Genomic DNA, 72,089 nt, shown 5'->3' on the forward strand with positions numbered 1-72,089 from the left:
GCTGTGCTGAACATGTACTTACTTTGGAAATTACTGAGGGCTACCCATAGCCCTCTATTTTTTTTCTCCATATACCTATCCAAGAGTCTATTGTATCCGCCTCCACCTCTGTTGCCGGCAGCAGATTTAATACACTCACCACTCTCTGCGTAAAAAAAAAACTTACTCCTGACATCTCCTCTGTACCTGTTTCAAACACATTAAAACTGTGCCCTATCATGCTAGCCATCTCAGCCCTCGGGAAAAAAGCCTCTGACTATCCTCACGATCAATGCCTCTCATCGTCCTATATACCTATATCAGGTCACTTCTCTTCCTTCATCGCCCTAAGGAGAAAAGGCTGATCTCCCTCAACCTATTCTCATAAAGCATGCTTTCCAATCCAGGCAACGTCCTTGGAAATCTCCTCTGCTCTCTCTCTATAGTTTCCATATCCTTCCTGTTGAGAGGTGACCAGAACTCAGCACAGTACTCCAAGTGTGGTCCGACCAGGGTCCTATATAGCCATAACATTACCTCTCAACTCTTAAACTCAATCCCACGGTTGATGAAGGCCAATGCACCAGAGGCCTCAAACTCCACCCCTAAAAGAACATCCCTCAATCTCCACCCTAAAACTCCACCTCTCAAACTCCATGTCCCAATACCCACGCCTCAGGAGACATGTTGGGTGAGGATGCTCTTGGGTGGTAGCTGAGAATCCTGATCCTGTTGTGTTGGGTGTCTGAGAGTGAGGGCTGATGTGTGAGAAACGGAGGAGATGTGGGTGAGGCAGCTTTGATAATAATAGAAGGGAAACCCGCATGTTCAGGTAGAAAAACATTGTTTAATTCTTAGATTAGACCTGGATAATAGTTTTTTTCTCTTTGCAGTTTAACCATTAATTATCTGTTTGTATTTTAAATAGTTCTATATGCACATAACCGTTTAATATGCTATACGTATAACCACTATATGCTAGTGGCTATACGAGATATAATTCTGGAAAGCTCAAGAATTATCTTTGTTCTGCATTACTTGAATAAGTGTTTCCTGATTGGTTATCTTGGTGGTGGAGTACTGAACAATAACTTTTTATTTGATGAACTCTTATCTACAGATGTCATGGAATTTTCCTCTAAAATAAGGCCCATTGTTGGTTGGGGTCAACCATGGATGAAGTATCCTGACTGTCTATGTCAACAGTAACTTCCTATCTGATGAACTCTTATCTATAAATTTGAATGGAATTTTCATTGTCAGTGAGGCCTGGCCCCCTGTTGGTTGGGGTTGACCATGGACGCTGCATCCTAGCTGTCTATGTGATACACAAGCTCGGGAAGTATGACCTGGAGAGCAGGTTGTTTCCCACGCAGCAGCTCCCCGTCTCCACACAGCAAACTAATCCAAAGGAGCCGCAGAAACTGATACCTTAATCCTGGGACATCACTACCTATCTACCAGTTATCTAGTACCTCACTTGTCACTAAGGATGATTTCAATATCTCTGTTAGGGCCCCTGCAATTTCTGCACTTCCTCCCAGAGAGTCTGAGCGAACATCTTGTCAGGCTTTGGGGATTTGTCCACTGTAATTTGCCTCAAGATGGCAACCACCTCCTCCTCTGTTATCTGTATATGGTCTATGCCCTCACTGTTGTTTTGCCTCACCTCTATAGACTCCATGTCCATCTCCTGATTAAATACAAATGCAAAAAAAAATCCATTTAAAATTTCTCCCATCTTTTTCAGCTCCACACATAGAGTACAATTCTGATCTTTCAGACGACCAGTTTTTCCCCCTTGCAATCCTTTTGTTCTTCACATATCTGTAGAAGCCCTTAGAACTCTCCTTCATCTAGCCCGCTTGAGCAATATCAGGCATCCATCTGAATTTTTCTCTTTAGTGTTCTCATGCATTTCTTCTACTCGATACCTCAATTGTTGCTACCTGCTTGTACCTGCTATGAACCTCCTGTTATTTCCCAACCATGGCCTCAATATTTGCCAAAAAACAATGTTCCCTAAACCTGTTATCCTTGCTTTTTATTCTGACAGGCAGATACAAGATGTGTGCTCTCAAAATTTCACTTTTGAAGGCCTCCAATTTACCACCTTTGCCAGAAACGAGCCTGTCCCAATCCACACTTGCCATATCCGTTCGGCACAGCCAAGAAGGGCCAAAAGGCCTGTTTCTGTACTGCAGTTTCTATGGTTTCTATAGTTTTTTCTGTTTTTCCTGTTACAAGGGGGGCTTTGGGAGTGGACCCAAATGCAAGATACAGACATTGAAGTACTGGGAGCTGGACAAAGTTTATCAAGACTGCAAGGGAAGTCGGGTAGAAATGAAGCTGGACACGGACACAGGCCATATACTAGACAGGGACACAGGGCCTGGGCTTGGTCTTGGACTAGGAACGAGGGATCTGGATGAGGAACTTGGAAGTAGAAGCCTGGTTTAGGACTCCGGACAATAGACTGGATAGGAACCCGGAACCTGGGTCTTGACTGGGACTCGGAACCTGGCTGTAGGCTAGGGTTCGGGACAAGGCCCTTGGACAGGCTTGGGCTGGATGAGGCCCATGGACTTGGCTTGGGCTGGACGAGGCCCTTGGACTTGGCTTGGTCTGGACGAGGCGCTTGGACTTGACTTGTTCTGGACGAAGCCTTTGGACTTGGCTTGGGCTGGACGGGGCCTTGGACTTGGCTTGGACTGGACGAGGACTTGAACCTGGCTTGGACTGGACAAGGCTCTTGGAATTGATGTGGAACTCCAGCAGAGGACGAGGTAACCGCTGGACTGGACGAGGAAACTCCTGGACTGGACTGGAACACGAAGCCTGGAACTTGGACTTGGTACACGGAACACAAAGTCGGGACCCCTGTTGGGTACTGGACATAGGGCCCGGGCTCTACACAGAGTCAGGACCCCTCCTTGGGTATAGGACATAAGGCCGGGACTATTCTTAGACATGGAGCACTGAACACGAGTACACAAATAGACAGTTTCAAACTCAACGATAGAAAGTTACTTATCTTGGCGCAACAAGGCTCCAGTCTAATGCTGAACTTCCTGGAAAGAGTTCTGTAGCTGAGCCTTTGGGTGTGGGTTATGATGGGGACGGAGACAAGGAATGATGAGGTTTCTGACGGGAAATCGGATGGGGATGGTCCAGCCAAAAGAAGCTGAGTCCTGAAGCTATATAAATAGCCAGCTCGAAACGAGAATCAGGCGCCTCAATCAAGGAGCCCAATGGAACTGGGGAAAACAGGAAAGCCCAGAATAAGGATCGACAGACCGGACCGTGAACCAGAATGCAGACTTCACAGACCGGGCCATGACATTTCTCCACTTTAGAATCTCAGGCTGATGACCAGAGCATCCTTTTCAATAATTGAAACTAATGGCATTATGATCACTGGATGAAAGTCTTCCCCTAAACAAACATCTGTCACCTGTCCTGCCTCATTTCCTAACAGAAGATCAAGTATTGTGTACACTCTTGTTGGGATTTCTATGTACTGATTAAGGAAGCATGCCTGAATACATTTGACAAACTCTATCCCATCCATCCTTTTGCAATACGGGAGTCCCAGTCATCATGTGGAAAGTTAAAATGATCCCCAACACAACCTTATTTGTTATAATAGATTTAGGTTCCTTTCATATCACAGAATATATACAGTATATAATCTGAAATATGAACTTTTCATAGACATCCACAAAAGAACCCATATAATGAGCGACAGCACAATGAAGCTCCACCCCTTCACCATTTGCAGAAGAAGCAGTGAAAGCAACAGAACCCCACCGTGCAGACAACAGCAAAAAACAATCTGTGATCCCTCTACAAATTTGTTCCTCTAAATCCTGTGAACTGGATTAGCAGTAATATGGTCATACCTTTCCTAATTCTCAATTCCCCCCATCCCATAAAGCCTCACTAGGTGAGTTGTCCAGTCTGTCTGTGCACTGCCGTGACATCTCCCCTGACTGGTACCACGACTCCGCACCATTTAATCCCTCCTACTCTATCATGTTTAAAGTAATGGAACCCCGGAATATTGAGCTGCCAGTCTTGGCGCTCCTGCAAGCCAGTCTCACCAATGACAATATCTTAATGCCATGTGTTGACCTATGCTTGACTTGGTTGTCAGAGGTATTTGAGACATACACCATTGGGACCATTTAACAGGTAATGGGAGCTTATCCCCACTTCTTCCTCCGCCTATGACAGCCGTAAGAAACCATTTTCTAATCTCTATGGGTATAAAATAGCTAAACAGTGCCATCTTAATTTTACTTAACCTCAGCTTTTCTTGTCATTGTGTTCAGTTTTCTTCTGTTCTATCAATTCTTAATAAAACATTCGTAAAACAATAAATTATGTGCCTCTTTCCTGACTTCTGAAAGAACCTTGGATTAGAACATCAGAGTCCAACAGTATCTTGAATATCCTTGAATGGGAAAACTCAACATGAGGACAGATGAGGTGGAAGCAAAGGAACTGATGTGAGAAGGATAGTCAAGATGAAGTTCAAATTTCAGAATACATTTATTATCAAACTATGTGGATGCAACCCCCTCATCGGACCTTGTATAACAACATGGCTCGTTAGCTAACTTTGTTAACAGCCACGTGACTCAGTGGTGAGAAGGGCATCTACCATAAGCAAAATACGTCTAGAGTCAGAATGATTCGGGATTCAACCAAATTGTAACATTGGGATGTTCCAATTAAGTGTATGGGGTCTTTTTTTGTATGTTAAAGTTAAAATGTCTTCTTTGTTATGTTATGCTTGGGAATGCTTCTTTGTAATGTTAAATGCTGAGAAAGTCTCTAGATAGATATTTGCTTGGGTTAATACAGATAGCAGGGTGCTGTTAGACAATGGGTATTCATATTATCGTTTTTCTCGGGTGATAATGCTGTCTCATATGACTGGGAATGGGGGTTTTTGGCGGGGAGTCAGAGGAGAGACGGGGAGGACAGAGGACATGCGAAAGGCTCTGGTCGATCACTCCGGGTGGTCCCAAGCTGTGAGTCGACAAGATCCAGGTGGTCGTCAGGAATTTGTTGAGCTCCAACGGTTGTGCATGAAGAACTTGGACTTTGATAAGTCTGGCGCTTTTTTCCCCCCATTACTTCCTTTTCTGTATTTCTCCTAGACATATACGAGCCAATATAACTGAGCGTTACAAGTGGGGGCTCGCCCGGGATTTGGTTTTTCGGTAAAGCTGTAATAGTCGTCGCGTTAAGTAGTGCAAAGATGGATCGAGATAAGATTGTAAGTTAGTGTGAATTAGAGGATGTACCGGTGAATCATGCGTGCGTGCTAAGTGGGGTGGATTTCCGCATTTCGGCAGATGTACTAGCGCGAGGGTTGAGTTTGATGAAAGGTATCGGGCAGGTAGAACTTATAGCTAGAAGGCATGGGAAAGAACTGGAGTCCAGCTGGATGTTGGTTCGGACGAGTGCCGACATCATGAACTACCAGCGACAGTCCACGTGCAGGGGGAGGCGGGGCCGTGGGGTCTCCATACCCTCCCGGAGGACGAAAGTGAGGAGGTGCCGGAGGAGGAGCTAGATGAGGTCCTAGGGGAGGTGCCAGTCGCCAGGGGTGGAGGCGTGGAGTGGGAAGGTTTTGCCAGGCCTTGTCCCCCAGTTAGGGGTGAGGCCTCTGAGTTACCTCCCTGGTGAGAAGGGTTGAGGGGCCCCGTCCGAAGCTGAGAATTTTCTCAGGAGCCATGCCCACCCCGGAAGGGGAGGATGACAATGAGGCATGGATTGAGAATACATCTCAGTTGTTAGAAGCGTGGTCAGTTTCGGATGAGGAAGTTACAGAGATTGGTGAAAAGTTTGATGGGCGGGGCGGCCAGTGTAGTCCGCGAGTTGAGAGCGGAACGTCTTTCGGCTTCCTTGTCGAAGTGTTTGGATGCTTTGGAGGAAGTGTTTGGACTGTCAATAGATCCCTGGCGACTTTTAGCGGAGTTTCAAAAAATGGGGCATGGAAGAGGGGAAAAGCTCTCAGAATACATTTTCCGGCTGGAAGGAAAGCTTACAGGGCTGCGGCGCCGAGGGGTAGTGAAGGCAGACGAAGTGGCGAAGTTAAGGATGAGCCAGATATGTAGTGGTTCCCGGGAGGATGACAGGGTGGCTTGGAATATCCAGCAGTCATATAAGAGGAGCCCCCCTCCATCATTTGGGCAGCTGATTAGAGAGGTGCGGGAGGAGGAGAGTGCTTCGGGCCGAACAGGGGGCTCGGACCCCTGGGTACGGTCTTCAGCGGTTCAGGAGGTGGTAGCTGGGGAGAGAACAGAGAAATCCAAGGGGTCCCGGGGTGGGGCGAGGGTCTCCCTGCTTGAGGGGATGGACGGGGGGGGGGTACCCCCTTCGGGGGACGTCACCGGAGGAGAGAGGCGGCAAGTTGCGGGTGCTGTAACTGTGGGAGGGAGGGGCATTTCTGGCGGGAATGTAAGTGGTTGGGGGTGTGCTACAGCTGAGTGGAAGCAGGTCACTTGCGGAGGGATTGTGAGAGACTAGATGCTCCGAGGAGGGAGGGCCCTCGGGCCACTAAGAAGGGAGAGGTGTCGGGAAATTTAGGAGAAGCTCAGTGAGGGAACGGACTGGAGTCTCAGGAGGAACACGTTCCCAGAAAGCAGCCATAGAACCCCCGAAAATACAAGCTCTTACTCCGGATGGACTGGTGGGACCCCGTTCCAGCGTATCCCTACGGATAGAGTAATCTTTGCAAAAGCCATCCTTGACACAGGATGGCAGGTTACCTTACTGTACCAGTCGTTCTACAACAAATATCTGTAGCATTTGCCAGTAACCCCTTTCAGTGCACTGGAGATTTGGGGCATAAGTGACGGTGATTACCCGTACGATGGGTACCTGTCAGTGAGACTGGAATTCTCGGAGGGCGATGTGGGAGTTTCAGAAGCCCTTGAGACGCTGGTTTTGGTCTGTCCAGACCCAGTAGAAACTGGTGGCGCTGCCCTGCTAGTGGGGACTAACTCCCCTCTGGTGCGACGGCTCTTGGGAGCCTGTAAGAAGAAGGCGGGGGAGAACTTTCTGGAGACCCTCTCGGTACACCCAGTGTTTCGAGCGGTGTTCGAAGGAGTGGGTGACCCCCAGGGGCTGGATCCTGAGTGCAAACGAGGGACGGTGTGGTGTACTCAGGCGCTAAGATGATACGGCCAGGGGAGGTGGCATTAGTGATGGGGACCCCCAGATTCCCCAGAGTACCGGCGGGCGAGGCCCTGCTAGAAGACGCCCCCAACGACCTGGAAGGGGAGTCCCGGTTCCCGGCTGGGGCGCTGGTGAGACCTGAATTGCAGAGGCCCTCAGCTGTACAGGCACGGTGGATGGGGGTGATGGTAAGGAACATAACGGAGAGGGATTTCACCTTTAAGTGCAGGATGCCCCTTGCGCACTTGTTCCTGGTTCCCGTGAGACCCAATGGAGAAAAACTATTGGAGAACAGGGGGGCTGACGAAGGAGGCCTTTAATTTTGAAGACCCCCCTGTACCGCCGGCGTATAAGAGCGGGCTGGTGGAGAAGATGCTGAGGTTAGGGGATGTCTTTTCTCAGGGCGAGTTTGATGTGGGATGTTCCAAGAACACTCGGCACGCTATCCGGGTGACAAATGACACCCCGTTTAGAGAGAGGTCGCGGCGGTTGGCCCCAGCAGAGGTGGAAGATGTGTGGCAGTTGAAGGATGCAGGGATTATTGCGGAGTCCCAAAGCCCCTTTGCGTCCCCCATATTGGTGGCAAGGAAGAAAAATGGGAAGATACACATGTGTGTGAACTATAAGACCCTGAACCGACGCACTGTTCCCGACCTATATACGGTCCCAAGGATGGAAGACGCATTGGCCTGTCTGCGTTGTGCACAGTGGTTCAGTGTATTGGATTTGTGGAGTGGGTATTACCAGATTCCGATGAGCGAGACCGATAAAGAGAAGACGGCCTTTATCTGCCCCTTGGGATTTTTCCAGTTCGAACGAATGCCCCAAGGCATATCGGGGGCCCCAGCCACCTTCCAGTGGCTCATGGAGCGGACAGTGGGGGATATAAACCTGCTGGAGGTACTGGTGTACCTGGACGACCTGATAGTGTTTGGATCTCCGTTGGAGGAACATGAGGAGCGGCTGCTGAAGGTGCTGAGTCGGCTGAAGGAGGGAGGGTTAAAACTTTCCCTGGATAAATGTCAGTTCTGTAAGACGTCGGTCAGCTATGTCGGGCACATAATCTCGCGAAATGGAGTGGCCACTGATCCGGGTAAGATAGCCGCTGTAACCAACCTGGCCGAGACCCCAGAAGGTGAGCGCCTTACGCTCGTTTTGAGGGGTTTTCTAGGTATTACCGGCGATTCGTGAAAGGATATGCGGAAATGAGTCACCCATTAAGCCAGCTGTTGTGTGGTTATCCACCTGTGAGGAAGAGAGACCGAGGGCCGGAGGTAGGAGGATAATTGAACCCGGGGGAGCCTTTTGGATCGAGCTGGGATGCTCAATGTGAACAGGCGTTCCAATCTCTAAAAAGAGCGCAGACACAGGCACCGGTGGTTAGCGGCCTTGTCTGCGTATGAGTTCAGCCTGAAGTACCGCCCGGGGAGTCGGAACATCGATGCAGATGCTCTATCCCTTCGGGCGCATGACGTGTCGGGCACGGCTGAGGAGTGGAAGAGTGTCCCTGCTCCGGGAGTGAAGGCCATGTGTCAAGTTGGGAGCGAGGGGGAAGCAGGAGCCCCGATGGAGACGCATCGGGCAGTGGATGAATTGGGGTTTGACGATGACGCGCTACCCACTGTTTACTGTAATGTGACTGCTCTGAGGAACAGGCAGCTGCCGGAGTTGAGCCCCCAGGAAGTGGGGCAGCTCAGCGTGATGACCCGAGCATTGGCACTATCTGGTACGTGGTTAGACAGGGTGATATGGCCCAGGTGGAGAAGGCGAAGCATGCCTCCGTTCCCCTACTACTGAAAGAGTGGCCTCGGTTGAAGCTGAAGAACCACGTCTTGTACCCGGTCACGTCGTCCCCGGACTACCCCAGGCGCTGGCAGCTGGTCATGCCTCAGAAGTATCGGAAGACTGTGCTCCAGGCACTACATGATGATTTAGGGCACTTAGGGGTAGAGAAGACCTATGAATTACGCAAGGACTGGTTTTACTGGCCCCGGATGAGGGGGTAGGTGGAAGAATACTGTAAGACCTGTAGCCGTTGCGACAGGAGGAAGACCTTGCCTGCGCAGGCGGCGCCGTTGTCCCATTTGCAGAGTGCGGGACCCATGGACCTGGTGTGTATGGATTTCCTGTCTATTGAGCCAGACACCAGCAACACCGCCAATGTCCTGGTCCTCACGGATTACTACACTAGATATGCGCAGGCTTTTCCTACTAAGGACCAGAAAGCGACTACAGTGGCGAAGGTGTTATGGGAGAAGTACTTTGTCCATTATGGCCTTCCCCGGCGGATCCATAGTGATCAGGGACGGGACTTCGAGAGCAGGTTTATCCATGAATTACTGGCTATGCTTGGGGTTGAGAAATCCAGAACCACCCCCGATCACCCGCAGGGTGATCCTCAGCCCGAGAGGTTTAACCGGACCCTGCTGGACATGCTCGGCACTTTGGAGATCAGACAGAAAAATAAGTGGAATCAGCACATCGGTCATTTTGTTCACTGTTACAATTGTACTCGCAATGACGCTACTGGCTACTCGCCCTATTATCTGATGTTCGGACGGGAAGCGACGTTGCCCATTGATCTGTGTTTTGGGACTGAAGCGGGTGAAATACCTTCGAAGCCATATCTGAAGTACGTGTCCGATATGAGGAGAGAGTTGAGAAGGGCGTACAAGTTGGCTGAGGCAGCGGCCACCAAGCAGATTCAGCGGAATAAGAAGAGGTATGATCAGAAAATAAAGTTCGTCCAGCTATTGCCGGGAGACCGAGTCCTTATCCGGAATGTAGGACTACCTGGTAAACACAAGTTGGCGGATTGTTGGGCAGCAACCCCTTATGTGGTGGAGAGTCAGATGCCGAATCTCCCGATTTACCGGGTGAGACCCGAGAATGGGAAGGGGCCCGTCAAGGTATTCCATCGGAACCACCTGTTGCCTTTGGGTCGCGAGGTGAAGGTAGACCCAGAGCCCGAATGGGAGTTTACGGCTAGTACGAGGACTCTGCGAGGGAAGAGCCCGCTGCGAAAGAGACGGGGCCGGTCCCCACCTCGAAAAGGGATACGTCATCGGAAGACGATGATTCGGACATGTGGTACCTATTTCCATTCGCTGATTCCCCGGTGCCGGGAGAAAAGGCTCCTGGCCCTTCCCTCACTGAGTTAGGGGAGAGGAGGGAGGGTGTTGCAGAGCCTCCTGTAATACAGCCGGGATTGGGGGAGGAGAGGGTGGAGCCAGAACCTGAGGCAGAGGGCTCGCAGGTGCCGAGGGGTCCCCGTGAGGGTGAGGGTCCGACAGGTAGGCCCGGGGTGTCACCTGGGGTGTCCGAACCGGAAGAGTCAGCAGAGGAAGTACAGAGATCTCAGAGGAGTAGGCACCCCGCGGAGAGGTTGACTTATACAACGCCGGGAGAGCAGGGTGTGATCTCTACAGCCCTGGGAAGTTATGGCACTGCTTTATGCACCTGGGTTGGGTTTTGTGTTTTACAAGGAGCACTGGTGAACCCTGTTAACGTCATGAGGGCATGACTTTTATTTGGTGGTGGGTGGGGGAGAGTGTACGGGGTCTTTTTTTTGTATGTTAAAGTTAAAATGGCTTTTTTGTTATGTTATACTCGGGAATGTTTCTTTGTTATGTTAAATGCTGAGGAAGTCTCTAGCTAGACATTTGCTTGGGTTAATACAGATAGCAGGGTGCTATTAGCCAATGGGTATTCATGTTATCTTTTTTTCGGGTGATAATGCTGTCTCATATGACTGTGGACGGGGTTTTTGGCGGAGAGTCGGAGGAGAGACGGAGAGGACGGCGGATGTGCGAAAGGCTCCGGTCGATCACTCCGGGTGGTCCCGAGCCGTGAGTCGACATGATCCGGGTGGTCGCCAGGAATTTATTGAGCTCCAACGGTTGTGCACGAAGAACTTGGACATTAATAAGTCTGGCGCTTTTTCCCCCATTATTTCCTTTTCTGTATCGAATCTATATTAATTTCATAGACTTAGTAATATCTATAAAGTGTGCTTGGTAAAACGTACTGTGTGTGCTGGCTGATGATGTTTGGGATTGATTCGGGCTGCAGGGGTGCAGCAACCGACCCAGCGGGAAGCGTTGAGGCAGGTGCTGGGTGGGATTTCCCCTAGACATATATGAGCCAATATAACTGAGCGTTACATAAGGATGTTGTTTGCTGTAGAAAAACTACCCATACACAATTATCGGTCGCCAATGAATGACAGATCGTACACTAGTATAAAATTACAAAGAAAGTAAATTTACCAGTTTCCAACTATATCGAACAGTTAACACAAAAAGGGGGAAAAAGGGCCTATTACAGTTAAACCAGACAAAATGTGCACATCAGCATTGGAGCTGGTTTCTGTAGTAACTGTGTGTATCACTTTACTTATGGCGCTGAGTTCCCATCGCCCACCACAGGTGGAACTTCCCTTCTTGGAATCCTTTGACCCATAAAACAGCCCTTGCATTAGGTGGAATCCTCCAGGTGTCTTCCCTGATGCTCTTCTCTGCACACCTCCTACCAAAGGACTCCAAACTAGACTAACTGTCCTTCAGAAATCTCATCCCACCCAGCTGTCTTGCCTCCCATGGGCAGAAAGTTACCACATATACCAAGACAATCCTGATGGTCTGACATAAGATTCGTTAGTTGGACAACATAGCTCCTTATCTTTAGCCAAAGCCAGAATACTCTTACTAGCAGCACACATTGCTTTTGTAGAAAACTAATGAAATAAAATACCTCACAGCATAGCAGTGAAACCCTAACCAGGGCCTTACGTATATTATTTACAACTTTGAGATTTATCAGCCTGCAGGCAGCCACAAAACAAAGAAACACCCTGGGATTCATTTGAAGAGAAACCTCACAGAACAGGACCATCAAACACGGTGTCTGAAAAAAAGGGAAGGGAGGTGTTGCAGATGGGCCAAGTTATTTTCAGGACAGGGTGGAAGCTGGAGGCAAGGTTTCTGAAATTGATGAGATCAGAATGGGTGAAGGAAGCTGCATCAATGCAGTCAGCAATGTCGTGGAGAAAAAGTCTGGGTGTGTTACTGGCGTGAACTTGGACTGTGGAATCTTCCATGCCATCAATGAAGTTAAAGTCGTGCCCTGAAAACACATTTGGTTTACTCCTCCCCCTGTCCACCTCCTTATTCTGGATCTGCCCTCTTCCTTCCCATTCCTGATGATGGGTCTTTCCCAGAACCCGACTGATTACATCCATTGATGATGCTGTCTCATCTGATGAGTTTGGCCAGCATTTTGTCTATGTTCCCCTCTCCCCACTCCCCCACTCACCATGTTGACTGATCATCAGCAGATGGGCTGTTCAGGGTAATTTTCATCACTGACAGAGGGTAGTACACATCACAGGAGTCACATCACTATCACTCTTTTATTGACCATCAGTGGGGCAGACAGAGGGTCTGAGCAGGCAACACAAGACATTTTCAGTGCAATAACTGTGATTAAACACCATTGGTTCAGGATGAGGGTCTCCAGTTTGTTTCTGGAGTCAGAGCTTCTCAGAACCGGATGAGTTGTATTCAGTGATGTGTTCAGAGCAGGTCAGGGCAGACGAGGGGAGCAGCAGGTTTTCAGGCTGGGTCTGGGCAGCAGATTCCCCAGACGGTGGGTGTGTCAGGTGATCACTGGCCTCCTCCTGCAGGACTTCCTGCAACAGGAAATACAGACGATCTCTATCAGTTGTACACTAACTGACATTCCTCCCTGCAGGAGTGGGAGCACAGTGCAGGAACACTGCACTGTGTGAGAAGACAGAGATGATACACACTTCCCCACTCCAAGCCTGCCCACTGGACCCGCTGTGCTCAGTGACACCGACACCGACGGAGATTAATAACATCACACAGAAGTCAGCAGAACCCTCGGATCCTGACCAGTGGAACAGAATGGAAAGTGGAGGGATATGTCGACTTTGTAAAGAGCTTTGTTCAGGCAATCCTTGACAGACTACACATAGCTCTGGTCACCGTGGTGAATTAAAGGTTCACACTAAATAGTCACAGATCAGAATCACAGCACTGGCTGGGAAAGGGAAGTCTCAGGGTTGTCTTGTGGGACAGAAGGTTACAGACATGTTTGATGGGGAGAAGATACCTCCACTTGTGTCTGGAACTGGACACAGGGTCATTAATACAGGGTATTCACTGAGAGATCAGATAGAACTCAGGGGAAACTTCTCCCACAGAGAGAGAGAGAGAGAAGGTGGAACTAACCCCAACCCCACTGGGAACGGCTCGATAATCAGATTATGGAGGAATTAGAAGCATAGTGAGGGGTGTGATGGACAGGGGCGGGAGAAAGCTAGTGTTGCACAGAAACACCACCATTAACCAGTGAGGATAATTGTTCCGATTCCCTGCTCTAAACACCATTGAACCCTGCCCAGTGCAGAATGTGGGACTGAGTCACTGAAGATACAGGTAGATGAGCAGCAGTGGCCAACAACTGGAGAACAACTGGACTCTCCCGCCCTGGCAAAAGGCTGTGGCCACCTTTACCCTCTTGTGATTTTATATACGACTGTATATATCTTCCATTATATACCATTAAGTTCCAAGGAATCTTTGCCTGTTCAACCTCTTGCTATTAACTTTCAGGCTTGGCAATATTCTTGTAAAGCTTCACTGCACTCTTTCCAGTCTGAGCAAACCTTTTCTATAATAAAGTGACCTAAGCTCCACACAGTACTTCTAATGCAGCCTTACCATTGACAGAGAGAAATTCAGCATAACGTGCCCAATCCCCATACTCAGCGCACTGACTGATGCAGGCCAGCATGCTAAAAGCCCCTTTCAACACCATCTCTATCTGTGATGCTCCTTTCAATGAACTGTGTACTCATACTCTGTCCAATTACACTCCCTGTGTGCTAAGTGTTATTTCTCCCAACATGTTCCTGCAGCTCAGGGCATAAACAGACTTTCTTAGCTTCTGAAGTGAGCTATTTCTCCTTAGTTATTATTTTAATCTTAAAATAGTGACAGATCAGATTAAAGATCTGTTTTTGTGTTACATCTACGTTGAATCACTGAAACATTCAGTGAAATGCTCGTGTGTCTTGATGAACAACACAGTACAAGGATGAGCTGGAGGCAGCCGTAAGTGTCACCCTGCTTTCAGTGCCAACGTAGCAAGCTCACAAGTTACTAACACTAAGCTTTAGCACTGTGGCAGGAATCTAGAATGCCCAATGGAAACCCACTGCAGTCGCAGGGAGAGAGTACAGACTTCTTAAAGACAACAGAAGGCATTAAACACACATGGCTGCCCCTGTAAAGTTTATGCTAAACACTATAGAACTTCTTGGGTTTTATCTTAATCTTATCGGCCAAATCCATCTCACACTCTCACTCTTTGCCTCCTGATTTTACCTTGTCCTTCCATATTTTCCTTGACCAAACTTGAATATCTCTCATCTTGTCAGGTTTACCCTCCTCTTCATAGAGCACAGAATATTACAGTGCAGCACAGTACAGGCCCTTTGGCCCACAATGTTGTGCCGACCATCAAACACTGCCTCCCATATAACCCCCCACATTAAATTCCTCCATATACCTGTCTAGAAGTCTCCTAAATTTCACTAGTGTATCTGCCTCCACCACCTACTCAGGCAGTGCATTCTACGCACCAACCACTCTCTGAGTAAAAAACTTTCCTCTAATATCCCCCTAGAACTTTACCTTAAAGCCATGTCCTCTTGTATTGAGCAGTGGCGCCCTGGGGAAGAGGCGCTGGCTATCCACTCTATCTATTCCTCTTAATATCTTGTATACCCCTATCATGCCTCCTCTCATCCTTCTTCTCTCCAGAGAGTAAAGCCCTAGCTCCCTTAATCTCTGATCACAACCCATACTCTCTAAACCAGGCAGCATCCTGGTAATTCTACTCTGTACCCTTTCCAATGCTTCCACATCCTTCCAAGAGTGAGGCGACCAGAACTGGACACAGTACTCTAAATGTGGCCTAATCAGAGTTTTATAGAGCTGCATCGTTACGGTGCGACTCTTAAACTCTATCCCTCGAATCATGAAAGCTAACACCCCATAAGCTTTCTTAACTACCCTATCTACCTGTGAGACAACTTTCAGGGATCTGTAGGCATGTACGCCCAGATCCGTCTGCTCATCCACACTACCAAGTATCCTGCCATTTACTTTGTACTTTGCCTTGGAGTTTGTCTGTCCAAAGAGTACCACCTCACACTTCTCCAGGTTGAACTCCATCTGCTACTTCTCAGCCCACTTCTGCATCCTATCAACGTCTCTCTGCAATCTTTGAAAATCCCCTACACTATCCACAACACCACCAAACTTTGCGTTGTCTGCAAACTTGCCAACCCACCCTTCCACCCCCACATCCAGGTTGTTAATAAAAATCACGAAAAGTAGAGTCCCAGAACTGGTCCTTGTGGGACACCACTAGTCATAACCCTCCAATCCGAATGTACTCCCTCCACCACGACCCTTTGTTTTCTGCAGGCAAGCCAATTCTGAATCCACCTGGCCAAACTTCCCTGGATCCCATTCCTTCTGACTTTATGAATAAGCCTACCATGTGGATGCTTGTCAAATGCCTTACTAAAATCCATGTAGGTCACATCTACTGCACTACCCTCATCTATACGTCTGGTCACCTCCTCAAATAATTCTATCAGGCTTTTTAGAGACGATCTGCCCTTCACAAAGACATGCTGACTGTCCCTGATCAGACCATGATTCTCTAAATGCCTATAGATCCTATCTCTAAGAATCTTTTCCAACAGCTTTCCCACCACAGACGTAAGGCTCAGTGGTTGATAATTACCTGGACTATCCCTACTATCTTTTTTGAACAAGAGGACAACATTTGCCTCCCTCCAATCCTCCGGTACCATTCCCGTGGACAACGAGGACATAAAGATCCTAGCCAGAGGCTCAGCTATCTCTTCCTTCGACTCTTGGAGCAGCCTGGGGAATATTCTGTCAGGCCCCGGGGACTTATCCATCCTAATGTATTTTGCACCTCCTCTCCCTTAATATCAACATGCTCCAGAGCATCAACCTCACTCATATTGTCCTCACCATCATCAAGTTCCCTCTCATTGGTGAATACTGAAGTGAAGTGTTCATTGAGGACCTCGCTCACTTCCACAGCCTCCAGGCACATCTTCCCACCTTTATCTCTAATCGGTCCTACCTTCACTCCTGTCATCCTTTTGTTCTTCACATAATTGAAGAATACCTCGGGGTTTTCCTTTACCCTACTCACCAAAGCCTTCTCATTCCCCCTTCTTTCTCTCCTCAGCCCCTTCTTCAGCTCCTTTCTTGCTACCCTATATTCCTCAATAGACCCATCTGATCCTTGATTCCTAAACCTCATGTATGCTGCCTTCTTCCACCTGACTAGATTTTCCACCTCACTTGTCACCCATGGTTCCTTCACCCTTCCATTCTTTATCTTCCTCACCGGGACAAGTTTATCCCTAATATCCTGCAAGAGATCTCTAAACATCGACCACATGTCCATAGTACATTTCCCTGCAAAAACATCATCCCAATTTACACCCGCAAGTTCTAGCCTTATAGCCTCATAATTTGTCCTTCCCCAATTAAAAATTTTCCTGTCCTCTCTGATTCTATCCTTTTCCATGATAATGCTAAAGGCCAGGGAGCAGTGGTCACTGTCCCCCAGATACTCACCCACTGAGAGGTCTGTGACCTGACCTGTTTCATTACCTAATGCTAGATCTAGTATGTCATTCCCCCTAGTTGGCCTGTCAACATACTGTGACAGGAATCCGTCCTGGACACACTTAACAAACTCTGCTCCATCTAAAGCCTTGGAAATAATCAGGAGCCAATCAATATTAGGGTATTTAAAGTCACCCATGATAACAACCCTGTTATTTTTGCAACTTTCTAAAATCTGCCTCCCAATCTGCTCCTTGGTATAACTGCTGCTACCAGGGGGCCTATAGATTGCCCCCAACAGAGTAACTGCTCCCTTCCTGTTCCTGACTTCCATACCGACGCAAAAAAGGATCCTGCTACGTTACCCACCATTTCTGTAGCTGTAATACTATCCCTGATCAGTAATGCCACCCCACCTCCCCCTTTCTCTCCTCTCTATCCCTTTTAGAACACTGAAATCCAGGAACATTGAGAATCCATTCCTGCCCTGGTGCCAGCCAAGCTTCTGTAATGGTCACTACATCATAACTCCATGTACATATGCAAGCTCTCAGTTCATCACCTTTGTTCCTGATTCTTCTTGCACTGAAGTATACGCGCTTTAGCCCTTCGACCTTACTACCTTTACACCCTTTATTCTGCTTCTCTTTCCTCAAAGCCTCTCTATATGTTAGATCTGGCTTTACTCCATGCACTTCTTTCATTGCTCTATCACTTTGGGTCCCATCCCCCTTGCAAATTAGTATAAACCCTCCCGAACCATGCTAGCAAACCTACCTGCAAGGATATTGCTCACCCTCAAGTTCAGGTGCAACCCATCCATTCTGTACAGGTCCCACATTCCGCAGAAGAGATCCCCATGATCCAAAAATCTCAAACACTGCCCCCTGCACCAACTCCTTAGCCATGCATTCAACTGCCATCTCCTCCAGTTCTTATCATCAGTATCATTTAGCACTGGCAGCAGACCTGAGAACGCCACCCTTGAGGTCCTGTTCTTCAGCCTTCTGCCTAGTTCCCGAAACTCACACTTCAGGACCTTATCCCTCTTCCTGCCTACGTCGTTGGTACCAACATGTATCACGACTTCTGCTTGCTTTCCTTCTCGTACCAGGATGTTGTGCAACCAGTCAGATACCCCCGACGCTGGCACCCGGGAGGCAACACACCATGTGGGTGTCCGTCTCACGTCCACAAAATCTCCTGTCTGCTCCCCTGACTATAGAGTCTCCAATGATGGCAGCTCTCCTCTTCTCCGTCCCACCCTTCTGCACCACAGGGTCAGACTTAGTGCCGGAGGCCCTGCCACCGTGGCTAACCCCTGGTCGGTCCTCCCCGCCAACAGTATCCAGGACGGTAAACTTCTTATTCAGGGGAATGGCTACAGGGGTGCTCTGCACTTACTGTCTATTCACCTTCGTCTTCCCCCTCTGACTGTCACCCAGTGACCTGCTTCCTGCAGCCTAGGTGTGACTACCTCCCTGTAGCTCTCATCTATGACTGCCTCATTCTCCCTTATGAGTGGAAGGTCATCCAGCTGCTGCTCCAGATTCCTCACACGGTCTTCCAGATCACCCAGCCGCATGCACTTCCAAGAATCCAATTGTTCACTCACCACCAAAGTCTCGCTCTGCCCTCCTGAAAAGCACACACATCATTCCGAAGCACGTAAACTGGGAATTGTTGCTAAATTGACTTCAGCACCCAAGGAAGTTTTGTACTGTGAAACTCCATCCCTCACTCTCCCCTGCAACAGCCACTGACTGACCAGCTACAGTTCCATCATTTTCCCAGCCAAGACACACATTGGACATGACCCTCACATTCCAGGTGGGAAGGTTACATTGAAATATGAGGCGTGACAAGGAGAGGCAGGTTTTCCCTTCGGGAAACAAACATCTTCTGGATCTGGTTCTATCACTGAGGTTGTCTGATGGCCAACATTTCATTTGGGCACCGATAGTCAGCTGAGTTCATTTGAGAATATCACTGATTCCTTCAGAACCTTCTCATGGACGTCTCCTCGATTGTAACATTGCATTGTAAAATATAGAACCTGTGTTCGCTCAGTCTGTCCCACACCAGGCACAATTCACTAAGGGTGATTCTCCATAACGGAAAGGAAGGGAGGTGATTTAATGTTCCTCTGAGCTCAGAGATGGACACCCTACCAAAGAGAAGGCTATGAAAGCAAAAAGTTAGCTGTGGTTCGCAGTGGCAGGGAGCGGTTAGGAGTCAAAGAGATGGGCAGGAGCGTAGGGGTTGCGGGGGTGGGGGTGGGGCGGTTTCCTAAGGGTTTAAAGGCTGTAGGGGTCAGAGGTGAAACTGACAAAGCTACAGATGAGGCATGGACCTCGCAGAAGAGGGTTAGAACTTCAGTTCAACTCACATTCCACAGAATCCCCTCCCTGGAAGCAATTGGGATTCTAATTATGAGGCCACACCCAAGGACATAGGTTAAGTCATTCAGAGACAGAGGAATGTACGTAATGCAGGCCATTCAGCCGAGCACTTGATACAGCAGGATTTAGGACATTCATTCCAATGTGTCTGTAATGATCTCTCTGCCCAGCTGGATAATCCCAATTTCTGTGGTCAACTTTATCCATTCTAACCCTGCCTTTCCATACAGTGTCCCTTCAATGATACCATTATACTTGCTGCTCCCACTTTCTCTGGGAGCTCGGTCTAGAAACTCACCACCCCACGGGTGAAAGAATTGCCCCTCATGTCCTATTTAGATCCTTCCTCTTCACCCTAAACATATGCCCCAAGCTTTGGGCTCTCCTGAACTGTGGAAAGACATCCACCTCATCCTTGCCACACCATGATTTTATATATTTCTACATTATCATCACTTCCTACATTACAAGAAATAATCACCTGGAGTGGAAAACTCAGCAGTGGTAACAGCCTTGCAATTCTCTGCCCAATTTGCGGTTTCACTACATCTTTCATATCAAAGGGTGACCAAAACTCTACACCATGTTCCAATTGCAGCCTCGCCAATAACTTATTCAAGGGCAACCCAATGCTCTAGTTCTGTATTTAATGCCCAACTGATGAATGTCAATGTGCTAAAGCTTCTTTTCTCTCAACATGTTTCTGCGGCTCAAGACATAAGCAGACCTTCTAGCTTCGAAAGTGAGCTAATTCTCCTTGGGATCCATTTTAATCTTAAAATAATGAAAGATCAGATTAAAGATCTGTTTTATGTGTTACATCTGCATTGAATCATTGAAACATTCAGTGAAATACTCGTTTACCTCAATGAACAATACAGTACCAGTATGAGCTGGGGGTAGCCCTGCCTCCAGTGCCAAATTAGCATGCTCACTAACTACTAACACTATGTCATGTCCGGATCAGGGTCTCTTTAAATTTACTTTGTTTATGTTACGATCCGGACCGTTTACTCCCTGTTCCCCTTTGGTTCCCTGTTTTCCCGTGTCCCTCGGCCTTGGTGATTGGAGGCAATTTACTCTTGGCTGAACCGGTAGTTTATAGTCTCCGGCTTTTAGCTGTTTGGCGCGGGAGCGTCAGCAAAGTCACCAAAGGTACGGCGTGCCAATGTCATCTGGCCGGAGCAAGCGTTGTCTCCGCCCGAAGTGAGTGCCGGTAATTCGCCTTTCCTCACCGGAGCTACCCTGTCAAGTTACCTCGTCAAAGCGAGGCTGCAAAGTTTCCACCGAGGTGGGTCCGTCAGTTAACCCGCCGGAGGGAATCAAGAACCGCTATCTACTGTTCCCGGGCCGAGTCGAGAGCTCGCCACTACCCGGAGGCTCCAAGTCAAATCCCGGCCCTGGCGGCATCTAAGTTCCGAGTCGAGTCCCGGCCCTGGCGGTCTGTGATTCCTGTCCTACCCTGCTGTCTCAATCCCTTCTCTGCCCCTCTTGCCTCTAGTCCTCGTCTGCAGCCCTCGACTGCACCTCGGTCTAGTTCTATCGCCGGAGCTAGACAGGTACTGTCTGGTGTTCTTTCGTGTTGGTCTTGTCTTGTCTTCGCCTCCGTGGGGTAAATCAGGCTGTCTTACCGTGGCCCTGCGGGGGGTCATGTCTTGTCATGTCTTGTCCTCGCCTCCATGGGGTAAGTCAGGCCGTCTTGCCGTTGCCCCGTGAGGGGTCATGAGTCATGAGTCCCGGCCCTATGTCCTGTACCCAAGGAGGAGTCCTGGCTATCTGTTCTGTGTGCGAGTCCCGGCCCTATGTCCTGTACCCAAGGAGGGGTCCCGACTCTGTGTTCTGTGTATGTGTCCATGGTTCCCTGCTCTCCGGAGACAGAGGCTTTGTTTTTTCCATGTTCCTCCTCTCCCTAGCACATGTCATGTGCATGCCTGGTTCTGGAGTCCGAGCCCGGGGCACGACCCAGGTACTGGGTCCTTGCCCTGTCTCTGGCTCAGACTCCATACCGTAGCCTCTTCATGTCGCCGCTAGTTCTGGGGTCCAAGTCCGAGTCCTAGCCCAGACCCCTAGTCCCAGCCTAGTTGTAGTCCTGAGTCCTTGTCCAGTGCGCTATTCCTGCTTCTGCTTTGCTCTCCTGGTATCAAACAATAAACTCAATTTAATTACCTTCACAAGATGTGTCTTTCATTTGGGTCCACCCTAGCTCCCAATGCCCCACCATTGTGACACACTAAGGTTTTTGCACTGTGGTGGGAAACAGGAATACCCAGTGGAAACCTACTGTAGTCACGGGGAGATAGTACAAACTCTTTAATGACAGTAGAGGGAATTGAACACACATGACTGCAGCTGTAAAGTTCAGCTAACCACGACAGAACTTCTTGGGTTTTACCTTAACTTTATCTGCCAAATACATCTCACACTCTCTCTCTTTGCCCTCCTGATAGTATTCCTAGTCAGGTCCAAAATAGGGATTTATCCACCAATACACTGGAAGGTTGCAAATATCACCCTTTCTGGATGAGCAGTCTCCAAAACAACTGTACTTAATTCCCTTGAGTAATCATTATTATCTCCTCAGTGAAAAAAGGGAAATATTCATTAAGGATCTCACCCATGTCCTGCAGGTCAAGATATAGGTAGCCCTACCAATGTTTAAAGGGATCTACTCACTTAGTAACCACATTTTACTCATGATATGCTGCAAAATCTCTTGGGATATTCCTTTACCTTTTCTGCCTGATCCATCTCACACCCTCTCTTTGCCCTCATGATTTTGCTCTTGATTGTTTTCTTAGTCATTTGGCATTAAAGGATTCTCTGACACATGACCTAATTGAACTATGTCCTTCCATATATTTCTTGACAACGCTTGTATATCTCTCATATTTTTGTATCCACAGAACTGTCTCTCCAGGATTTCATGCAATGTTTCCTACTAGACCAACCTACCATTGTAGGTTCTGCTAAATGGATGACATTCTAAGGCCAAACCTCATCTATAATTTTGGTCAGTCTGCAAACAGCTCTGAGAGGTTCAACTGCACAACTTTCCACTCACAACACCATGCAAACTCCTCCTAATCAGTCTCTGTATACCCAAATACTGGGACATCCTTTCCCTCCGATTGCCCACCACTAACTTCCACACAATTGTCGTCAGATTCACTACTCTGTCATTCCTTGGCTTATCCCTTCTATCATTCTCAAACAACGGAACAACATCCCCCTTATTCCATCCTTCAGTGGCATCGTTTCCCAGTGACAAACGATGAAGCAAATATCTCCATAAGGGCCTCCGCTGTTTCCTCTCTAGCTTCCCACGAGTCCCAGGAAGCACTTAGTAAGCCCCAGGGGATTTATCCACTAGAAATCACGGTAAGACTACAAATACTTTCGCCCTGGGAATATGTATGTTCCCCAATCTGTCTTCACCTTTTTCTGTCATCTCTTGAGCAATTGTGATTTTCAGTAAATCAGTTCAGCAATCATTGAGGAGAAATATTTCTTATAATTTCAACCTATCTGCCTCCTCAAGTTACAGACAGCCTGCTGATCCCCAACAGGAACTCCTCTCTGACTAACCATCCTTTTAATTGTTACTGAGCTAAAGGACCTCCTAGAATTTTTCTTAATCTTAGCTGTCAGATCCATCTCATACCCTCACTTTGCCCTCCAGATTTACCTCAAGTGCATTCTTCATATTTTCATAGTCATCATGAGGTTAAATTGTTCCCAAATTAAAAACAATGTACAATGTACCAAATGATGGAGGAACTCAGCTGGCCGGGCAGCATCAATGGAAAAGAGTAAAGCCAATGCTTCGGACTGAGACCCTTCTTCGGGACTCCTGTTTGTGAACACAATGTATACTTGCCTCTCCTCTTGACTGGAACTTCAATCTCTGTCGTCAGCCAGGGCTCCTAGACCATCCCGGCTGTGTACACAAGAGGAACTTAATACATCTACACCCTTGATATGTCATGAGTCGTGCCCCAATCCTTGCTTCTCACCGTTACACTGAAGCTTCTCTGAGCTCTTTTTGTCCTTCTCTTGTGTGCCAGTTGAAGATGTCAAATGATCTGGTTGCTCAGTGCACAATGAGGGAGTCTCACTGCCCTCCGGATCCTCGCTCGACCCTAGGGCACAATACACACATCAATCAGTAACCTGTAACCTGGGAGTTGGTGTTGGGGTTACCTTAGAACCAATGGGGATTTACAGCTGACCCTTCCACCCTCCCACGCCCCCATCCTGGTGTGTCACCGACTGACTGGGATACAGTTCTGACAGTTTCCCATCATGCCCACCCTAGACACATCTGCCATAGGGCATGTAATTGGAGACCGATGGAGGTGTAGAATGAGGATATTCAGCTAATCGTTTAGTACACCAATAAAGAGGTTATTTGCCCAATGAGTCTGCGGTGACTAATATGCCCAGCTAGGTAAACCCAATTTCTTGCAGTCAACCTTTTCCGTTCTAACCATACCTTTCCATGCATCTATCCCTCAATACCAATGTACCTGCTGCACCCACTTTCTCTGGCAGCTCGGTCTATATACTCACCACCGTATGGGTGAAATAATTGCCCCTCAGGTCCTATTTAGACCTTTCCACTTCACCCTAAGCAAATGCCCCAAGTTTTGGACTCTCCTGATGTGTGGGAAAGACAGTTAGCATCCAACTTGTCCTTGCCACGCCATGATTTTATATGTTTCTATATCATCACCACCTCCTGCATTACAAGGAATAATGACCGAGACTGGAAAAACCCTCCCTATTACTCAGCACTGGTAACAGTCTTGCAATTCTCTGACCAATTTCCAATTTAACCACACCTTTCCTATAAAAGTTTGTCCAAAACTCTACACTATGTTCGAATTGCAGCCTCACCAATGACATATTCAATGGCAACATAATGCTCTAGTTCCGTACTCAATGCCCAACTAATGAATGTCAGCATGCTAAATGTTATTTTCTCCCAACATGTTCCTGCGGCTCAGGACATAAGCAGACCTTCTGAGTTTCTAAAGTGAGCTATTTCTCCTTAGTTATCATTTTAATCTTAAAATAGTGACAGACCAGATTAAAGATCTGTTTATTTATTACATCTACACTGAGTCATTGAAACATTCAGTGAAATGCTCGTTTTCCTCACACGGATGAGCTGGGGGCAGCCCGTACGTGTCACTATAATTCCACTGCCAACATAGCATGCCATCAGCTTACGGACACTAATCTTTGCAAAAAGCAGAAACTGGAATACTCAGTGGAAACCTACTGCAGACACGGGGAGAAAGCACAAACTCCTTAAGGGCAGTGGTGGGAGTTGAACACACATGGCTGCTACTGTAAAGTTTATGCTAATCACTACAGAACTTCTTGAGATTTTCCTTAGCCTTATCTTCTAGATCCATCTCACACCCTCTCTCTTTGCCCTCCTGATCTCCCTCTTGATAGTATTCTTAGTCATTAGATGTGAAGGGATTGACTGGGAAATAACCTAATTGCACCTTGTCCTTCCATAGTTTTCTTGACCAAAGCTTGAATATCTCTTGTCTTGACAGGTTTACCCTGCACTTCGACAGGAACATACTGCCTCTGCAGAGTTGCTATTTCTCAGCTCCTACCTCAAACGCATGTTTACAAGCCTACATTCTCACCATTACTCTTCTCTGAATTCCTGCTTCTCTTCCTTTGGTTGCATCCTGAAGAAATCGAACAATCCAATTTTTCAATCTCCATCGAAGTCTCGTCGCCCGGCAGATTGCCGCCCTGCCCTACTGGAAAGCAGACACATCAGTCAGAAGCCTGTAAGCTCGGAATTGTTGCTAAATCGACCTCCGGACCCAAAGACTTTTCGTACCGTGGACCTACCTCCCTCACTCCCTCCCGCAGCAGTCACTGCCGGACCGACTACAGTTCGTTCCATCATTTTCCCACCTAAGACCCACATTAATCACATCCCTCACATTCCATATAGGAAGGTTACAGTAAAACGTGAGGCATGACAGGGAGAGACAGGTTTTACCCACCGGAGGAGGAATGTTCTCTGGATTTGGTTCTGTCACTGAGACTCTGTCTGATGGCCCGAATCGTATTTGGACACTGGCAGTCAGCTTTCGTCCTTTTGAGAATATCGCTGGTTTCTCTCCAAAGTACTCGATGAACTGCAGTTCCTTCGTGGAATAATCTTGCATCGGTCCTTATCTTCCCCTCTCCCACATCTAGGGATTTCTGCAACAGAATCACGGCACAAATGTCTTCCTTCCGCGCTCTTCTGCCTCCTGCAACACAGAGTAACAGGGTGTCTGGGTGCTGCTATGGTATGGGTGTGTGTCCCACCCACTGGGTACATCAGCCCTGAGCTCAGCACCTTCCACCTGGGGCTGTGCCCACCTTCCTGTCCCTGTGTGTGTCCACTTGATGCTGACTATGTACAAGACAGCCCTCCCATCCCACTATTGGCATTCATCTCCCCACAGGAGGTACAGCACTAACAGTAGCATCATTTTTCCACTGGGACTTCCATTGCAGGAATGCCCTCCCCACTCAGGGGCACAGAAAGTTCCAAACACCTTACACACAGAGGAAGGGAACCGACCCGTGTCCTGGACAATGTTACACCAGGATCCACAGTCCATTACCTCACAGCTGTTTGTGGGAGCTTGCTCTGCACCATTATACATCCCCATCACAATGATAACTACTGTGAGCTTAAGTGGCAGGGCAGCACAGGACATGGCAAGGATAAGGAAGGTGCTACATCAATGCAGAGCCACTCTCCTACTGTGAACCAAATCTTAGGATGACACAAATTCATAATTATTGTACCTCAGAGGAAGGGAAGAGCCAGCAGTCAGCAGAAGTCTCCAATGGGAAGGGGATACCACGGAAGCGAACTGACTTCATGACATTCACCTGTGGAGAGGACAAGGGTATCTACCTGTGATCCACTGCAGGGCATTTCGAAAACCCTCAATTTCACGAGACACATTGTAGACAAACAGGACACAGGGAATCCTTGGCCCTTCACACTCGTTGATATTCAGCTCCTTCACAATCTCTTTATGGATGGCTCCTCGACCGTAACATTGCACTGTAAAACACAGAACCTGTGCTCACTCAGTCTTCCTCACATCAGTGCACTTCACTCAAGGTGATTCCTAGTAACAGCAGGAAAGGGGATAGATTTAATGTTCCTCCGAGCTCAGAGTTGGACACGCATCAGCATGAGAATGGGCTCTGTTTCACTGTCAATCTGTCAGCATATGTGAATTCTCAAGGGATGTGAAAGCAGCAGGTTAAGTGGGGTAGTTTACAGAGGCGGGGAGGAGTGTTGGAGACAGTGGAGACCGTGGAGATGACAAGGAGTGTAGGTTTCAGAGTGGGTCAGTGTGATGGGGAGGGGTCACAGATACTGGAGTGTTGGTCCAGTTGGGCTCAAGGATTGGGATCTGTGTAGGGAACGGAGGGCATGGGAAAACAGACACACCGACAGGGTGAGTTATTGACCTGCGTGAGATATTAAGCTCTCTGACTCTCACAACGCACAGAATACCATCACTGGAAGCATTGGGTCCATAGATACAGAGCCATGTCCAATCTACAGGGACCTGTCATCGGGAGACTGCAGGATGTGCCCTATGGATGCCCTTCAGCCCATCGAGACATTAGACAATACAGCAGAATACAGGCCCCTTGGCCCAACCACTCCTCACTGGCCATGGTGACCATCCAGATTGTCCAAATTGTCTGCATTACAACTGTATTTCTCCAAGTCCCACCCCCTCCATGTACCTATCCAAGTGTTTCTGAAAGGATACTCTTGTACTTGCCTCAACCACTTCCCCTATGGAAAAGACCAAAGACCAAAGTACAATTATTATCAAAGTACATATATATCACCATATAAAACCCTGAGATTAATTTCCTTGCTGGCATACTCAATAAATCCATATTAGATTAATAACCATTATAGTTTCACATACTCTCCACTGCCCTTTATAACTCTCTCCCCTCACCTTTAACCCAGAGACTCTAATTGTGTACTCCTCTGTCCTGGGGAAAAGACTGTTACCATGCACCTTATCTTGCCTCGATGATTTTATTTTCTCCTCCATTCTGTATTCCACAACACCCTTCTTCACTATAATTAGTACCATTTAATTCTGTGTCAACCACAGATCCACTGATCAAGCCTTGTGCACTGGCATTCGAATCATTTCTCAAAATAGTAATGAAGGAAACCCAACACTGATCCCTGCAGAACACAGCTCATCAGCAGCCTCCATTCCGAAACACAACCTTCAACCACCTCCCTCTGCTTTCGTCCTCCAAACCAATTTTGAATCCACCAATCTTGACTGGATTCCTAACCATCCAGTTTACCCTACCTTGCAAGACCTTGCCGAAGGCCTTGCTGAACTACAAATAAACTACGTCCACTGACGTGCCCTAATATCTACGTTTTCAGTCATCTCTTCAAATTGCTTGATTGCTGTTCCACAAGCAAAGCTTTTCTTGAGCAAAGCTGTGCTGACTCTATTTAATCTGACTTCGTCCAGTCAAATGCTGGTACACCCTGTCCCTCAGAACTCCCGTAGGTAACTTCCCCACTACTGATTTCACACTGACTGGTGTGTCATTCCCGGGCATGACCTTCATGCTCTTCTCAAACAACCAAACATGAGCTTCCTTCCAGTCTTCTGCAACTTCTCTGGTGGCAAAAGATGAGGCAATAATCTCAGCAACAGACTCCACAATTTCTCCTCTCACCACCCACAAATTTCAAGGAAGCACTCGCTCTGGCCCTGGGTATTTATCCACCAATACACTGTAAAGTTGCAAATATCATCCTTTCTGGAAATGTGAGCAGTTTCAAAAACATCTCTACTTAATCCCCTTGAGTAATAATGATCATCTCCTCAGAGAAAAAGGGGAAATATTCATTAAAAATCTCAGCCATGTCCTGCAGGTGAAGACGTATCTACTCGCTTAGTAACCACACTTTTACTCCTGATATGGCTGCAAAATCTCTTGGGATTTTCTTTTACCTTTTCTGTCAGACCCATCTCACTCACTCTCTCTCTTTGCCCTCAGAATTTCACTTTTGATTGTTTTCTTAGTCATTTGGCATTAAAGGATTCACTGTCACATGACCTAATTGAACTATGTCCTTCCATATTTTTCTTCACCAAATATCCCTCATATTTTTTGCATCAACCGAACTGTCTCTGCAGGATTTTATACAACGTTTCCCACTAGACCAGCCTACCATGCGAGGTCTTATTGTTGGTTCTGCTAAATGGACTACATTCCCAGCCTGAGCCGCATCTACAATTTGGGTCATTCTACAAACATCTCTAAAGAGGTTCAACTGCACCATTTTGCACTCACAACACCATGCAAAAACCTCCTAATCAGTCTCTGTTTACCCGAATACTGGGACATTCTATCCCTCTGATTGCCCACCACTAACTTCCCCACAACTGACGTCAGGTTCACTGGTCTGTCATTTCTTGGCTTATCACTTCTATCGTTCTTAAACTGCGGAACAACAATGACCTCATTCCATTCTTCAGTGGCATCATTTCACAGTGAGAAACAATGAAGCAAATATCTCCATAAGGGCCTCCACTGTTTCCTTTGTATCCTCCTATTGAGTTCCAGGAAGCACTTCGTAAGGCCCTGGGGATTTATCCACTAAAATGCACTGTAAGGCTGAAAATACCTTCTCCCTGGGAATATGAATGTTTTCCAATTTGTCTTCTCCTGGTTCCCTCAACTCTTGAGCAATTGTGATTTTCAGTAAATCAATTCAGCAATCATCGAGGAGAAATATTTCTTATAATTTCAATCTATCTGCCCCCTCAAGTTATAGGAAGCCTGCTGATCCCCAACAGGATCTGCTCTCTAACTAATCATCCTTTAAATCCTTACTGAGCTATAGAACATCCTAGAATTTTTCTTAATCCTATGTCACAATGGGGGCTCTGGGAGCAGACCCAAATGCAAGACACAGACACTGAAGTACTAGGAACAGGACTTGTCTAGAGAGCTAGGACAAAAACATAGACTTGGGCTAGGACATTGGCGAGGCAAGCAGGTCCAGGACCAGGAACTGGGAACTAGGAGCCTTGGCTTCGACTCCTAGCCGGAGACTGAACATGGACCCAGAGCCGGGGTCTTGACTCGGGCTCGGACCCCAGAACTAGGCAAGGACATGACGTGGCTACAGGACTGGACGTGGATTGGGTTCCTCATGGCTTGGGCGCTTTGAGGCGAGGACATGACGAGGTTAGGGTTCGGACTCCGAGCCAGAGACTGGACAAGAACCCAGAACCTGGGTCTTGACTGGGACTCGGACTTCGAAACTAGGCGAAGTCATGACGTGGTCCTGGGAGACAGGACTATCCGAGGCTACAGGACAGAACGAGAGACTCCTGGGCAAGACAAAGGAAATACTGCAACGACCGGACCTACCAAGCGAAGGCATGGATACAGAAACAGTTATAACTCAACAATAGACAGTTCCTTATCTTGACAAGTCAAGGCTCCGGTCTCACTCTGGTGGGTAAACTTGACAAGGTTGCAGGGCAAAAGGTTCCAGACACAGGTTGCATGGTAAGGCTGCAGAGACAGGTTGCAGGCAAGGCTTCAGAAGAAAGGGAAAGGGAAGGGAGCAGCCCAGCCTGAGGGTAATGGCAAAGATGGCCTGGCTTATCCAATGGCGGCAAGGACAGGAAGGGACAGATCCAACCGCAGGGTAATGGCAAACGACTTACCCATGGCGGCGACGACGGGATGCTGAGACGAACCAGCAACCATACTTGATCCCAGGGCCGCTTATATTCCCAGCCTCAAGACAAGCATCAGTACCTATGATTAAGCCCAACTGAAACAAGGGATAGCTGGAAGACCCGGAGTCTGGAGGCCACGGAACGGACCATGACATCTTATCAGTCAGATCCATTTCACACTCTCGCTTTGCCCTCCAGATTTACCTCAAGTATATTCTTGATATTTTTATAGGCATCATGAGGTTATCTTGTTCACAAATTAAAAACAATGTCTGATGTACAAAACGATGGAGGGACTCAGCAGGCCGGGCAGCATCAATGGAAAAGAGTACAGCCGATGCTTCAGAATGAGACCCTTCTTCGGGACTCCTGTTTGTGAACACAATGTATACTTACCTCTACTCTTGACTGGAACTTCAATCACTCTCGTCAGCCAAGGTTCCTAAACCACCCAGGCTCTGTACACAAGGGGGACACAATACATCTACACCCTTGATATGCCATGAGTCGTGCCCCAATCCTTGCTTCTCACCGTTACACTGAAGCTTCTCTGAGCTCTCTTCGTTCTTTACTTGCGTGCAGGTTGAAGATGTCAAATGATCTGGTTGCTCACTGCACAATGAGGGCGTCTCACTGCCCTGTGGATCCTTGCTCGACCCTAGTGCACAACACACACATTAGTCAGAAACTTGCAACCTGGGAATTGGTGCTGATGTTCCCTTAGAACCGATGGGGAATTTCTGTTCTGACCCTCCCTCCCTCCCATAACCTCCAGCCCAGAGCGGTTACTAGTTGACTGGGGTACAGTTCTGATAGTTTCCCATCACTCCCACCCCAGACACATACGTTCCATATGGGAAGTTTACAGTGAAACATGACGTGTGGACGGGGAGAGGCAGGTTTTACCCACCGGGACAGGACCCTCCTCTGGATTTTGTCTTGTTGATGAGACTCTGTCTGATGGTCTGAATCACAGTGTGGCCTTCATCAGCACTTTGCCACGTAACACTCGCTTCTGTCCAAAATATCTGAAAAACATTGGTTTCCTCATGGAATAACCCTGGATCAGTCATCATCTTGTTTACTCCAAAATCTCCAGATTTCTGCAACAGAATCACAGTGCAAATGTCTTCCTTCCGCACTGTCCCGCCTCCTGAAACACAGAGTAACAGAATGAAACACAGAATAACGCTGTGGCAGTGGTGTGTGTCCCACCCACTGCAGGAACCCACAGGGTGCATCATACCTGGGGTCAGCACCTTCCATCTGGGTTGACACCACATTACTGGTGTGTGTGTGTGTGTGTGTGTGTGTGTGTGTGTGTGTGTGTGTGTGTGTCTGTCTGTCTGTCTGTCTGTCTGTCTGTCTTTCTGTCTGAGTGGTGTAGGGGTAATGCTGCTTGTGTACAAATCAGTCATCCCACCTCCACTCCTGTCTTGTCTGGGACTTTCAGCCCAAAGATCAGCTCTCCTCAGGTGTAGAGAAAGATCCACAAACATCATTTTGGACAGAGGCAAGGGAACCCACCATGACCCAGATAATTTTGCAACAGGATCCCCGTTGATTGCTTCTCTGCTGTTTGTGGGTGCTTGCTATGCAACAATCTCCCATCACAATGAAAACTCTTGTGACCTGTAGAGGTAAAACCTGGTAAAACAATGCAAGTGCCTTCCATTGCAATGGAAAGAAACACAGGGTCCCGCACAATAATTACTATGCCTCAAAGGGAGTTTAAGAGGCAGCGGTCCAGAAAAGGAAACAAAAGACGAGAGGGTTCCAGGGTAAGGTTTGATTCGGTAGAGTTACAGATTGACAGAAGATGAGTGTATTTACCTGTGACCCACTGCAGGGCATCTCGAAGATCCTGATTTTCATGAGACACTTTGTACACAAACAGAACACAGGGAACCCCTGGCCCTTCATACTGGCAGATTTTCAACTCCTTCACAATCTTCTCATGGACGTCTCCTCGACCGTAACATTGTACTGTAAAACACAGAACCTGTGCTCAGTCAGCCTGCCTCACACCAGGCACATTTCACTCAGGGTGATTCTCAGCAGTGGAAAGGAAGGGATGTGATCTAATGTTCTTCTGAGCTCAGAGATGGACACCCACCAGCATGGGTGTCCTATGTCCTGAGAACAGGCTTTGCACCGGTGAGGATCAGTGTGAGGTACAGGAGATCCAGAGGAAAGTGAAAGCAAAAAGCTTGTTTTGCATTGCAGTGATGGGGAGTCAAAGAGATGGGGACAAGTGTAGAGGAAGGAAGGGTTCCCAGAGATTTAAAGGCTGTAAGGGTCAGAGATGAAAATGACATAGCTACAGGCGACGTATGGACGTTGGGGAAGACATTTTGAACCTCAACTCATACATTCCTCAGAATCCCCTCCCTGGAAGTGATGGTGTCTCTCTTTATGAGGCCACATGCAGGGACCTAGGGTATGACACAAGGACCGATGGTATGTCATTGAAGACAGAAAGATGTACACAATGCAGGCCATTCAGCCCATCATTTAATACAGCAAGATAGAGACTATTTGCCCAATGAGTTTGTGATGACCACTATGCCCAGCTGGATAATCCCAATTTCCTGCAGTCAACTTCATCCGTTCTAACCCTGCCTTTCCATGCATTTATCCAGGTGCCCCTTCAATGATAACATTGTACCTGCTGCACCCACTTTCTCTGGCATACTCACCACACTATGGGTAAAAGAATTGCCCCTCAGGTCCTATTTAGATCATTTAGATCAGCTTCCAGTGCGAAGGTAACATGCCCACAAATTACTAACACTAAGGGTTTTTTGCAATGAGGCAGGAAACTGGAAAACCCAGTTGAAACTCACTGCGGTCATGGGGAGAAAGTGCAAACACCTTAAAGACAGTAGTAGGATTTGAGCATACCACTCCAAATTTTCAGCTAACCTCCGCAGAATTTCTTGGTATTTTCCTTAACTTTACCTTCCAGATCCACATCGCACCCTCCTAATTTTCCCCTCGATATTATTCTTAGTCATGTGAAGTTACGGGATTCACCGTGTTACATATCAGCAGCAATAGATATGCAATTGAGTCAGGTTTTTAGAAATAAACAACAAAATTTATTAAGCTCTAATCAAAACATAGGAAAGTCAACAAACGACTAACTTAAATGGGAGTTAATGGTGTTATGTGTCTATAGTTATCAAGCAGTCAAACTTAAAGACAATTCTTAACAGATCTCACTTAAGCACAGTCTTAATGTGGTAGTTCAAACAGTCCAAGTGATTTATGAAACAAATGAGAGGACAGGCTTCCCAAACTAGCGATGGAGAAAATACGACACTGCTGACGCAGTTTACAGCCAAGAAATGTCTTTTTCCGAAGATACAATGAAGAGCGAGTTTTCTCAAAGTAACTGACCTTTCGCCAAAAGTGGTCATGACACAACACCCGAGACCATGCAGGGGTTAACCAAAACTGTGTGCCACAATTCACATCAATCTCTGCGAGACACACAGAGCGCCATTGATTTCTACCCAATTCTGCAGGTTCGCACGAAGCTGGAAATTCTTCTCTCTCTCTCTCTCCTTCTGCGATTGCGCAACCACCGACTGTGACACCCCAACCAAAACAACAGCTACGCAACCAACTGCGATTTCCCTTTTATGTGGATGGAATCTGTCATCACGTGACATCACATCACCCCGCTATCATGAGACAATTACATCATTCCCATCGCGAGATAATGACATAATGCTCATAAGATAATTACATGATGCTCACAAGACAGGTAACACCTTCCCCTAAAAACACAGAAAATTTTGTTCTATCGAGAGTAAAATTTTAACTACAATTTTTCAAAAAATCACAAACGTATAAAATTTACAAAATGCACCACACATATACAGTTATCATACAGTACTAATAAAACATATAGCCGGAGTGTATACAAATATCAAAATTCCACTCAAAAATATTACATAGCAAGTTGAACATCTGGACAGACAGTCGGCAATTACATTATCTTTCCCATTAATGTGAGTTATTAAGAGATCATATTCGTGTAAGATCAAACTCCAATTTATCAACCATCTATTTTAATTTTTCAGCTTATTCAAAAATACCAATGGGTTATGATCGGTGTGAACCATGAGTGGTTTCTGAGTTGCGCCAACATACACATCAAAATGTTGCAGAGCTAACATAAGAGATAATATTCCTTTTCTATGGTTGAATAATTTCTTTGATGCCCATTAAATTTCATGGAAAAATAAGCCACAGGATGGTCAACATCATCGTAATTATACCTTTGTAGTAACACTGCTCCTGCAACCCCGTCACAGACAACCACAGCTAGGGAAAATGGCATTTCAAAGTCAGGTGAACTGAGCACAGTTTGGTGACATAGGAAAGATTTCAATTTATCAAATGCTTCCTGACAAGTATGTTTCCAAATAAAATTTTCACCTTTCTTCAGGAGGTTAGTCAATGGAAGGGCAATCTCGGCAAAGATCTTACAGAACTTACTGTAATATCCTACCATTCCCAAGAATCTTGTGAGAGCTTTTTTACCAGTTGGAGTGGGAACCTCCAAAATTGCTTGATCTTTTGCCTGAACAGGAGCCCACCTGCCTTGACCCACAACGTAACCAAGACAGGTCACAGTGGCATGGCCAAATTCACCTTTAGCTAGATTAACAGTTAGGGTGGCTTGTGATAGCCTTTCAAACAGCTTTTCCACTGCAGGTATATGTTCTTCCCAAGTGTCATTCCCTGCGACTACATCATCAATATAGGCATCTGCATGTTTTAACCCTCAAATTACAGAATTAACCATTCTCTGGAACGTTCCTGGAGCATTCTTCATCGCAAATGGCAGATCATTGTATCCATATAACCCAGACGGCGTCACAAATGCAGAAGTTTCTTTACCTTTATCCATCAGTGGAACACACCAATACACTTTTAACAGATGAACCTTTGTAAAAAAACTTAGTTTTTCCAACTTTATCCACATAATCATCTACCCTAGGGATTGGTTACGCATCAGTCTTTGATACAGCATTCACCTTTCTGTAATCATTACAAAACTGAATACTTCCATCTGCTTCAGGCACCATGACACAAGTTGAACTCCAATCTGAAGTAGAAGGTCTAATAATATCATTTTCTAACATATACTTGATTTCTTGTTCGGCCAGTGTACATTTTTCCACATTCATTCGATATGTATGTTGCTTTATGGGTTTGGCATTTCCAACATCTACATCATGTGAGGCTACATACATAAAAGTTGCTGGTGAACGCAGCAGGCCAGGCAGCATCTAGCAAGAGGTACAGTCGATGTTTTGGGTCCTGAAGAAGCAGTGTTGGCCTTCGTCGATCTGGTGTTTTTACCATATAGTCCACATTATTAACTTTAGATATGATCTCGTAAGGACCATGAAATTTAGCTTGTAATGGGTTCGTTTGTACCGGGAAAAGAACCAACACCTTACCTTCCAGCAGAAATGACCTCGGTCTAGCTTCCTTTCCATACCAAGATTTCATTCTTTCCTGAGCAGATTTTAAACTTTCCCTTGCTAACCTGCAAGCTTTTTGCAATATCTCCTTAAATTTTAAGACATAATCCAGTAAATTAGTATGTAGTTCTTTGTTAACCTACTGTTCTTTTAACAATGCCAAAGGTCCCCTGACTCTGTGCCCAAACACAAGTTTAAAAGGGCCAAAGCCTAGGAACTCCTGCACTGACTCCATCACTGCAAACAAAAGCAAATGAACTCCCTCATCCCAATCCTTCTCATTTCCAACACAGAACATCCTAATCATGGATTTGAGGGGAGAATGGAACATTTCTAAGGCTCCTTATAATTCTGGGTGGTACGCAGACAATGTAACCTGCTTGGCTCTCAGTTTATAAACTAACTGCTGGAATAATCCAGACATGAAATTATTTCCTTGATCAGACTAGATTTCTGTAGGCAAACCAAATAAAGCAGAGAACTTTGACAGCTTTCATCACAGTTTTAGCTTTTGTATTATCCAAGACGTATTGCTTCTGGAAACCTAAATGCTGTACGCATGATCATCAGAAAATATTGATGGCCAGCTTTAGTTTATGGAAATGGACCAACACAATCTACAATAATTTTAGAAAACAGTTCACCAAATGCAGGAATAGGTTGCAATGGGGTCATTGAGTTGACTTGATTAGGTTTACCCACAACCTGACAAGTGTGACAAGTTCGGCAAAATGTTGCCACATCCTTCCTCAAACCAGGCCACAAAAAGTGTTTTGTAAATTTTTTCATAGTTTCTTTCACACATAGATGGTCACCTGAGGGCATACTATGAGCCAAAGTTAAAATTTCATTCCTATAAAGCTCAGGAACGACTACTTGGTGAACAACTGCCCAGTCGTCATTTGCCGGAGTCTCAGATGGTCTCCGCTTCCTCTTTAAAACTTCACTCTTAAAATAAAACCCTACTGGCACCTTCTCAATCTTGTTATCTGGGACAGCGTTCTCTCTCAAGGTGGCAACCTCAAGCTCTCTTCTCTGCTCCGCTATAATCTCCTTCCTAGACAATGACAAGTCTTTATGGACAGACTCACAACAAGGAACTTGATCAAACAAGAAAGATAGGAAAGTTCCTGAGGAATCACCAGAATCTGCATCACGATTTGAGCTGTCCTGGGTAGCAGACCCATGCTGCATTAAACCATTTGCCTTGGCAGCCTTTTTGGCCATAGCTCGAGTTACTGCACAAGAGGGATAGATGTTAGAATCCATCTTTCTATCATCAGTGATTGGCTTAGTTGTCAGCTTCACTGCAGGAACAACCTTTCCACCTGCTAGGTCATTCCCTAACAATAAAGAAACACCCAGCACCAGTAAACTGGGTCGTAGTCTGATTTTAGCAGATCCTGAAACTATCTCTGACTTTAAAACTACTTTGTGCAGAGGTACAGGTGTCAGGTTGCCTTCAATACCTTGTATGAAATTTACTTCACCAATGTCAGTCTCATCACTAAACTCTCGAACATTGTCTTACATAAGTGACTGAGAAGCCCCAGTATCATTAAGATTTTTTACTGGTACTTGGATGGACCCTTCATTCACGGAAAAAAATCCATCTGACATGAAAGGATTGAATCCATTTCTAACTCTGTCAGACATTGACAGAGCTTCCTTTGAATGTCCCGAACCCTGTGGGTTTATGGGTATTTCAAAGTGTTGAACACAGGCATCTGGACTGCCTGCTTTTCTTTCTCTTTCAGATGGAATTTGTTCACCATAAATTGACCAGTTCTCCTACAATAGTGACAAATAGGACCAAAATGTTTTTCTTTCACCTGCTTCCCTTCATCCTTACCTTTATCACTAGCTTATGATTTAGTTTCTGGTTTACCCAGACCATCCATGTGACTTCTTTGTAAAATTTTACTCAGAGTAAACTTACTCTTATGAGTTAGATCATACTCATCTGCTACTTTAGCAGACTCTGGCAACATGGCAGGGTCCTCGCCATTCAAATATTTCTCTATGCCATTAGGGACGCAACTTTTAAATTCCACAACCAAAAGCTGCTCCTTTAAGTTGTCACAATCTTGATTCACAGTTTTAGATGTGCACCATCGCTCAGAACACACAGATTTGTCATAGGCAAATTCCACTTAACTCTGGTTCGCATGTTTCTTCAGACTCTTAAATCTCTGTCTATAAGCTTTTGGAACGAATTCATAAGCTTTAAGTATAGCCTGCTTCACTGTATCATAATCAGCTGCCTGTTCACTAGTACAGGGCATATAAACTTGTTGTGCTTTACCTTTAAATACGCTTTGTAAAAGGACACAAACCAGCCCTCTTTCGGCCACGATGAACTCTGAGTAACCTTCTCAAAATGCTGGAAGTGTCTATCAACATCTGCCTCATTAAATGGAATGACCAGCAATAACAGTATAACCAATTTCTTTGAACCAGCTTGCTTCTCGAGCCTTCACCTCTCCTTCGCTAGCTCAAATTCCCTCTGTTTTACTCCAGATTGCCTCTCTTTATCTCTTTCCCTTTCTGCTATCTCCTCTTTAAATCTCTCTAATTTCATTTGTTCCATTTGTAGCTGCATCTCAAGTTTACTTACTGGAAAATTCTCTAACACCTCCTCATCAAACACTTACACAGCTGTATCTTTCTGAATCACTGCCTTTGTCGTAGCTGTGGTTATCCCTGTAAGCTTCAGTTCTTTAGCAATTTCCCGCACCTCACCCTTTTTCACATTCACTAATGACACAGAGGTTGGTGATTACAGAATGTCCCAACATCCATTGCTGCTGATTACCACACATAAACCAATCAAACAAAAAGAAACCAATCATTTCTTCTTTTCCAATCGGATCGATAATTAAATAAAAAAAGGTCTAAATTTGTTCAAATCTGGACAAGCCCCCACATATGTTACACATCAGCAGCAATAGATATGTAATTGATTCAGGTTTTTATAAATGAACAATGAAATTTATTATGCTGTAATCAAAACATAGAAAAGTAAAACAAAACGACTAATTTGAACAGAAGTTAATGATGTTATGCATCTATAGTCATCAAACAGTCGACCTTAAAGACAATTCTTAACAGATCTTACTTAAGCACAGTCTTAAGGTGGTAGTTCAAACAGTCCAAGTGATTTATCAAATAAATGAGCAGAGACTTCCTGAACCAGAGATGGAGAAAAGACAACGTTGCTGACGCAGTTTCCAGCCGAGAAATGCCTTTTTCCGAAGATACTGCGAAGAGTGAGTTTTCTCAAAGTAACTGACCTTTCGCTGAAAGTGGTCATCACTCAGAACCCGAGACCATGCAGGGGTTAACCAAAAGTGTGCCACAATTCACATCAATCTCTTCGAGACACACAGAATGCCATTGATTTCTACCCAATTCTGTAGGTTCACACGGTGGTGGAAAATTATTTTCTCTTTCTCTCTCTCTCTCTCTCTCTCTCTCTCTCTTTCTGCCATTCGCAACCACTGACTGTGACACCCCAACCAAAACAACAACTATGCAACAAACTGTGATTTCCCCTTTATACCGGCTGGAACCTGCCATCACGCCACCCCGCTATCGTGGGACAATTACATCATGCCCATGATGAGATAATGACATAATGCTCACAAGGTAATTACATCATGCTCACAAGACAGGCAATAACTGGCAAGTGACCTAAATGCACCTTGTCCTTTCATATTTTTCTTGCCCAAAGTTTGAATATCTCTTGTTTTGCCAGGTTAACCCTCCACTTCGACAGGAATATACTGCCTCTGCAGTCTTGATATTTCTCAGCTCCTGCCCCAATCGCTCAGGTCGAGCCAAAAGCCTGCATTCTCACCGTTACACTGAAGCCTCTCCGAGTTCCAGCTGCTCTTCCCTTGGCTGCATCCTGAAGAAAATGATGAAGCCGATTGTTCACTCACCACCAAAGTCTCACCTCCTGGCAGATACTCACTCTGCCCTGTTGGAAAGTACACACATCAGTCAGAAGCATATAAACTGGGAGATGGTGCTCAATTGACCTCAGTACCAAAGGACGTTTGTGCTCCGAAACTCCCTCCCGCAGCAGTCACTGACTGACTGTCTATTGTCCCATCATTTTCCCACCCAAGACAAACATCAGGCAAGACCCTCATGTTGCATGTGGGAAGGTTACCGTGAAGCGTGAGGCATGACAGGGAGAGACAGGTTTTACCCACCGGCGGAGGAATGTTCTCTGGATCTGGTTCTGTCATTGAGACTCTGTCTGATGGCTCGAATCGTATTTGGACACTGGCAGTCAGCTGACCTCCTCTTGAGAATACCGCTGGTTTCTGTCCAAAGTACTCGATGAACTGCTGTTCCCTCATGAAATAACCCTGGACAGGTCCTTATCTGCCCCTCTCCCACATCTTGGGATCTCTGCAACAGAATCACGGCACAAATGTCTTCCTTCTGCGCTCTTCCGCCTCCTGCAACACAGAGTAACAGAGGGTCTGGGTGCTGCTGTGGGATGGGTGTGTGTCCCACCCACTGGGTACATCAGCCCTGAGCTCAGCACCTCCCACCTGAGGCTGTCCCACTTTCCTGCCCCTGTCTGTGTCCAGTTGATGCTCTGTGTGTACAAGGTAGCCCTGCCATCCCGCTACTGGCACTCACTCGACTAAAGCACGTACAGTACTGCCAGAGGCACCATTTCTCCACTGGGATTTTCAGTCAAGCCCCAAACCCCTCCCTCACTCAGCTGCACAGAAACATCCACACACACGTCATTTGAGACAGAGCAAGGGAAGCCACCTGTGCCCCAGACAATGGGATCTCCAATCTATTGCCTCACTGCCGCTTGTGGGAGCTTGTTATGCACCAATACACATCTCCCATCACAGAAATAACCTCTGTCCCCTCAACAGATACAACTGGGTGGGACATTATCTTCTTCAGAAAGTCATTGCATCAGTGCATGTCCCTAATTCATAAATGAATCAATCCTAAGGAATACACACAGTGTTTATGTGCTCCTCAGATAGGGAATAGCCAGCAGAGATCAGAAGTCCCCAAAAGAGAAGGACTTTCAGGGAAATGTTATCACTCAATGATTTCACCTGTGCTAGAAGAAATAAACAGGTAGACTATTTTCTAACTAGTGAGAAAATTCAAAAATCTGTAGACTTGGGAGACCTTGTGCAGGTTAATTTGCAGGTTGAGACATTGGTGAGGAAGGCAAGTGCAATGTTAGCATTCATTTCAAGAGGACTAGAAAATAAAAGCAAGGATGTAATGTTGAGGTGTTATAGAGCACTGCTGAGGCCTCACTTGAAGAATTGAGAGTGGTTTTAGGCCCCTTTTATAAGAAGGGATGTGCCGACATGGCAGAGGACGTTCATTGAAACAATTCCAGGATTGAAAGTCTTGTCATATGAAGAGTGTTGATGGCTCTGGGCCTGAACTTACTGGAATTCAAAAGAATGAGAGGTGGCCTCATTGAAACCTACAGAATGTTGAAAGGCATTGACTGAGTCGATGTGGAGAGTATGTGTCCTGTGGTGGTGGAGTTTAATACCAGAGGACACAGCCAAAAAAAAGAGGGATCTCCTTGTGGAATGGAGATGAGATATTTCTTTAGCCAGAGAGTGGTGAAACTGTGGAATTCACTGTCACAGATGGCTGTGGAGGCCAAGTCATTGGGTATATTTAAGCTTCTTGATCAGTCAGGGCATGAAGCGATACGGGGAGATGGTAGGAGATTAGGGCCGAGAGAAAGAATGGATCAGCACGATGAAATGGTGGAGCAGACTTTATGGGCCAAATGGCCTAACTCTGCTCCTATATCTTATGGTCTTATTAAGTATTCGAGTCTGCTTCCCATTCCATCTTGGCTGATTTAACTATCCCTTTCAACCCTACTCTCCTGCCTCCTCCCTGAGGGAGTGAACAGCCAATAGTCAGCAGAAGTCCCCACAAGGGAAGGGGACTCTTAGGAGAAAATTCCACCCACCTGTGAAAAACAATGAGAGTATCTACCTGTGACCCAGTGAAGAGCATTCTGAAGATCCTGAATTTCACGGGACACTCTGTAGACAAACAGAACACAGGGAACTCCTGGCCCTTCACAGGGGTAGATACCCAGCTCCTTCACAATCTTCTCATGGACGTCTCCTCGGCCGTAACACTGCACTGTAAAATCGAGAACCTCTGCTCACTCAGCCTGCCTCACACCAGGCACATTTCACTCAGGGGGATTATCAGTAACAGAAACGGAGGGGATGATTAATATTTCTCTGATCTCAGAGATGAACACCCACCAGGTTTTCACAATTTGGATCAGTCAGGGCAACAGTAGATCTCGAGGGACGTGCAAGTGACAGACAATTGCTGGTGGTTTACACAGACGGAGAGGAGTATAGTCGCCAGAGTGGGTCTCGGAGACAAGGAAGTGTGCAAAATCATGAGGGGACAGAGACACGGTGAGGGGATAACAGGTGGAGAAGGTTATGGAGAAGGGAAGGGATGTTGATGCCGAAAGTGGTCACAAAGACTAGTAGGGGTGTAGGCACTGGAAGGGTCACAAAGCATGGGAGGTGTGCACAGACTGGGGGTGGTTACAGTGAGTGGAAATGGTGTAGGGCTGGAGGGTAACGCAGACATTCTGTACCTGGAGGGTGAGCTATGGACCTGGGGGAAATAGTGAGTCTCACGATTCTCACATGCCACAGAATCCCCTCACTGGAAACAGAGGAGCCACTGCTGCGAAGCCAGAGCTGAGGGCCGGAAGCCAGTCACCAGCAGACTGCTAGATGTGTACTGAGGAGGTGTTTTAACCCATTGAATCACAGAGCAATACAGCACAACAGAACATAGAACAGTACAGCACAGTACAAACCCTTCAGCACAATGAGCCCACACTGACAATGGCCCCCAGACAGGCATTCTAAACTTCCTTCATTCAGTCTGCATCTCTCCGAGCCTCACCCTGTTACAGGTTTTCCCGAACAGTGCACAGTACTCCAAGTGTGACCTCACCAATGATTTATAGCGTCCCAATTCATCCTCTCAATTGCTTCACCAATCAAGGCCAGTGTGCTCAACACCTTTGTTACAAGCCAGAATACCACCTTTGCTCCCACGTCAAGTTGTTTCCGAACTGTTGTCTCAGTCCATGTTATGCTCAGATATAACTGTTATTTCTTTTAAGCTCGTAGGGACGGTTCTGTGGAGTTAGGGGTTAGAGTTGGGTTCAGGGAGAGAGATGCTGAGGAATTATAAAGTCGGGCCAAAGAATACACCGCCACTCTGTGATTGAAAACCAGTAGCATGGATGTGCAACGAAGGACAATTATGAACCTTGAGCTGGCAAACACCATGGAGAAGGTTGACAAGGGTTGTAGGCCCCTGGATCAGGTGTTTGTGTGAGCAGGGGGCACAAGAGCCTATGACCCCCTAGGTATGCGAGACAGTGACTCCGGAGATCAGGGACTGGAGTTCCAATGCCGTCACCACGGTTAATACCAAAGTTTGAAGCACAAGGGTTGAACAGACACCCTCAAGTTGCAGCCTGGTGCCTGAAGCCCTTGGTCAACGACACAGGGGAAGTCAGAGGCTCTTTGTCTGTGAGTGTTCTGGCGACTCAGAGGCCTGACCTTGGGTTGGAGGGCCGTCTTTGTGTGTTGGGAGGAGAGAGGCTTTTCTGATGTTGTTACTTTCTTCTGTGTTGTTCTGCTGAAGAATGTTGGTTTACTATGTTTGCGCCAGAATGCGTGGTGACACTTGTGTGTTACCCCAGCACATCCTTGGCTTCTACCATTTATTACTACGAACAACACAAGCATGTTTTTCTGTATACGTGATAAATAAATGAATCTGAGATCCCCCCCATTCCACGACGTTCACCTGTAACTGATCACTCATAATTATCCTCTGACCTGACTTTCCAAAATGCATCGTCTCACACTCATCTCCATTGAAATCCATTTGCCGATTGTTGACCTGCTTCCCTAACCATCCAAGATACTTTTGTTTTCCATGCAGGGAAATAGCAAGGGAAATAGCAAGCAACTGCAGGAAACATAAAGTTGTGGTGGTAGGGGATTTTAATTTTCCATATATTGATTGGGACTCCCATACTGTCAGGGGTCCAGATGGCTTAGAGTTTGTAAAATGTGTTCAGGAAAGTTTTCTAAATCAATATATAGAGGGATCAACTAGAGGGGATGCAATATTGGATCTCCTGTTAGGAAACGAGTTAGGACAAGTGACGGAAGTCTGTGTAGGGGAGCACTTTGGTTCCAGTGATCATAACACCATTAGTTTCAAGTTGATCATGGACAAGGATAGATCTGGTCCTAGGGTTGAGGTTCTTAACTGGAAGAAGGCCAAATTTGAAGAAATGACAAAGGATCTAAAAAGCGTGGATTGGGACAGGTTGTTCTCTGGCAAGAATGTGATCGGTAGGTGGGAAGCCTTCAAAGGGGAAATTTTGAGAGTGCAGAATTTGTATGTTCCTGTCAGGGTTAAAGGCAAAGTGAATAGGAATAAGGAACCTTGGTTCTCAAGGGATATTGCAACTCTGATAAAGAAGAAGAGGGAGTTGTATGACATGTATAGGAAGCAGGGAGTAAACAAGGTGCTTGAGGAGTATAAGAAGTGCAAGAAAATACTTAAGAAAGTAATCAGGAGTGCTAAAAGAAGAAATGAGGTTGCATTGGCAGTCAAAGTGAAGGATAATCCAAAGAGCTTTTACAGGTATATTAAGAGCAAAAGGATTGTAAGGGTTAAAATTGGCCCTCTTGAAGATCAGAGTGGTCGCCTATGTACGGAACCAAAGGAAATGGGGGAGATCTTAAATAGGTTTTTTGCGTCTGTATTTACTAAGGAAACTGGCATGAAGTCTATGCAATTACGGGAAACAAGTAGTGAGATCATGGAAAATGTACAGATCGAAAAGGAGGAGGTCCTTGCTGTCTTGAGGAAAATTAAAGTGGATAAATCCCCGGGACCTGACAGGGCGTTCCCTTGGACCTTGAAGGAGACTAGTGTTGAAGTTGCGGGGGCCCTGGCAGAAATATTTAAAATGTTGCTGTCTACAGGTGAGGTGCCGGAGGATTGGAGAGTGGCTCATGTTGTTCCGTTGTTTAAAAAAGGATCGAAAAGTAATCTGGGAAATTATAGGCCGGTAAGTTTAACGTCGGTAGTAGGTTAGTTATTGGAGGGAGTACTAAGAGACAGAATCTACAAGCATTTGGATAGACAGGGACTTATTAGGGAGAGTCAACATGGCTTTGTGAGTGGCAGGTCATGTTTGACCAATCTATTGGAGTTTTTCGAGGAGGTTACCAGGAAAGTGGATGAAGGGAAGGCAGTGGATATTGTCTACATGGACTTCAGTAAGGCCTTTGACAAGGTCCCGCATGGGAGGTTAGTCAGGAAAATTCAGTCACTAGGTATACATGGAGAGGTGGTACATTGGATTAGACATTGGCTCAATGGAAGAAGCCAGAGAGTGGTAGTAGAGAATTGCTTCTCCGAGTGGAGGCCTGTGACTAGTGGTGTGCCACAGGGATCAGTGCTGGGTCCATTGTTATTTGTCATCTATATCAATGATCTGGATGATAATGTGGTAAATTGGATCAGCAAATTTGCTGATGATACAAAGATTGGAGGTGTAGTAGACAGCGAGGAAGGTTTTCAGAGCCTGCAGAGGGACTTGCACCAGCCGGAAAAATGGGCTGAAAAATGGCAGATGGAGTTTAATGCAGACAAGTGTGAGGTATTGCACATTGGAAGGACAAACCAAGATAGAACATACAGTGTTAATGGTAAGGCACTGAGGAGTGCAGTGGAACAGAGGTATCTGGGAATACAGATACAAAATTCCCTAAAAGTGGCATCACAGGTAGATAGGGTCGTAAAGAGAGCTTTTGGTACATTGGCCTTTATTAATCAAAGTATTGAGTATAAGAGCTGGAATGTTATGATGAGGTTGTACAAGGCATTGGTGAGGCCGAATCTGGAGTATTGTGTTCAGTCTTGGTCACCAAATTACAGGAAGGATATAAATAAGGTTGAAAGAGTGCAGAGAAGGTTTACAAGGTTGTTGCGGGACTTGAGAAACTCAAATACAGAGAAAGGTTGAATAGGTTAGGACTTTATTCCCTGGAGCGTAGAAGAATGAGGGGAGATTTGATCGAGGTATATAAAATTATGATGGGTATAGATAGAGTGAATGCAAGCAGGCTTTTTCCACTGAGGCAAGGGAGAAAAAAAAACAGAGGATATGGGTTAAGGGTGAGGGGGGAAAAGTTTAAAGGGAACATTAGTGGGGGCTTCTTCACACAGAGTGGTGGGAGTATGGAATGAGCTGCCAGACGAGGTGGTAAATGCAGGTTCTTTTTTAACATTTAAGAATAAATTGGACAGATACATGGATGGGAGGTGTATGGAGGGATATGGTCCGTGTGCAGGTCAGTGGGACTAGGCAGAAAATGGTTCGGCACAGCCAAGAAGGTCCAAGAGGCCTGTTTCTGTGCTGTAGGTTCTATGGTTCTAGGTTCTATGGCAAACTTTTCGCCACAACAGCACCTTTAATTTTGTGCCATCCACAAAGTTACTGATCAAGCCTTTTGCACTGGCATTCGAATAATTTCTATAAATAGTAATCAAAATTAGGCCTAACACCGATCCCTGCAGATTTCTGCTCGTCACCAGTCTCTATTCCATTAAAAAAAAAGTACCACCCAGCCCTACGTCCAAACCAATCATGAATCCACTGGACTTTCTCACTCTAGATTCCATGAGATGTAAACTTCCAGACCAACATAATATAAAGAATGTAAAATGAATCTTAAGTAAGAAGTTAGAAAAGCTAAAAGGAGATATGAGGTTGCTTTGGCAAGTAATGTGAATATAAATCCCAAGGGTTTCTACCATTATATTAATAGCAAAAGGATAGTGAGGGATAAAATTGGTCCTTCGGAGAATCAAGAGTGGACAGCTATGTGTAGAGCCAAAAGAGATGGGGGAGATTCTGAACAATTTCTTTTCTTCAGTATTCGCTAAGGAGAAGGATGTTGAATTGTGTAAGATAAGGGAAACAGGTAGGGAAGTTATGGAAACGATGATGGTTAAAGAAGAGGAAATGCTGGAGCTTTTAGAGAATATAAAAGTGGATAAGTCTCTGGGTCCTGACAGGATATTCCCTAGGACCTTGAGGGCAGTTAGTGTGGAAATAGCAGGGGCTCTGACAGAAATATTTCAAATGTTGTTAGAAATGGGGATGGTGCCAAAGGATTGGTGTATTGCTCATGTTGTTCCATTGTTTAAAAAGGGTTCTAAGAGTAAACCTAGCAATTATCGGCCTGTGAGCTTGTTGCCAGTGGTGGGTAAGTTGATGGAAAGTATTCTTAGAGATGGTATATGTAATTATCTGGATAGATAGGATCTGATTAGGATCAGTCAACATGGATTTGTGCATGGAAGTTCATGTTTGACTGTTCCTATTGAACTTTTTGAAGAGGTTACTGGGAATGTTGAAAAGGGTAAAGCGGTGGATGCTGTCTATATGGACTTCAGTAAGGCCTTTGACGACGTTCCACACAGAAGGTTGGTTAGGAAGGTTCAATCGTTCGGTATTATATTGAAGTAGTAAAATGGATTCAGCAGTGGCTGGATGGGAGACGCCAGAGAGTGGTGGTGGATAACTGTTTGTCAGATTGGAGGCTAGTGTGCCTCAGGGATCTGTACTGAGTCCATTGTTATTTGTCATATACATTAATGATCTGGATGATGGGGTGGTAAGTTGGATGAGTAAGTATGCAGATGATACTAAGATAGGTGGTTTTGGATAATGAAGTAGGTTTTCAAAGTTTGTGGAGAGATTTAGGCCATTTAGAAGAGTGGACTGTAAGATGGCAGATGGAGTTTAATGCTGATAAATGTGAGGTGCTACTTTTAGGTAGGGCTTATCAAAATAGGACATACATGGTAAATGGTAGGGCATTGAAGAATGCAGTAGAACCGAGGGATCCAGGAATAATGATACATAGTTCCCTGAAGGTGGAACCTCATGTGGATAGGGTGGTGAAGAAAGCTTTTGGTATGCTGGCCTTTATAAATCGAGCATTGAGTATAGGAGTTGGGATGTAATGTTGAAATTGTACAAGGCATTGGTGAGGCCAAATTTGGAGTATCATGTACAGTTTTGGTCACTGAATTATAGGAAATATGTCAACAAAATAGAGAGAGTACAGAGAAGATTTACTAGAATATTATCGGGGTTTCATCACCTAAGTTATAGAGAAAGTTTGAACAAGTTGGGTCTTTATTCTTTGGAGCGTAGAAGGCTGAAGGGGACTTGATAGAGGTAATTAAAATTATGAGGCAGATAGATAGAGTTGGCATGGATAGGCTTTTTCCATTGAGAGTGGGGGAGATTCAATCAAGAGGACATGAGTTGAGAGTTAAAGGGCAAAAGTTTAGGGGTAACATGAGGGGGAACTTCTTTACTCAGAGAGTGGTATCTGTGTGGAACGAGCTTTCAGCAGAAGTGGTTGAGGCAGGTTCGATGTTGTCACTTAAAGTTCAATTGGACAACTACATGGACAAGAAAGGAATGGAGGGTTATGGCCTGAGTGCAGGTCGGTGGGCCTAGAGGAGAGTAAGAATTCGGCATGGACTAGAAGGACCAAAATGGTCTGTTTCCGTGCTGTGGTTGTTATATGGTTATATGGCACCACACAGGACCTTGTCAAAGTCCTTTTAAACTCCATATAGACATTAGCCACATCCCTACGCACATCATCCTTTTAGCACACACGTTCAAGAAACCGCTAGAAAAATTCAAGAAGCACCACTTTCTACACACAAATCCATGCTGACTGATTGTGATCAGACTCTGTCTACACAATTCCAATTCCTGGTAGATCCAGTCCCTCAGAATTCCCTCCCCCGCCCCCCGTCACTTCTCTACTGAGGATATCAGTCTTACCGGTCTGTCGTTCCTGGCTCATCCTTGTTGTTCACCTTAAACAATCAAACAAGTTCAGCCCATTCAAGTCTTACACAACTTCACCAATGTGGTGAAGGACATTGCAATTTCTGCTAGGAATCTCCACAAATATTCCTCTGGCCTTCCATAAAGTCCCAGAAGATACTTGGACAGGCCCTGGGGATTTATCTACCTTATAGCACTGTAAGGCCGTCAATACCACCTCTCTGGTCATAACACCGTCCACCAAAACATTTCCATGTTTCTCTTATTTCTTGAGCATGCTCAGTAAACACTGAGGAAAAAAATACATTTTAAAACCACACCCATCTCCAGCTGCAGAAGACATCGGCAACCTTGCTGATATCTAAGGGGACCTACTCCCTCGCCAGCCTAAATTTTACTCTCGATTCAACATCTTGGGATTTTCTTAACCTCACCTGCCAGATTCATCTTTTACTCTCTCTTTTCTGTTCTGATCCACCTCTTGAGAGTATCCTGAGCATTTCTAATTCAAGGGATTCACAAGTCCGAGACCAAAACACTCTGAGTGTTTCATTCTTTTTCCTGATCAGAACTTGACAATCTCTCATCATCCAGAATTCCCCACACTTGCCAGGTTTACCGTTCACCTCAAAGGAACATATTGACCCTTAACTCTCAATCTCTCTGCAGTCATGCCCCAAGCCTGCCCTCTCACCGTTACAGTTAAGCTTTTCCGAGCTACTGTCGTTCGTCTCTGGGCTCCAGCTTGAAGAACTCCAGGAAGCCGATCGTTCATTTGGCACTGATAGGGTCTTACCACCCTGCAGATCTTCACTCCACCCTATTTCAAAACACAAACAGTATATTGTTACCTGGGAATTGGTACTGAATTGACCTCAGGACCCATGTGGGATTCCTTCTCTGACCCACCCACCCTCCTTCCTGCTGTATCTTCTGACTGACTGGGGTACAGACCCATCACTCTCCCCCCACTACCACCCCAGACACACATCTGACACGTCCCTTATGTTCGTAGTGGGAAGTTTACAGTGCAAGATGAGGTGTGAGTCAGATTTTACCCACCGGAGCAGGAACCTCCTCTGGGTCGGGTCCTGTCGATGAGACTCTGTTTGACAGTCTGAATCACTGTGGGGCACTGGTACGTCTTCGATCCACTCCACCAGCTACTGGAATCCATCCAGAATACACGAAAAACTTTAGTTCCCTCATGGAATAACCCTGGATCTGTCATCTTCTCCTCTCCGACAGCTGTGGATTTCTGCAATAGAATCACGGCACAAATGTCTTCCTTCTGCACCGAACCTCCTCCTGAAACACAGAGTAACAGAGTGATCTGGGTGATGCTGTGGGAGGGCTGTGTGTCCCACGCACTGCAGGAGCCCTCAGGGTACATCAGCTCCTTCTACCTGGGGCTGTGCCCACCCTTCTGCCCCCTGTGTGCCCGGGTGGTGTTGTGGAGTTGCTGTCTGTGTACCAGGCAGTTCTCCCAGCCCCACAACAGGCACTCACTTCCCACAGGAGGTACAGCACAGGGATTTTCAGCCCAATCTCCAGATTCCCCAGTCAGGTGCACAGAAAGATCCAGATACACCATTTCACACAGAGCGAGGGAGCCCAAGTGTGTCCCAGACAAAACTGCGTCAGAAGACCTGGTAGATTGCCCCACTGCTGTTTGTGGGAGCTTGTTGTGCACCAATACACATCTCCCATCACAAAAATAACCTCTGTCCCTTCGACAGAAACAACTGGGCGGGGCATTATCATCTTCAGAAACTGATTGCATCAGTGCATTTACCTGATTCATAAATGAATCAATCCTAAGGAATACACACAGTGTTAGTGTGCTCCTTAGGTACGGAAGAGCCCACAGAGATCAGAAGTCCTCAAAAGGGAAGGATTTTCAGGAAATGTTATCACTTAAAGACTTCACCTGTGCTAGGAGAAATAAACAGGTAAACTATTTTCTAACTAGTAAGAAAATTCAAAAATCTGAAGACTTGGGAGACTTCGTGCAAGTTAATTTGCAGGTTGAGTAATTGGTGAGGAAGGCAAGTGTAATGTCAGCATTCATTTCAAGAGGACTAGAATATAAAGGAAAGGATGTAATATTGAGGTTTTATAGAGCACTGATGAGGCCTCACTTGAAAAATTGTGAGTGGCTTTGGGCCGCAAAATTGAGGGATGTCATTGTGGAATGGAGATGAGAAATTTCTTTAGCCAGGGAGTGGTGAATCTGTGGAATTCATTGTCACAGGTGGCTGTGGAGGCCAGGTCATTGGGTCTATTTAAGGTTCTTGATTAGTCAGGGCATGAAGAGGTACGGGGAGATGTCAGGAGATTGGGGCTGAGAGAAAGAATGGATCAGCATGATGAAATGGTGGAGCAGACTTTTTAGGCCAAATGGCCCAATTCTGCTCCTGTATCCAATGGCCTTGTTAAGAATTTACCTGTGACCCAGTGAAGGGCATTTTGAATATCCTGAATTTCACGAGACACTCTGTAGACAAAGAGGACACAGGGAACTCCTGGCCCTTCACAATGGGAGATGTCCAGCTCCTTCACAATCTTCTCATGCATCTCTCCTCGACCATAACACTGCACTGTGAAACACAGAGTGTGAGTTCATCTCCCAGATTCAGAGTGTCGCCCAGAGATGCGCCCGGACCCACTTCTCCCACATGTGGGGTCAGACATTACAGAAGGCTAGACGAGAATTTAGTGGGGGTAGATGGAGGAGAGTGGGGTTAAAAGGGTGGGAAGTGTGGGGCAGGAGGGAATGGTAGAGATTGGGATGGAGAGGTGAGGAGCATGGGAATGGAGGTACTGTATGTGGGTGGTGAGGGCAGTATCCTCCATCCCTCTTCCCACTGTCACTCACCCAACGCTCTCTGCACAAACTCAGTCTCAGTCCTCTCCCTCTGTCAAATAGCCTTAATTCGCCCCATGTCATTGTCCGGTCTCTGAAGTCCGCATTCCGGTTCACGGTCCGGTCCATCGACCCTTGCTCCAGGTCTTCCTGTCCACCCCGTTTCTGTTCCTATTGAGCCCTAATTGAGGCAGCTGATTCTCGTTGGGGCTGGCTGCATAAATACCTCCAGAGACCAGGACGGGGCTGTTGGATTGTTCTTGTCCTCATTGCTTGTATCCCTTCCCCTGCCTTCTGTTTCCTCGCCTGAAGTCCTGCCTTGTCTTGCCAATAACTCTCGCCTCGCCTTGCTGGTAACTCTCGCTTCAACTGCAGTTCTTGTCTCACCTTGCATTGCCTGAAGCCTTGCCTTGTCTTGCTGGTAACTCTCGCCTCGTCTCGTCTGCAGCCTTGTCCTGGAGCTACCCTGTACCTAGCTGCCTTCCTGTCCCTTGCCTCCGTCCGGTAAACCAGGCCAGATTGCTGTTACCCTGCGGTGGGTTCTGTCCCTTCCTGTCCATTGCCTCCGTCGGGTGGAGATCCGTGCCCTGCCCAGGAGGAGCTTCAAGACCCCTAGCCTCTAGTCTCCAGACTTGCCTCAAGTCTCAAGACTCCAGCCTCGACCGGCCTGCCAGCCAAGTCACGTCCTTGCCTAGTTCTGGGGCCCGAGCCAGAGGCAAGACCCAGGTTCTGGATCCTTGTCCAGTCTCTGGCTCGGAGTCCAACCCCGGGCTCCCAGTTCTCTTGTCCAGTCCTGTTCCAGGTTCACGGTTTTCATGTCCATGTCCTAGCCCTCACCCTGTATTCTGGTCCTGTCCCTAGTACTTCAGTGTCTGTGTCTTGCACTTGGGTCCGTCCCCAGCCACCTCCCTATGACACCCCATCGCATTTCCATCACACCGCCCTCCCTCTGCTTCCCCCAACGCCTCTCCCTCACCCCATCCGACCCCTCGTCCTGTCGCTCCGCCTTGTTCTCCCACACTCACCGACTCCTCCTTCCCCTCACCCGCCGCCCAGTCACCCCCACAAATCACCCTCACCTACCGTTGCACCGATTCTCCATCCTGCGTTTATTTCTTCCACTTTCTGCTCGGTCATTTCTCTGATAACGCACTTGGACACGAGGGCGGGTCCTTCCACCATACTCTAATTCTATTCGTCTGAGGAGCTGGCAGTCAGCGCGACAGCTCTCTGGAATTAAATCTGAAAGGACTCTGACAGCTTTGGGACTCTCCCGCTTGACGCGGGCTGACGCTGCCCTTCTCGTGGTGCGTGGGGCGCTGGGTTGTTATGATGTATACATGCGGGGTGCGGGTGGTGGGCGTGGGCGCGATTGGGACACCCGCACCCCACATATAGACATCATAACAACCCAGCGACACCTTGAAACCCCACCGACTGTCATTGTGTAGAGGCGGGATCTGGGCTACAGCACCACCCCGTGGTGCCGAGGCGTTCTATTGCAGGGGCACAAGATCGGCTCCAGGACAAGAATTGTTTCAGTAGAAATACGAGAAAATCTGTAGCAACACACACACACACACAATGCTGGAGGAACTCAGCAGGCCAGGCAGCATCTATGGAAAAAAGTATAATCAGGCCGAGACCCTTCAGCGGGAATGGAGAAAATGATGAGGAGTAGGTTGAAAAGAGAGAAGAGAGGAACACCAGGTGACAGGTGAATCCTGGATAGGAATGAATTTAAGAGTGGGGAAGTTGATTGGTGAAAGAGACAGAAGGCCATGGGTCAAAGAAAAGGTGGGGGGGAACACCAGAGGGAGCCGATGGGCGGGCAAGGAGATAAGGTGAGATAGGGAAAGGCGGTTGGGAAATAGTGAAAGGGGGCATTACCATAAGTTTGAGAAATTGATGTTCATGCCATCAGGTTGGAGGCTACCCAAGCGGAATTTAAGACGTGGGTGGACGTATCTGAATGGGAATGGGAAGTGGAATTAAAGGTGTTCCTGCGGCGGACTGAACGCAGATGCTCAGTGAAGCGGTCGTCCAATCTACATCAGGTCTCACCGACATACAGGAGGCCACACCGGCAGCACTGGACACAGTATATGACCCCAACAGACTTATAGGTGAAATGTAGTCTCACTTGGAAGGACTGTTTGAGGACCTAAATGGTAGTGAGGGAGGAGGTGTCGGGGCTGGTGTAACACTTGTTCCACTTGCAAGGATAAGTGCCAGAAAGGAGATGAGTGGGGATGAACGAATGAACAAGGCATGTGGTATGTGGAGGTGTGGATGGTAGGTGCAGGCGAAGGAGGGGTGCAGATAACGGTAATCTGTTTTGTTCTTTATGTGTTGAACTATAGGGGAAGGAGAACTATAGGGGAGGTGTTGGCACTGCGGGAGCATTTAGTGTCTTGGTACCTGGGCTGGTGTGCAGAGAGGATGTGACAGGAGGACGTTGTCAAACCTATTGAAGAACTGGTGCATCTCTACTGTGCACCTGCAGAGGGATGTGTGCATAGATAGAACATAGAATAGTACAGCACAGTACAGGCCCTTCGGCCCACAATGTTGTGCCGACCCTCAAACCCTGCCTCCCATATAACCCCCCACCACCTTAAATTCCTCCATATACCTGTCAAGTAGTGTCTTAAACTTCATAGTGTATCTGCCTCCACCACTGACTCTGGCAGTGCATTCCACACACAACCACTCTCAGAGTAAAAAGCCTTCCTCTAATATTCCCCTTGAACTTCCCACCCCTTACCTTAAAGCCATGTCCTCTTGTATTGAGCAGTGGTGCCCTGGGGAAGAGGTGCTGGCTATCCACTCTCTCTATTTCTCTTATTATCTTGTACACCTCTATCATGTCTCCTCTCGTCCTCCTTCTCTCCAAAGAGTAAAACCCTAGCTCCCTAAATCTCTGATCATAATGCATACTCTCTAAACCAGGTAGCATCCTGGTAAATCTCTTCTGTACCTTTTCCAATGCTTCCACATCCTTCCTATAGTGAGGCAACCAGAACTGGACACAGTACTCCAAGTGTGGCCTAACCAGAGTTTTATAGAGCTGCATCATTACATCGCGAATCTTAAACTCTATCCCTTGACTTATGAAAGCTAAAACCCCATAAGCTTTCTTAACTACTCTATTCACCTGTGAGGCAACTTTCAGGGATCTGTGGACATGTACCCCCATATCCTTCTGCTCCTCCACACTACCAAGTATCCTGCCATTTACTTTGTACTCTGCCTTGGAGTTTGTCCTTCCAAAGTGTACCACCTCACACTTCTCTGGGTTGAACTCCATCTGCCACTTCTCAGCCCACTTCTGCATCCTATCAATGTCTCCCTGCAATCTTCGACAACCTCTACACTATCTACAAAACCACCAATCTTTGTGTCATCTGTAAACCTGCCAACCCACCCTTCTACCCCCCCCATCCTGGTCGTTAATAAAAATCACGAAAAGTAGAGGTCCCAGAACAGATCTTTGTAGGACACCACTAGTCACAATCCTCCAATCTGAATGTACTCCTTCCACCACGACCCTCTGCCTTCAGCAGGCAAGCTAATTCTGAATCCACCTGGCCAAACTTCCCTGTATCCCATGCCTTCTGACTTTCTGATGTGTACAGACCAGCTCTCTTCAGCCTCCTCAGAAAGTGAAGGCATTGGTGAGCTTTCCAGTGGAGGATGTGTTCTGGGACCATGTGAGATGTGCTTTCCCAGGACTCTGAAACTGCCCAACTTTCTGTCAAAGTATAACCAATATAAAGAGGGTGTGTGTTCTCCATAATAACCATCTCTTTTTTTATCTTGTTGACATTGATAAAGAGGTTATTTACCTGGCACCAGGCCTCGAGCTGTTCAACCTCCTCTCTATAGGCCATCTCATTGTTGTTGGAGTGCTCCACCACTGTCATATCATCAGATTTGGGTCAGTACTGATCTCTGCTGGTCTTCATTCCTCTTCTGTTACCTTACTCCATCTCCTCTGCTTCTTCAGCCATCAAGTGTTCACTCCCCCCTCCACTTTATCCTTCCCCCACGATGTAGTCTCCACACGCAGACTTGCACTACCCTCTGTCTGAAGAGGTCCTGACACATCAGTCTTAAACCACCAGCCCATTGTCAATAGTTATGTCCCCTATTCCAGACCCTGATGAAATGATCCAACATCTCCCCTGTCAAAACAGAGACTTAGACCTTTGAACAAGGTCAACCCTCATTCTTCTAAAGTCTAAGCAATGCAGACACAAACTCTTTAGTCTTTCTTGGCAGCACAGCCTTTTGCCAATCTGGTGTTCCCAAACCAGAAACCATTGGATGAACCACGACATCCATTACCCACTTGTCATAAGGTGGTGGCTGGGAATGGACCCAAGAGCAAGACATAGACACTAAAATACTAGGGACAGGGCTAGGATACAGGCTGAGGGCAAAGACATGGACATGAAAAATGGGAACCCGGAATAGGACTGGACAAGAGAGCTAGGAGCCCGGGCTTGGACTCAGGTGCGGGCTTTGAGGCTGGATCCTTCATGCTTGAGGCTAGGCAGGAGGCTGGAGTCTTCAGGCTTGAGGCTAGGCAGGAGGCTGGAGTCTTCAGGCTTGAGGCTAGGCAGGAGGCTGGAGTCTTCAGGCTTGAGGCTAGGCAGGCTCCTTCTGGGCAGGGCACGGTACTCCTGGGCAGGGCGTGGATAACCACCCGACGGAGGCAAGGAACAGGAAAGGACAGAACCAACCGCAGGTAACGGCAAGACGGCCTGGCTTACCTGGGCGGAGGCAAGGGACAGGAAGGGAGCTAGGTACAGGGTGGCTCCAGGACAACACTGCAGGCGAGACGTGGCGACAGTTACCAGCAAGACAAGGCAAGGCTTCAGGCAATGCAAGGCAAGACGAGAACTTCAGGTGAGGCGAGAGTTACCGGGAAGGCAAGGCAAGGCTTCTGGCCAAGCAAGTCGAGACGAGAACTTCAGACGAGGCAAGAGTTACCAGCAAGACAAGGCAGGGCTTCAGGCGAGGAGATAGGAGGTAGCGGAAGGGATACAAGGAGTAGGACAAGAAAAATTCGGCAGTCACGCCCTGGTCTCTGAAGGTATTTATGCAGCCAGCCCCAACGAGCATCAGCTGCCTCAATTAGAGCTCAACAAGTACAGAAACAGGGTAGACAGGAAAACCTGGAGCAAGGTCAATGGACTGGACCATGAACCGGAATACGGACCTCACGGACCAGACCATGACACCACTACAAATCGGATGACCCTCACCTTGACAAGAAACCAAGATACGACCTCAGGAAATTAATCAGTGATGCCATGAGACAATGCCAGTGTAAAATCAAGTTCCAACATGATGTCTGTTATGTCAGGGCTTACATGTTAGAAAAGACTTCAAAATGAATTTCAGCAGCATCGTGTCAAGAACACATCCATTCCAGATGAGTTTTATGTGTTCCATGCACACTTTGAATAGAAGTCACCACCCAACCGACAGACTCCAGGGCACCTGAATCTACAATTACCATTGTAAACATAAGATCAGTATTCAGGAGGGTGAACTCACAGAAAGCATCCAGCCTGGATAGTGTTACTGCCCAGATCCTTTGATCATGTACGGATCAGCTGGCAGGGTTATTTGGAGGTATTTTTAACCACTTCCTGCTGTAATTTGATGTTTGCCCCCACTGTAGCAAGACCACGGGTACTGAAGAAAAACTGTGTCCCTTATCGATTAACACCTGGTAGCTCTGATATTATCATCACAAAGTGCTTCGAGATGTTGGTCATGGCTCAAGCTAATATAGCTTTCCAAACAATCTCAACCCATTATGATTTGCCTATCACTGCAACATATCCATATGTGCACGGTGTGTGCCAACACCCCCTCCCTCCTCCTCCCCCATTCTATACTCAATTCCGGGGCAATTTAACAGTACAGACACCCATGCCAGGCTGTTGTTTGTTGTCTACCATTCTGCCTTCAGTACCAGAATTCCAAGCACGCTCATCACCAAACTCTCAGATCTGAGAGTCAATGCCTCCCTCAGTAACTGGATCTTTCACTTCCTGACCATCAGACCACACTCAGGTAGGACAGGCAGCAACATAAATACCATGATTATTCAGAATATTAATTCTTCACAGGGCTGAATGCTCAGCTCCTTACTCTACTCTCTGTACACATTTAGGACTGTCATCTACTGTCTCTGACATCCACTATTATGAGGTGGTTCTAGAGGTTTGTAATGACGCACATTAACTCCAGCCTCCCAGACAACCTCAACCTACTGTAATTCACCTACCATTGTAAATGTTCTCTGGTAAGCAGCATCTCCCCGGCCCTGTACTCATCCCTGGAGCATCAGGACAGTAAGAACACGAACTGTAGTGATTGGTTGCCATTACAGTCCTTTTTTCAGTACCATAATTCCAAGCAAACGTATCTCCAAACAGAGCTGGTTATCAACACCTCCATTAGATTGGTGACTTCTTGACCAACAGCTCACAATAAGTAGGGATAGGCAGTAACCGCTGTCACAATATTCTCAAAACCAGAACTGAGGTCCTATCTTGGTTTCTTGTCAAGGTCAGGGTCACCCGCTTTGTAGCGTGTAATGGATCTCGAGGTTCAAACAATGGTTTCTGGTTTGGTGATCCACAAGACTGTGTCCACAACCCCAAACTTCACTCCCTGTACACGCATGACTGTGTGGCCATCTACAAGTTTGTAGATGATACCAGCATAGTGAGTTGTATCTCAAATAACAACGATCTGGAGTACAGGAAGGAGATAGAGGGCCCAGTGACCTGGTGTCATGACAACAACCTTTTCCCTCAATGCCAACAGAATGAAAGAGCTGGTGACTGACTAGAGAAAAAAGAGTAGTGTACAGGTTCCTGTCTACATCAAAGATGCTGATGTTCAGAGATTCAAGTTACCAGGAGTGAACATCACCAGTACCCCTGCTGTAGTCCACCCACATTAGCATCACTTCCAAGAAAGCTCTCAAATGCCTCGAATTCCTCAGGAGGTTGAAGTAGCTCACAGTATCTCCTTGATGCTCACAAATTTTTATCGATGCACCATAGGTAAAAAAGTATCCTATCTGGATTCACCACGGCTTGGTACAGCATCTACTCTGCCTAAGACACAAGGAACTGCGGAGAGTTGTAGCCACAGCTCAGCACATCACGGAAAACAATCTCCTCTCTGTGACCTTAGTCAACACTTACTGCTGCCTCGGTAAAACATCCAGCAGAGTCAAAGACTCCACCCACCCCGGGCATCCTCTCTTCTCCCTCCTGCCATCAGGCAGATGATTCAAAAGTTTGAAAGAAGCTACAAGGACAGCTTCTGTTTTAACACTATCGAATGATTCCCTGGCGAAATAAAACGGACTCTTATCCTTGCTGTGTACCTTGTTATCACTTCTACCTTATTGCCTCCCCACACTGCACTTTCTCTGTAATTGTAGCACTTTATTCTGCATTCTACTAGCAGGGGGCTTCTTCACACAGAGAGTGGTGGGAGTATGGAATGAGCTACCAGACGAGGTGGTAAATACGGGTTCTTTTTAACATTTAAGAATAAATAGGACAGATACATGGATGGGAGGTGTATGGAGGGATATGGTCCGTGTGCAGGTCAGTTGGACTAGGCAGAAAATGGTTCGGCACAGCCAAGAGGGGCCAAAAGGCCTGTTTTTGTGCTGTAGTTATTCTATGGTTTCTATTGTTTTCCTTTGCACTGTGAAATGAATTGATTAGTATGAACAGTAATCAATAAAAAACTACTGTGCTGCGTCAATGGCGTTTGGGACCTCCTGGTGAAGGAAGTCATTGGAATAAAACTAGAGAGAGAGAATTTTAACAAAGACAAAGCTTTCTTTTAAAGTAAGAACTGGAATTTGATTGTAAGCAAGGTGGGATAGTGGAGACATAATTGGATATGTATTAACATATCAGGAGGGACGCATGAAGGGGGTATAAATACCACCAGACTACTCATGCCCAGCAATAATCTCTGATGAAGATGGCAGAGTTTGTCTTAAAAATGTTGGTTAAAATTGATACATGTCCCCAGCTGGAAGCCCGAGGAGAGTTTATTTGCCATAGATGTGGAGAAAGCTCTAGATGCTTTTTCAATACAAAGCTGCTCACTGTACCTTAGTACAGGTGAAAATAATCGATTAAATACAGTTCGATTTCCTCTCTTCTACCAATTAGATTGATGAATGTTATTTGCATTGCCCCTGTGTAACCTTTAACACTATCCACAACACCACCTACCTTGGTGATATTTGAAAACTTCCTAACCCATCCTCTAGTTCCTCATCCAAGTACTAGTTTATGAGAATTACAAAAAACAGTTGTCCAGGAATAAATCCCTGTGAAATACCCCTTAAAACTGACCTCCAGGCAGAACATGTTCCTTCTACTATCCTTGTCTGCCTTAAGAACATTCTGAGAAGAAATACCTTATTTGTGTTAGTCCTTATGGGTTTGTGAGGAGTCGGACGTGTCTCATTGCCCTAACTGGGTTTTTCAAAGAGGTGACAAAATATTGATCGAGGTAGAGCTCAAGTTATGATGTATATAGATTTTACTAAGACGATGCAAGGTATTTCATGGCAAGCTCATCCAGAAAGTCATCTGTTATGAATCTATGGAAACTTGGCTGCAAACATTCGGATTTGGCTTAGCCACATATTCACTGATCAGAATCATGAAATTCTGCCCTTCAGAATCCTGTCCATCAGTTTCTCTGTCACTGAGGTAAGTGTCACTGATGTATAAATTCCAGGATTATCTCCATTACCTTTCTGGAACAATATTTGTTTTCCACCAAACATTCTGCATGAGATTGCAAAGATCATCGTCAATATAATATATCGATTACAGCTCGGCATTGGTACTGCCCTGCAGTGTTTGATCAGTACAATGACAAACTGAATTGCATGCATGTGTTTGTCTGCGGACTGCCGAGAACCGCACCATCAATTTGAGGACACATTACTCAGAGTCAGGCTATCTTTACATAATTTTTGCACGACTCTATATATGCCCACTAACTTCAATGTGCCAGGTATGTTTTTTACCTTGGTCCCAGGGGAATGTTGTTTCATTTGACTGTATTCATGTACGGTTGAATGATAATTAAACCTGAATTTGAATTCGATTGAATTTGATTCCTCCACAACATGCTTTCTTTCGGCAGCTGTATTCCTATCACTGATTAGCTATGACTTTGCCCCACATGCTTCCACCTATTTTACCTTCCCTTTGAATCATATAATCTCTGGAACAAACAACTACTTGAGTCCTTGTGACAGCCAAATCTCTGTAATAGCCTCGGCATCGTGGATTGATCCAAGCTCTCCGCTTATCAATTTTGTTCCTAATACTTCTTGCATTAAACACATTTAATCCCATCCACATGACTGAATTTATGCCCTATCCACTGGCTATCCTTCTTCACAGTCCCGCTGCACAAGGCAGCTCTCTTTACAACAACTGCACCAGCATCTGACCTGACACTTTGGTTCCGCTGACAACCTTGTTTAAAAACCCTAGCAAACCTGCTCACAAGGACTTTCATCCCTTCGACTTTAGGTGTAAATAACTCTTTTGTGTAGGTTACACCTGCCCCAGAGATCCCAGTGATCCACAAATTTGAAACCATGCCTCCTACATTAATTCCTCTAGCACACACACACCTACCAGATCATCCTATTCTTACTGTCACTGGCATGTGGAACAGACAACAAACCAGTTACAGTAAAAAATATTACCCTTGAGATCATGCATTTTAGATTCCATCCTAACTCTCTACATTCACTTTTCAGGTCCTCATCTCTTTTCCTATCTATGTTGTTGGTACCAAAGTGTATGAAGTCTTCTGGCTAGTCACCTTTCCACTCAAGAGTATTCTGTACTAGATGTGAGATCTGACACCTGGGTGGCAACATGCCAGTTGCAAGTCTCTTTCGTGTCTGCAGAATCTTCTGTCTGCTTCTCAGCCAATGAACTGCGCCATCGCTGTCGCTCTCCTCTTTGAAAAGGTGCTTTACAAGGTAACCAATGGCAAAATGGTGAAACTAACAAGACTTAGGTTGGAGCATTGTGGGTTAAACAATTATTTAAAGTTAATAGGAAAACACCCTACTGGATTATGTGACTGTGGTAGTCCAGAGACAGTCCAGCATGTTTTGCTGAGCTGTAATCGATACAATATTGAAAGAAGCATGTTGTTCAAGAGGCTGTCTGGCTTAAATTTATTTTGGTTTTCTATTAAATCTTTGTTTGGCCATCAAGAAAATCAACATCTGATTGAAGAGTTTATTATCCAGTTTATATGTGAGACTAGGTTGTATTCGAGAATTTGAGTTCCTTGAAGTTCTATAATTAATTATATATGCTGCGGAGGGGAAGAAGGAGAACAAGAAGAACAAGAACAAGAAGAAGAACAACAACAACAACCACCACCAGTCAGCGATTCGGAAAATGATCCTGATGCTTCAATTCGTGGCCGGCTTCATCAAGAGTCTCAATACAGTTTGTGGATTACGAGACCAAACTAAGGAGTTAAGCAATGAAAATACTTGTGAAACTAAAGGGTTAATCAGAATTAGGTTTATTATTACTGAGATATGTTATGAAGTTGGTTGCTTTATGGCAGCAGTACAGTGCAAGACACAAACATTACTGTAAATCACAATAAATAAATAATCTTGCAAATAAGGAATAGTGGGAAATGTTCATGGGTTCATGGACCATTCAGAGTTCTGATGCCAGAGGAGAAGCTATTACTGAATGTCTGAGTGTGGGTCTTCAAGTTCCTGTACCTTCTCCCTGATGGCAGCAGCAGCAGAGAGAGTGTCCAAGGTAGTGAGGGTCCTTAATGATGGATGTTTGAGGCACTGCCTTTCGAGACCATTCTCAAAGCTGGGGAACATTGTGCCCATGATGGAGCTTTCTGAATGAGTCTGTTGTGAAACGAGATAGAGAATATCTGAATTGTTTAGCCAAATCTGAATCAGTAAGGTTGTCATGGTCCGGTCCATGAAGTCCGCATTCCAGTTCACAGTCCGGTCCATGGACTCAGGACTCCGGGTCTTCCAGCTGTCTCTTGTTTGACTAAATCAAAGGCAGCCAATTCCTATCTTTCGGCTTGCAATATAAGTAGCCTTGGGATTGAGTGTAGGCTGCTGGTTTGTCTTGTCAGTCCCCTTGGAGCAACCTGTGAGTGGAAGACTAGAGCAGCCAATTGCTATCTTTAGGCCACGTTGGGGAACCATCCCCTCATGAAGCCTTGCTGTCAGTAGTTGGAGCTCTCTTTGCAGTATGGATTCGGCTGTTTCCTGGGCGAGCTGAGTGGCTGCCAGCCAGTCCAAGCTAAGTAGGGATCTGGCTGTTTCTGTAGCCAGCTGAGGTTGTTGGCTGAACTGATACTTGGAGCTACCCCAGAGCAGAGATGGACCTGACTGTCGTTCTTTGGTGTTTGTCTTTTCTTGTCTTCGCCACTGTGGGGTAAGTCAGGCCGTCTTGCCATTGCTCTGCGGGGGAGCATGTCTTGTCTTTGCCTCTGTTGGGTAAGTCTGGCCGTCCTGCCATTACCGAAGAGGTGGACCTGTCCCACCTTGGTGTGGAGAAGTTGAGTCCTGGCTTGTCTGAGGATAGGTCCTGGCTCTGTCTATGTTCTGTCCTGTCTCATGTTAGTGTTGTGTTAAAAATGAGTCCTGGCTTGTCGAAGGATAAGACCTGGCTATATGTTGATGTTTACTTCCCAGTCTGTCTCTGAGCTCCAAGAACCCAAGCCTCCACGATCCCGCAGCCAAGCTCCAAGAACCCAAGATCCAAAACTCCAGCATCAAGCCAAACCTCGAGACCCAAGACCCCATCCTCAAGCCAAGCAATGCCTCGAGACCCAAGACCCCAGCCTCAAGCCGAGCCGAGCCTCGAGACCCAAGACCCCAGCCTCAAGCCGAGGCTCGGCTCGAGACCCAAGACCCCAGCCTCAAGCCGAGCCTCGAGACCCAAGACCCCAGCCTCAAGTCGAGCCTCGAGACCCAAGACCCCATCCTCAAGCCGAGGCTCGGCTTGAGACCCAAGACCCCAGCCTCAAGCCGAGCCTCGAGACCCAAGACCCCATCCTCAAGCCGAGGCTCGGCTCGAGACCCAAGACCTCAGCCTCAAGCCGGCTCGGCTCGAGACCCAAGACCCCAGCCTCAAGCCGAGGCTCGGCTCGAGACCCAAGACCCCAGCCTCAAGCCGAGGCTCGGCTCGAGACCCAAGACCCCAGCCTCAAGCCGAGGCTCGGCTCGAGACCCAAGACCCCAGCCTCAAGCCGAGCCTCGAGACCCAAGACCCCAGCCTCAAGCCGAGCCTCGAGACCCAAGACCCCAGCCTCAAGCCGAGCCTCGAGACCCAAGACCCCAGCCTCAAGCCGAGCCTCGAGACACAAGACCCCAGCCTCAAGCCGAGCCTCGAGACTCAAGACCCCAGCCTCAAGCCGAGCCTCGAGACTCAAGACCCCAGACACAAGCCGAGCCGAGCCTCGAGACCCAAGAGCCCAGCCTCAATCCGAGCTGAGCCTCGAGACCCAAGAGCCCAGCCTCAAGCCGAGCCTCGAGACCCAAGACCCCAGCCTCAAGCCGAGCCTCGAGACCCAAGACCCCAGCCTCAAGCCAAACCTCGAGACCCAAGACCCCAGCCTCAAGACAAGCAATGCCTCGAGACCCAAGACCCCAGCCTCAAGCTGAGCCGAGCCTCGAGACCCAAGACCCCAGCCTCAAGGCGAGCCGAGCCTCGAGACCCAAGACCCCAGCCTCAAGCCGAGCCGAGCCTCGAGACCCAAGACCCCAGCCTCAAGCCGAGGCTCGGCTCGAGACCCAAGACCCCAGCCTCAAGCCGAGGTTCGGCTCGAGACCCAAGACCCCAGCCTCAAGCCGAGCCGAGCCTCGAGACCCAAGGCACCAGCCTCAAGCCGAGCCGAGCCTCGAGACCCAAGACCCCAGCCTCAAGGCGAGCCGAGCCTCGAGACCCAAGACCCCAGCCTCAAGCCGAGCCGAGCCTCGAGACCCAAGACCCCAGCCTCAAGCCGAGGCTCGGCTCGAGACCCAAGACCCCAGCCTCAAGCCGAGGTTCGGCTCGAGACCCAAGACCCCAGCCACAAGCCGAGCCGAGCCTCGAGACCCAAGGCCCCAGCCTCAAGCCGAGCCTCCAGACCCAAGACCCCAGCCTCAAGCCGAACCTCGAGACCCAAGACCCCAACCTCAAGCCGAGCCTCGAGACCCAAGACCCCAGCCTCAAGCCGAGCCTCGAGACCCAAGACCCCAACCTCAAGCCCAGCCTCGAGACGCAAGACCCCAGCCTCAAGCCGAGCCTCGAGACCCAAGACCCCAGCCTCAAGCCGAGCCTCGAGACCCAAGACCCCAACCTCAAGCCGAGCCTCGAGACCCAAGACCCCAGCCTCAAGCCGAGCCTCGAGACCCAAGGCACATTCTTGTCCCTGCTCCTGGTCTGAATCGTGTCATATCCCTACTCTAGTCAAGTCCTGTTCCTTGTACTTCAGTGTCTGTGCCTTGCATTTGGGTCCATTCCCAGCACCCCATGTGACAAAGGTATAATTGTTAGGCAAAGTAATTGTTTTGTGTGCTGCATTAATGTAAATAACAATTTCAGGCCACTAGTCACCTCCACCCAGTTTGAAAAAGACCCTTCACTCTATCCACTGAAAACAGAATTTCCCAGTGGCCATCCATTTTAACTTCCATCCCCAGTCCTATTCCGTCATGTTGGTCCACGGTCTCCACTTCTGCCACATTGAGGTAACCTCCAACCTAATGGCATGAGCATCGATTTCTGCTCCCAATAATTATTTTTTTTTCTTTTTTCCCCTAGGATTGGGGGGCATGCCTTATGAGAATAGGTTGAGAGCACTTGGCCTTTTCTCCTTGGAGTGGCGGAGGATGAGAGGTGACCTGCTAAAGCTGAACAAATGATGAGAGGCATTGATTGTATGGATAGTCAAGAGGCTTTTTCCCAGTGCTGAAATGGTTAGCAGGAGAGGGCACAGTTTAAGGTGCTTGGAAGTAGGTTTTGAGGAGATGTCAGGAATAAGGTTTTTACGCAGAGAGTGATGAGTGCATGGAATAGGCTGCCAGCGACTGTGGTGGAGGCGGATACGATAGGGTCTTTTAAGAGACTCTTGGATAGGTATGTTTAGCTTAGAAAAACAGAGGACTATGGGTAACTTTAGGCAATTTGTGTTTCAATATTTCTATTATTTTTTATTAATATAAATTACATGAATATAAATTATATTACATTTAAATCACAGTATCCCATATTTCAAATCAATCATGAAGAAAAAAAATAAAGTATGGAATGAAATAAAATAATGTAATTTTATTTTATTAAAAAATCTACCCCCACCACCAAAATGAGCTGGTTGGTAAAAAAAAAACGAGAAGAAAAAGTAGTACGTTACCATGTAATATTATAATAATGGCTCAGATCCATACTTTAATAACAGTTCAAAGATTATGAAAACAACTCAGAAAGTGTCCCCTTAACATTAGAATATCATGTTTAGAATCAGAAATCGAACAACGAATTTTCTCCAGATCAAGGTACAACATAACATCAGATAGCCATTGAGCATGAGTGGATGGGGCGGCCTCCTTCCACTTGAGCAAGATCGCCCTCCTGGCCATGAGAGACATAAAGGCCAATACCCACAAATTAGATGGCTTCAGCATTGTTGCACTATCCTCAACAACACCAAACATAGCAGTCAAGGGATAGGGCTTAAAACTAACATTGAAAAGTACAGAAAAAGTTTGAAGTACATCCTTCCAGAATTTTTCCAAGGCTCGAACATGTCTAAAACATATGAGTTAGTCTGGTTACTCCATCAGTACATCTATCACAAGAAGGTGAAATATCTGCTTAGAAATGAGAGAGCGTGTCTTTAGACTTATGAACTCTATGTACCACTTTGAATTGTAATAAAGAATGATGAGCACATAATGATAAAGAATTAATCAATTTTAAAATAATTTTCCAGCTCTCTTCAAATACAGAAATCTGTAAATCCTTTTTCCAGTCTCCTTTAATTTTATCTAAACAAGCCTTTTTTTCAGTCCCAACAGCAGACCATAATGTAAGATATTGAACCATTGTCAAAGGGCTTCAGATTAAAAATTATATATTTTATATTCGTATCTGGACTTGCAGGGAATGTATATAATTGGGATCTTAAAAAATCTCTAATCTGTAAGTAATGAAAAAAGTGGGTATTGGAAAGGATAAATTTCGTTGAAAGAAAAGAGATTCCCTCCATCAAACAAATCCTGAAATCGTTTAATACTCAATCTATCCCATTCTTTAAAAGATAAGTCAATTATAGATGGTTTAAAAAAAAAACAATTAGAAAAGATGGGACTCGAGAAGGAGAATCTCAATAAACTGAAATGTTTTCTAAACTGTAACCAAATCCTCAAATTAAGTTTGACCACCACATTGCCAGTTAGTTTATTTAAAAATAAAGGAATCGAGGATCCAAGTAAAGAAATAATGGAAATTTCCATAACAAAGTTGACTTCCAAAGTGACCCATATAGGACAATTCTCATGGTTAATGTAATATATCCAGAGCGTAATATTTCGTATATAAACTGCCCAATAATATAGTCCAAAATTGGGTAAGGCAAAGCCTCCATTCTGTTTGTTTTCTTTTAAGGTGAGCTTTATTCATTCGAGGATTTTTTTTTCATTCTTCCATATATAGGAAGAAAGAATTGAGTGCAAAGAGTCAAAAAAAAATTTAGGAATAAAAACAGGGACAGCTTGGAAAAGGTATATAAATGTTGGTAAGATATTCATTTTAATGGAATTAATTCGGCCATTCAGTGAGAAAGAGAGAGGTGACCAATAAGAACGTGTTTTTTTAAAAACATAATTCATTAAATTAAAAAAATCCTTAAATAAATCTTTATAATTCTTAGTAACCCTAACCCTAGTGAGTCAGACCAAATTCCCTCCTGTCCCCCAATCCCGGATGCAAATCCAAACCACTGTAAGCTACAACCAAAAGTTCCTGTCCTTGTCTGCCTTGATGGACTCCGGTTGCTGAGGGGAATCTGTTGGATGAAAACTTAGCTTTCCAGGTCGGAATTCCTTGGGAGACGTTGAGTACCCCTCTGGAAGCCCGGACACTGGATGGAAGACTTCTGGCCAGAGTCCCTCACTGTACCCCGCCACTGTCTGGGAACCATCGGCAACAGGTACCATTTAACTTAATGTCCTCTCCTCAAGCTCAAATAGTTCTTGGGTACGCCTGGTTAAGCCGCCATAACCCTTACATTGATTGGTCCACGGGGAAGATAGCCAGCTGGAGTCCGTTTTGTCACGCCACTTGTCTACAGTCGGCCCTTTCCCCCGTAAAAACCACCACGACCTCACCTGCCGTTGAACCCCCCTGACTTGTCCAGGGTTCCAGCGGATTACCATGACCTGGGGCAAGAGTTTAGTAAACAACGCGCCCTTTCCCTGCCTCCACACCGACCATACGATTGTGCTATCGACCTTCTCCCCGGAGCTCCTCTACCCACCAGTCGGCTGTATAACTTGTCCCGGCCAGAGAGGGAAGCAATGGGGGGTTACATCAGTGAATCTCTCGCGGCGGGCATTATCCGACCCTCATCCTCCCCGGTGGGCGCAGGGTTCTTCATTGTGGGGAAGAAGGATGGTTCACTACATCCCTGCATCGACTACCGAGGCCTAAATCATATAACCATAAAGAACAAGTACCCACTGCCTCTGATAAGTTCTGCGTTCGAGCCACTTCACCGAGCCACCATAGTCTCGAAGTTAGACCCGCGAAGCGCCTACCATCTGGTCCGAATAAGAGAGGGGACGAGTGGAAGACGGCATTCAATACCCCTTTAAGCCACTTCGAGTACTTGGTCTTGCCTTTTGGCCTCACCAAAACCCCCGCAGTTTTTCAAGCCTTGATTAACAATGTACTAAGAGACTTTATTAACAGCTTTGTGTTTGTCTATCTGGATGACAGCCTGATGTTTTCCAGCAGCCCCCAGCAACATGTTCATCGTGTCCGCCAAGTCCTGCAGAGACTGGGGGAGAATAGGTTATTCGTAAAGGCGGAGAAGTGCGAATTCCATGTCCCCTCGGTCAGCTTCCTAGGTTATATCATCGAGAGCGGACAGGTGAGAGCTGCTCCCGAGAAGATCTGGGCTGTGGTGGAGTGGCCCAAACCCACGGACCGCAAGCAGCTCCAACAGTTCCTGGGGTTTGCGAACTTCTATCGCCAGTTCATCAGAAACTACAGTCAAGTGGTGGCTCCTCTGACCCGCCTTACCTCACCTGCCACACCTTTCCTTTGGAACTCCGAGGCGGACTCGGCATTCGGGGAAATAAAGAGGCGTTTCACGTCTGCTCCCGTTCTGATTCAACCGGACCCCTCCTGTCAATTCATTCTGGAGGTTGACGCCTCCGACCCCGGGGTGGGAGCGGTACTATCCCAACGTTCGGGCCCGGATCAGAAACTACATCCCTGTGCCTTCTTCGCTCGCCGACTGCCTCCCACTGAACAAAATTATAACGTGGGGAACCGGGAGCTACTGGTGGTCAAACTGGCGTTGGAAGAATGGAGACACTGGTTGGAGGGGGCGGAAGACCCATTCATCATCTGGACAGACATAAGAACCTTGAATATATCCAGATCGCCAAACGCCTGAATTCTCGCTAGACCTGTTGGGCATTATTCTTTGGCCGGTTCAGGTTTAGACTCACCTATCGCCCGGGGTCCAAGAACGGGAAGCCCGAGGCTCTCTCACGTCAATACATTTCCGAGGAGGACCTTCCCAACCCCGAGACCATCCTTCCATCATCCTGTGTAATGGCTGCCCTCACCTAGGAGATCGAGTCCAGAGTCAGAGACCCAACGGATTCAACCTGACCCAGGCATCGGACCTCCCAATAGCCTCTTTGTACCTGATTCTGTCCGATCGCAGGTTCTCCAGTGGGGGCACACTTCTCGTTTCGCCTGCCATCCCGGAATCGATCGAACGCTGACTCTTCTGAAGAGACATTTCTGGTGGCCCTCCATGGACGCTACCATCTGTTCCTATGTCTCTACGTGTTCCGTCTGCGCCCGTGGAAAAGCCTCTGATCGGCCACCTGCGGGATTGTCTCGTCCCCCGCCTGCCCCCGGTCGTCCCTGGTCACAAATCGCTCTGGATTTCATCACCGGGCGACTCCCTTCACGCGGAAACACTGCCGTACTAACTGTGGTTGACCGTTTCTCCAAGTCGGTGCATTTTGTAGCCCTCCCTAAACTCCCTTTCGCGCAGGAGATCGCAGACCTTCTCGACACCCACGTTTTCCGACTTCACGGAATCCCTTCGGATGTTGTCTCCGACCGGGGACCTCAATTCATTTCGCAAGTTTGGAGATTTTTTGTCGAGCCCTTGGTGCCTCAGATAGCCTATCGTCCGGTTTTCGCCCACAGACCAACGGGCAAACGGAGCGTGTCAACTGGGAGTTGGAGGGTGGCGTTATGTTGTATAACAACCAACAACCCATCTATCTTGAGCAACCATCTCGCATGGTAGAATACGCCCACAACTCTCTGGTCAGCACCGCTCTGGGAAAATTTCCTTTTGAATGCTCTCTTGGTTATCAACCCCCGCTGTTTCCCGCCCAGGAAGAAGAGATTGTGTTGCTGTCAGTCCAGGCCCATATACACAGGTGCCAAAAAATCTGGGAAGACACATGTACGGCCCTGCTTCCCTCAGCCAAAGGTAACCGAAAAATTGCCAACCGCCATCGTACCCCTGCTCCTGAGTATCGACCTGGGCAGATGGTGTGGCTCTCGTCTAGAGACATTCCTCTGAAGAACCAGCCCAAGAAGCTCGCTCCCCGCTTCCTGGGACCTTTCAAGGTTGAGAGCATTATCAATCCCAGGACAATCTGGGTCAAACTACATACGTCTATGCAGATCCATCCTACATTTCACGTCTTCCAGTTAAAACCGGTTTCTATCAGTCCCTTGTGCCCTCTGACCGAACTCCCTCCACCCCCCACCCCCGGATCAACGACAACCAACTGGCGTACACCGTCCTGCGGTTATTGGATGTCCGCCGTCGGGGCAGGGATCTCTAGTACCTGGTCGACTGGGAGGGATACGGCCCGAAGGAACGTTCCTGCATTCCCCTCTCCTACATTCTGGACCTTTCCCTTATCCGGGATTTCCATCGGGACCATCCAGACAAGCCTGGGGGATCACCAGGAGGCTCCCGTTGAGGGAGGGTTACTTTCGTGGTTCCGTTTGGCTGTTCTCCTTTAAGGCTCCTTTCTCCCTGATTATGCCCTGATTTCAGCCATTAGACTTGCAATTGCTGCTAATTTACTTAATTGCAGTACACCTGGTTTGCATCAGGGATTGTGAAATAAGTACGATGGCGTCACTCCCTCGGTCGCCAGTTTGTTGGTCCATTCTTGTGTAATATTTCGTTCTCTTGTCCGATTAGAACCCTCAGTTCTAAGTTTAGTTCCAAGTTCAGCTGTAGTTTCCAGATAGTCCTGTAAATCCCGTCTCCTTGTCAAGGTTCCTCCGGGTTGCTGTTCTACGTCTATGCCAGCATCGCCAACTCAGTCGCCGTGCTGGTGTCCTGCACTTGGGTTCTCCTCAGTTGCCCCGTGCAATAAGCACATCCTCTTTCTTAACATCTACATTCTCAAGCTTTTCAGTCTACTGCAAGTCATTCCTAAAAGTGCCAAGTTCTTTTTCCATAGTGAACAGTGAAACGAAGTACTCATTAAGAACTTCTGCTATTTATTCCGGATCTATACACACTTTTCCATTGCCACAATTGATTGGTCCTATTCTCTCACGTTTTATCCTCTTGCCCTTCACATACTTGTAGAATGCCTTGGGGTTTTTCCTTAATTCTGTCCACCAAGGGCTTCTCATGACCCCTTCTGGCTTTCCTAACTTCATTCCTAAGCTCCTTCCTGATCGCCTTATAATATTCTAGATTCAGATCATTGGCTAGTTTTTTGACACTTTCGTAAGCTCGTCTTTTCTTCTTGACTGGATTTACAACAGCCTTTGTGCACCATGGATCTTGTACCCTACCATCCTTTCCATGTCTCATTGGAACGTGGCTACTCAGAACCCCAGGCAAATATCCCCTGAACATTTGCCACATATCTTTGGTATGTTTCCATGAGAACATCTGTTTCCAATTTATGCTTCCAAGTTCCTGCCTGATCGCCTCATAGTTCCCCTTACTCCAATTAAATATTTCCTTAACTTGTCTGCTCCTATCCCTCTGCATTGCTATGGTAAAAGAGATAGAATTGTGATCACAATCTCCAAAATGCTCTCCCACTGAGAGACCTGACACTTGACCAGGTTCATTTCCCAATACCAGATCAAGTACATCTTCTCCTCCAGTAGGCTTACCTACATATTGTGTCAAAAAACCTTCCAGAACGCACCTAACAAACTCCATCTATCTAAACCACTCTCTCTCAGGAGATGCCAATCAACATTTGGGAAATTAAAATCTCGCACCACAACAACCCTGTAAGTATTACTCCTTTCCAGAA

At 46.7% G+C, this 72,089-nt stretch overlaps 1 protein-coding gene across 6 annotated transcripts; it reads right to left on the minus strand.

The window, feature by feature from the left end:
* Window positions 1–12,487: 12,487 nt before the first annotated feature.
* On the minus strand, window positions 12,488–52,837 carry LOC140201640 (uncharacterized). Of its 6 annotated transcripts, none has more exons than XM_072266068.1 (15): window positions 52,529–52,837; window positions 51,027–51,174; window positions 49,642–49,887; window positions 49,274–49,399; window positions 41,616–41,768; window positions 39,815–40,066; window positions 39,454–39,576; window positions 31,924–32,076; window positions 31,001–31,243; window positions 30,623–30,748; window positions 26,235–26,387; window positions 25,324–25,575; window positions 24,952–25,068; window positions 23,299–23,424; window positions 12,488–12,862 (listed from the first exon to the last, which is right to left on the minus strand). In XM_072266068.1, the coding sequence occupies exons 1-15, from the start codon at window positions 52,625–52,627 to the stop codon at window positions 12,837–12,839; spliced, it is 2,343 nt and encodes a 780-aa protein (XP_072122169.1). In that variant the 5' UTR covers window positions 52,628–52,837; the 3' UTR covers window positions 12,488–12,836. The 6 variants fall into 6 exon arrangements, with proteins under 6 accessions (XP_072122169.1, XP_072122168.1, XP_072122170.1 ...); XM_072266067.1 differs by having other exon boundaries at window positions 24,952–25,071; XM_072266069.1 differs by having other exon boundaries at window positions 24,952–25,071; window positions 51,027–51,179; window positions 52,529–52,628.
* Window positions 52,838–72,089: the final 19,252 nt, after the last annotated feature.

This window comes from Mobula birostris, chromosome 8 (assembly GCF_030028105.1).
Source record: "Mobula birostris isolate sMobBir1 chromosome 8, sMobBir1.hap1, whole genome shotgun sequence".
NCBI classification, from domain to species: domain Eukaryota; kingdom Metazoa; phylum Chordata; class Chondrichthyes; order Myliobatiformes; family Myliobatidae; genus Mobula; species Mobula birostris.

Bases quoted from the DNA above. Each gene is read 5' to 3' on its own strand.
- LOC140201640 (XM_072266067.1), bottom strand. From the start codon at position 52,627: ATGGTGGAAGGACCCGCCCTCGTGTCCAAGTGCGTTATCAGAGAAATG. The intron at 40,067-41,615 runs GTAGATACTCTC...TCTGTGTTGCAG, and splicing joins TGCTCTTCACTGGGTCACAG to GAGGCGGAAGAGCGCAGAAG. The intron at 31,244-31,923 runs GTAAATACACTC...TCTGTGTTTCAG, and splicing joins TGCCCTGCAGTGGGTCACAG to GAGGCGGGACAGTGCGGAAG.